We start from the raw sequence: 71,835 nt of genomic DNA, 5'->3' as shown, positions 1-71,835 counted from the left end.
TTGTGTTTTTTAAAGTATGCGCTCTGCTCTGCATTGGGGTTGTGGGAATCAATCCTTGGGAAGTGAAAATGGCAGAGTTGATGAACCCAGAGTCTCAGGCAAAGAATGGTTATAAGGTCAAAGGCATGTGTGCAGCATTCCCTCCTTGCACACCGCCTTCCAGGTGCAGGAGCCTCATCAGGCCCAGCAGTGTTCTCCTTTCTTTTTCCAGACATTACAATCTGCTTCTACACCATCACTGACCCCTCTCCTTAATCCCCAATTTTCTTCCTTCTTGCTTGTCTCAAAACCCCTGTCAACTTCCTAACTCAACATCCACCCAGACCCTTGAAAACACTTGCATCCAAAGTAACTGTGTGTTCCAAACATCTGATCAGCAAAAATAGCAGCATGCCACCACACTTCGCTCCACAGATTGGAGAGATAACAACATGAAGGAAGCCGGCGACAAAGCAGCCCACCCTCCCAAGCACCTGGGTCAAATATACTCATAGCTTCTTGCCTTGGCTAGAGGAACAGGCATGCTTGAGACAGTACAAACTATTTTGGAAGGGAGTCTTTATTTCCTCATAAGAAGAATCCAGCCTGCTTTTAAATGTCTGTATGCCTTTGACTATCCGGAAGTCAGACTGGAAAGTAACACCAGCCGCCTTTACTTACTCAGCCCTTAATGTATGAAAATATTGGATCTGATAAGGTGGTGCCACTACATGACCTAACAGTGCCTGCTTAAGCCTTATGGTGGTGCTGGGGCCTTACTTTCAGCCAGGACCATGCTTTCATGAAGAGACAGGCTAACCTGCCTGGTCCGTGTGCAGTCACGGTAGAAGGAAAGGCGTCTGAACTTGGCTTTGAGCCTAGCCATACTGTTGACTGTGGGAAGCTTGAGAAGATTCTCTGCCCATCACTTCTGGGACTTCGTGGGTAGCACACTAGGAAGGGTCATCTTGGTTTTAGGGGCTGGGCATGCTGATCAGTTGGTAGAACACTTGCCTCAAATGCACAGGGTCCTGGATCCTGGCTCTACCAGTGTATAAACTGGATATGGCAGTGTGAGTGAAAATGGCCCCTGTAGGTTCATATATTTAAATATTTGGTTCCCAGTTGGCAAACTGTTTGGGAAGAACTAGGAAGTATGGCCTAGTTGGAGGAGGTGTCACTGCAGGTGGATGATAAGGTTTCAAAAGCCCACACCAGACCCAATGTCTCCCCACTCTCCCTACTTGTGGATCAAGTGCAAGCTCTCAGCTACTGTCCCAGTGCCATGTCATGCCTGCCCACTGCCACCATGCGAGCCCCCATCCCATGATAATCATGGACTTACCATCTAAAACTGTAAACTAGCTCACAGTGAAATACTTTCTTTTGTAAGTTGCTTTGCTCATGGTGTCTTTCACAGCAACAGAACAGTGACTGAGAGCCTGGGTGTGGTGGTGTACCCTGTAATTCTATCACTTGAGAGGGGGAATCAATAAGATCCAACGTTTAAGGTTGTCCTTAGCCCCTTAGCCCCTTAGCCACACAGCCAGGTCAAGGATGCATCAGACCTAGAGAGAAGAAGACAAGAGAAAGAAAAGGAAAGAAAGGGATGGAAGGGGAGGGGGTGGGAGGGGGTGGGAGGGGTGGGAGAAGGAATGAGGACTGGAGAAAAAGGAAGGAGGGGGGAATCAAACTATGAAAAGTTAACCCAAAAGAGCCTTATGCTGTCCAGACAACGGCCAACATGTGAACAGTGTCTGTCCTATAGTTCGAAACAGACTGTGTAGAAGGATTTTAATTCAGAGCATGGCTACTCTGGCATGAGATCACATCCAAAGACCTTCTAGGTCTGTGTGATCTGCCTGGAATACAAACACACCTTTAATCCCAGAGACAGAGGCAAGCAGATCTGAGTTCAAGGCCAGCCTGGTATAGATCAAGTTTCAGGTAAAGAAAAGCTTAGTGGCAGAGAGATGGCTCAGCGGTTAAGAGCACTGGCTGCTCTTCCAGAGGTCCTGAATTCAATTCCCAGCAACCACATGGTGACTCACAACCATCTATAATATGATCTGATGCCCTCTTCCAGCGTGCAGGCAAATATGTAGATACAGTATATATATATATATATATATATATATATATATATATATATATATATAGATAGATAGATAGATAGATATAGATATAGATATATAGATATATAGATATATAGATAGATATAGATATATAGATAGATAGATATAGATAGATATATAGATATATAGATAGATAGATAGATCTTTTTTTAAAAGAAAGAAAAGAAAAACTTAGATCCAGTACTAAATGATACATGCCTTTAATCACAAACAATAAAGGTAAAGTTAGTTTGTAGAAGGAAGCACTCATGTTTGAAAGTGATGTCTATTGAGTGGCAGAAAAAGTGACAAATCAGAAAAAGATATGACAGAACAGGATACACCCAACTCTCATGGGAACAGAGAGGAAAGAGAAGCTACTTAAGGAGCAATGGAGAGAGAGAGAGAGAGAGAGAGAGAGAGAGAGAGAGAGAGAGAGAGAGATTGAGATTTACCAGAAAAATAGTAGAGAGAGAGGTTGGAGAGAGAGAACTCAGGGGAAGCCTGAATGAGCCAGAGAATGAGAAGGAGCCAGAAGATTAGAGCAGATTGCTGGAGTTAGTTTGAGGCCAAGCACAGCAATTTAGAGGCTGAGAGAGAAGCCAGCTGCGAAAGGAGTTTGAGCCAGAACAGCTGAGTTGAACCAACTAGCCCAGAGTTCAGTAAGAAAAGAAAAGGTGAGCTTGTTAAGCAGTTAAGTCACAGAGGATGGAAACATTCTAGCCTGAGGTTCCAGAAGCTTCCAGGACTAGGACGAGGTTAGCGGTCAGAGGCAGTAATCCTACTTCAACAACTGAAGCAGGCGAATAAAAGTTCTTTTTGCCAGACTGGCTGTTGTCCATCCAAGCTATTTGGCCTCTCGTCTAACGAAGTTGCAGAGTCAAACCTGTATGAATGCAAACAGCTTGAGGATTGTCTACTGTTTGGGGCTCTATTCTCCAGAGCACACTTTCATTACTGTAAGGAGCCATAGCACCTGCCAATGTTAAAAGAAAATACCTTGCAAAACAGAACAATGAGCAAATGAGTTCATTGTGATCAAGTTACCAAGACCTAGTTCTTACCGCCCACAATGGCGGCAGCTGAGAGCTCGCAAGCTGTTCAGCACATCAGCCTTCTGAAGCCAAAGAGCCTCCAGGATGGACCCCGTAGAGGAACTGGGACAGCGAGAACATCTATAAATAGCATTATCCACCACAGGCCTGCTAAGGGTCTAAACTTGGCATGAATAAGCACAAACTAAAATGTAATTTCAAAGTCCAAAGACATGTGTTGTGTGCACACGCGCAGGCTGCTGAACACACTCCGTGTGTACACGCGCAAGCCGATGTGTCATTTTGCTTCCTTGAGCATAAAGCGAGTGTTGAACAATTTCCTTAAGAGGAAATATGCATCTTCTATGTTCCTGTGGAATGAGTTGACCCCTAAATGTGCTCGTGAAAGAGAAGGTACAGGGATTGGGGACACAGAGGAAAGCAACAAGTGTCCCTAAGTGAGAGCTGGGGGGGACAGGACACAGTGGGGAGTGACAGTGACCTTGAGTGGCTGAGCATGGAGATACACCACAGACAGCCTTAGTTGGCCCAGACGCCGCGGCTGTTTCTTTTCGGTTTGGGCAGATTCTCTTTTCCTTATATAGAGAAAAGGGGGGCTGTGGTGCCTACTGGGCATCTCCTTCAAAGGCTCAGCTTTGAGCACCTGCTCCCCCCCCCGCCCCCGCCCTCGCCCTCTGGAGAAAGAAAGCTGTTCATCATCACAGCTGCTGACCCGACCTGCATGTGATAAAGGTGCCTGAGGGCTAAGTGAGGAGGAGAGGGGTCGTTCCTTGACACAGCAGCTAGAACTTTGGTGGGAACAACTCTCAGAGTCAACCTCAGCTCGGTGACAAAGCTTTGTGCCTCCTCACTTCTCACCACGGACAAGACAGATAAGACGAGTTAAGCTCTGAGTTTTGCAAGCACACTCTCTTTTCCACAAGACTAATTGCAGGTGCTCCCTCGATCCCTGGATCAAGCACAAGTGCTGGAGAAAAGAAAGCCATGCAACCCTCGCATTAAAGGTGGACCACACCGGAAGGGATCTTAATACTTGAGACCAACAGTTGGTCATCCTCGGAAAAATCTCTCCAGGCCTGAATTACCATAAGGAAAGTATGACTGCATAAGAATTGCTCTGACAACATGCACTGAGCCCAGTTTGAAAGCTTAAGTGTAAATAAACACATTTTCTGTGTACAGTGGCAGAAAGCAAAGCCACAGCAGGAGAGGAGGCTCCGTTTTGTTCCACACTCATGTTTGTTAAGCAAATCCAAGAGCGGCTGTGACACACAATTAGGTAACTGCACCCACATGCACCCTTCCCTGTCATTTATCCTCTGCCTGTTGTCCAGAAACAAAACAACCACACAGAGGCACAGGGCCATTTTATAAATACCATCTTTCTGTGAAAATGTTTTTCCCTTTTTTCATTGGCATTTTTTGTGTGAACAGAATATAGAAAATGGGCCTTTGAGAGTCTATGAAATACCTCTGCTTTATGCTCAAATAGGACATAAAATGCAACAGAGAGCCATGAATATAATTTTTATATCCAAATTGAATTCCAACCCTTGACAGCTGTTGTGCTATTGACTAGTTGACTGGACTAGTTATCCCAAGCAAACTGCACGGGGCGAGTGGTAGGCCGCAGCTTGTGTGGACCACTCACACAAGTTTTGCTCTCTTCTGAGCCCACAGACAGCTTCCTGGGAGCCAGGAGGGCAGCTCTGAGTGGGATCCTGTCGGTCCCAAAGCATCTGGGCAAGGTGAGCAGAACTTCACACCCTGTGGCTTGATCTAGAGGCTGAAACAACTGAAAGTGGCCACTCACAGCATCCCTCTTGGACATGAGTGAGTAAGATTTGAGTGAGTGAGTGAGTGAGTGAGTGAGTGGGTGAGTGGGTGAGTGAGTGAGTGAGTGAGAGAATGAACGAACAGTTTGGAAAATGGCAAAATACCAGTCAAGCATAAGTTTGAACACAGACTGAGCGTGGGTCTAACAACACCTGTGTGCTGCTGTGCCTGGATCCTCCGGCATCCACACTATTCTTTGACAAGCATATTTTATTGCTGCTTGTGCTCCGAACAAGGGTTGTCATCACAAAGGCCCAACCAACATCACAAATGACTTGTGAGTATATCCTAACCTGAGATGCAGGGACTATTTAGAAATTCAGAGTTTGGGGAACCTACAAGCAGACCCAATACCTTCACTTTAATAATACTAAATTATTGTGAGGGCTTGGCAACACTGTACACTGGAAAGGGGCTTTTTGTTGTTGGTTGTTTGTTTTAAACATGCTACCAAAGTCCTCAACACAGTAAGCCACTGCTTCTGTTAAACCCTGCCCTGCCCCTGAACTTAGCTTCTTCCCGTGTGCCTCTGCAAATGCCCACCCCGACTTGCCCCATGAGTCCCCCTCTCGTTGCCAGACAACCACAGTGACAACATGCAGCTGGTGGAGGCTTTATTTCATTGGTGGTATTTTCATTACCTTCTCGCTACTTCTGAGAGGGGGCCTGTACCAAACAAGTGCCTAGTGAACACGTATGAGACCCATCTGTGTCCTTCAGGCCACTTTCTACGCAAGAGGCAGGTGACCATGTTGGCTGTGCAGCTTCTCAGCCTGGCACCACAGAGCGGTAGTATCAAGCACAGAGCAGCTGTGCCCAGCCCCCGCTGAGTTTCTGTCACTTAGACTCTTCTTTGGCAAGAACAGACTTGCTCATCTCGAGGAAGATTGCCAAGTCCTCTCAGAACACTGTTCTCAGACACAGAAACTCGAAGAGACCTGCAAACGCCTATTGTGAGTTTCAACAACACTAAAAAGCGCTTGCCACTCAAGCGACATGAATACACTCAAGCCGTGAAAGAGCTCTAGACCTCAAGGACCTTGTTGGAACGGAGAGCGGGTGAGTGTTTCATGAGGTCAGCAAATGAGGCATATTCTCCCACACCTACACAAAGCCTCCCAGGATCTGATGACCAGAGAACCCATGTGCTACTTTGTAGGAATGATTCAGTGCTGAGGAGGCAGAATCCAGGACCAGCTGGGAAACCTCTTACATGATTAACCTCTGATAAGGTGCGCCTTGACAAAGGAGAGCCTGGTAAGATAAAGCTAAGTAGTATTGTGAAATCTCTACTTTTTCCCCAATTGTAAAGAAACTTAAAACGAGAGGGGGGGAGGGAGAGAGGAAGGGAGGGAGGGAGGAGGAGGAGGAGGAGGAGGAGAGAGAGAGAGAGAGAGAGAGAGAGAGGGAGGGAGGGAGGGAGGGAGGGAGGGAGGGAGGGAGAGCACAGTGCTAGCTCCCTTTGCTCATTAGCAAAACAAAAGGAGTAGCTTTCACAGCTGTTTTCTTGGGAACCCCAGCGAATAATCACACCAAGGCATCCCCCCCACACTCACGGGATACACTGTTGCCATTTACATTTTCCAGGGGACAATTCACATGCCCATTTTAAAAAGTAATAATAACTCCAAACTTGACAGGTTGCTTTGCCTTTAAAGTAAAATATGCCAAGAGTTCATCAAGACCCGCAGAGAGAAGAAGGCAGAGTCCCTTCACGGAGGGGCTTTCTACCCCAGCGCTGCTGCTGGTCCCAGATCTCCGTCCTCTATTTCAGGTCTTATGAGCGTCTCGGGTTCCTGGGGCTTGTTATTGCCACTGCTCTGTTCTCTTTCCTGCCACTCACTGCCAAGAGATTGGGAACAAAAGCCTGCCGCTCTATCTCAATTTGTTACACTAAAAATGCAAAATTAAAGAAAAAGGAGGAAAGTTTAATATTGCCAGAGAATGTGATTGATAACATTGTGTCATGTTACGATTTTTAATATTATAAACTGAGTTTTATGGGGCTGCCTCCTAACAGTGACATATTTAACATTTTAAGACTAGATATAATAATTTTATGGGGTAAAATGGATATTACTAGATGATTATACTGTACTACTTTGTCAAACTCTTGTGTATTAAATACAAAAGAACTACAATAAAAATAAGCGAGAATTCTGTCCTCCACTAAGTGAAAGAATCCAACCCATTGCTGACCTGCGGGCAGTGCTTTCCTGCCCCATCTCAGGGGTCTGAAAGGACAGCTTCCTGTGGGACATGGTAACATGGGCGTGGCCTTTCATCCTTGCCAGTACTCAAAGTCCTGTGCTGCTGCTGGGTCTCATGAAGTTCAGATACAGCCGTGAATAGGGAGCACACAGTGTGGAGGGGCTTCATTCCACTGCATGCCTGAAAGGCAAGAGGTGCCCCTTCTTCCCCTCCCCCCATAAGTCTTTTTTGAGTAGTAAAGTGCTTTGCAGAAAGGTAAAGGAAATTAATGAAGATGCCAGTGTCAAAGATGTACATCCAAATCCAGGGGACACCCATGGAGATCGCCACGTTCTTGTGATTCTTGTGTCCAGCCAAGCCCAAGGAACTGCACCGGGCACACACACAGTCTGTAACAGAAACAGAGACCACTTATTTTTAAAACGAGCTTCTGAAACTGGGTGCGGCTAGAGAGTTAAAGCATGATGGGGTCAAAGTGCCAAACCACAAGTCATGAGACCCTTCCTAAGTCATTATCACTGCACCCGCCTTCGCTCCCATGCACTAAGCATGCTCTCTTAATGCACAGTCCATTGCCTGTAGCTCACATAGAGGATTTTCTGCCTTTTTTGTTAACTAGCTTTTTTCATACTTGCGTGTGTGTGTGTGTGTGTGTGTGTGTGTGTGTGTATGTGTGTATGTGTGTGTGTCCACACCAGGAATCAAAACCAAAACTGAGCCAATGTGGTCCACCTTGGTTGTCCATACTGCGGCGAGCCTCTGAGTCTGGGAGACTGGCAAGAAGCTTCGGGCTCTCCACACCAGCCACCTGTAAATAATTCTCCTAAGTCCACTGTTTGCGAAGGCAAAGTGCTGTGATCACCTGTGGATTCACAGACACCTATTTCTGAATAGCGTGAAGGCAAAGACCCAAAATTCAGCTTTGCTTTCAAACAGTGAAAGCAAGCTTAAGCTGGCCATCTGTGCCCTCCCCCCACCCTCACCCCCCTACCCCCCACCCCGCCTTTGCTATTCTCTAACAAAACATACTGTTTCTACACCATATTCCTATAGATGCCTGTATAGCTTTAGGTATTATTAAAAATGCAGGCACAGGGAAGGGGTTAGCTGGAGGTTTGTGTTCTGTGTGTATAGACGTAGATTATCTGATTACTCTCTGTTACATTTTATAATTGAGACGTCTGTGGCCACAATAGCAGGCCAAGTTTAGAGGATAAAGATCCCAGGCGGCTGGCGTGTTGTGTACACCCTTAATCCCAGCACTGTGGAGAAAGCCAGAGGTGTATTTCTGTGGGTTTGAGGCCAGCCTGGTCTACGAGGCCAGCCTGGTCTACAGAGTAAGGGACTGAGGCATTGAGGGTGAGGTGGGGTGGGAGGGAGGGGGGCTCAGGTGATGGAGAGACAGCCAGAGTCATCGGCTCTACAGTTCCTGGGTGTGTCCAATGGGTCTCTAGTCAGGAACATCCATATAGATGGTCCATCCCATAAGCCAGTAACAATAGCAGGCCCTGAGGTTTGTAGGTATTTGACTCTGTTCTGATACACACACACACACACACACACACACACACACACACACACACACGCAATGCAGTCCAAAGTCAAAGTCAAGTTTGTACGGCAAAATCCATATGAGAACATGCATATTTTAAGTCCATGGTTTAAATATGATTTATTATTTCAATAACTCCAGTTCTCTGGTACAAGATTGTTTTGGAAATAAGGCTTCATCAACATACCACGGATGGAGTCATGGCCACCTTGTGGGCAGGGCCAGGACATCTCACAGGCCCAAGAGTAGACTGGAAGATTGGCCATGGTCAGTGAGACCTCCTTCCAGATGGGCATTTTTCTCGGGGCCAGAGGTGCACACTATGGGCAAAGTACTAAGCTCCAGCAGGTGGGCCCCAGGAGCCTGCAGCAGAGGCAATTTGCCAGTCTTGCGCCCAGAAGGCAAAGTCAGTAGAGTTGAGTATGAAAAGGCTGTGTCAAGGTACCATAGGAAGGTCAGGAATCCCAGCTCTGGGGAGCCAGCTGCAGGAGGAAGCTGAGTTCCAGGCCATCCCGAACTCCAGAGTAAAACTGTACCCCCCAAAAGGAAGGAGGAGATGCGAGGGAAGGAATGAGATCAGGAGAGAGAAAAACAAAGAGAAGAGAGGTGACGGAAAAAGAGAAATCAAAGGTGGGAGGGAATATGTGTGCAAGTCTCAAAATATCTAGCAAAAGCAACTTCCAGAAAGAGGGAGGGGTTCATGGCAGCAGAGGCTTGAAACAACTTGCCACACTGCACCCACAGTCAAGAAGAAGAAAGCAATGCACACTGGTACTCGGCTTGTGTTTTTCAGTCCTTGGTCCAGTCTCATCAACCAGTCCCACCTACTGTCCCACCTTGGTTCAACCGTGGGTGTGCTAGAGGTCTGCCTCTTGCGTGATTCCCTGTCCAGTTGACAATCAACACTAACCAGCCCCCCTTAAGGACCCCCATTAAGGCCAAAGTCTGGGAAAACGTAAAAGTCAGCCTACTCAGTCCTCCCTTAAAGACCCCCATTAAGGCCAAAGCATGTACATTTCTAGGGGGTCCAGCTTGAACCAAGGACAGACAGATATCAGATCACTGTATGTGTGTGGCAGGGACAGGAAAAACCTTGAAGAGTCCAGCTTAACTCAAGGTCTCAGTCTGTGCTCAGAGTCCAGCTGGACTCAAGGACAACCAGCTGTGTTTAAAATTTCCACTACCCCTCCCCAACTAAAAAAGTTCCTAAATGCCCCCTGTGACTGCTTCAACCAATCTTTTCTGTAGGTTAACTTGCCCCTCCACCCACTATCCAACCACCAAACGCCAAGACTTGTAACTCCTTGCTTGCAGCTTTTCTGCCCAAATGCCAACCAACCACATACTGCAAAACTCACTTCTTTGTTTAAAACCTATAAAAGGCCCATGCCTCTGTTTCTCGGGGTCTGCAGCTTAAAAGATCTGGAAAGACCCCATCGCAATGGCTCAATAAATTCCTATGCATTTGCATCAACACCGGACTCCGTCTCTTAGTGGGGACTCTGGGAATGGACTAGGGATCTTTCTAGAGGTCTCAGTCTTACAGAACAACAGCAGTAACCTCTATAAGCCTCCGAAGCCCAGGTGATAAGCCGGTCCTCTGTACAAGGTCATCAGTAGTTGTAAAGGCAATGTACTCACAAAGAGAGCAACAATGCCTTGTAGACCAAAGTAACACCATTAAAATGCCAGGAAAAGTAAAGCAAAGAACTCCAGGAAGAGGTTTCACAGTTCAATGCACTCTTGTTAGCATTATTATTTATAACACGTGTATAGTGAGTGAGACATTTTTCAGACAATACTGTGGTCTCTATTTTTACTTAACAATCTGGAAGACATAAAACAAGCCTCCAAGGGGTCTGACAAAGATGCTTCAGTTTCGTTTTAAAGAAAATAAACCCATGTTAGTTTTGTTCCTGTAACCATGTTATTTATGTTGGCAGAGTATACTATCACACACAGCCCCCTAAACCTGAAGAAAAAAAAAAAAACATTCAGAAGAAAGAGAAGGGACCCTGACATTGGTAACACTGTATCCGATAACCTTAAAGAGCTCAACCTCAGTTAGAATGGCAGTTTTAATCAAAGTTAGGGAGCCATCAGAAATGTGAAGAGACACAGGAAGCAATGCATAGTCTGAAAAAAATCATTAAAAATATCATGTGGTGGTTTTAATAAGAATGCCCCCCCAAAGGTTCATGTATCTGAATGCTGAGGGAGTGGCTCTATTTGAGAGGATAAGTGGGTGTGGCCTTGTTGGAGGAACTGCGTCACTGTGGGTGGGCCCAAGCCAGGGCCAAGGTCTCCCTCTTTCTAGTGCCTGTGAACCCACATATAACACGCTCAGCCCCTCCTCCTGCACTACGTCTGTCCTCAGGCTGCCACGCTTCCCACCATGACGATAATGCACTACACTTCTGAACTGTAAGCCAACCCCAACTAAATGCTTTCTTTTATAAGCATTGCCATGGTCACGGTGTCTCTCCACAGCAACAGAACATCGACCAAGACATGCCAGTAGCTGTAGACTGGCGATATGAACCCAAATTCAGGTGCACAAGAGCTACAAGTTCAAAAGTATGTCTAGTCATTAGCGCTCTCAACAAACAGCAGGAGAGAGGCGGTTTCTAACTGTGCTCAGTGTCCAAATTCAAGGAGAGGCAGGCTCCATCCAGCACTGTGATCATATTACCCCATTTCCTGTCCAGTCCGGTGCCACAAACACGTCTATCCCTAGGTGACAGTGTTCACAGGGAGTACTTTGTTCCGACTGTCAAAAACTCTGAAGCAGCCACTTCCAAGTCACACCAAGCTAATTGCAGGGGCTTTTTCGTATTATGACATGCCTGCGACACAGTGAGATGGTAGCATATGAACCTGTCAAAACAAATAAACCCTTTAAATATATATATAATGCAATCTACTGCACAAAGAACTAAACAAATTATGGGGTAGAAGCAAATGTCTAGTACATCGGCTGCATTAATACCTGCAGGAAAAAAAAAAAAAACAGGAAAACATCTAGAACTAGCTGGAAAATACTGAGCACCAGGAGAAAGCCATGTTCTGATAGAAGGAACAACAGTGTGGTCAGAGATCCAGGTGAAAACGACTGGACACCTGTGCTGCGCCTGGCTGTCCATCTCTCAGGAGAGATGCCAAAGCCATGAGCACAGAGCAGGGATAGAGGGGTCATTGCTAGGCTGTTTGTGTGGACCCACTCATGGTCACTGGCATGCAGAGTCTTGGGTAGCATCCAACTGCTTCTCCATCAGTCCTAACCAGAGATGAGGGCCTTGGTACCAACCTAGTACAGCAGCTGATTCACAGCTGAGGTGGCTGACTGGCATGAAAGAGAGTTCTGGTGAGGAGATGGACAGCTGTCCTTAAAAGGACATGGGTGGAAGTACTCAGAGAGACTCTGAGAATGGCATAGGGTCGTTCTTAACAATGAAAAGCATACCAGCTTCCTAGATGTCACATGACAAGCAGTGACGAAAGCTCTGAAAAAGGCGGTGCTGTGTGACAATACGTATCCTTGGAAGATGTAACACACACCCCAGATAGGGAGCTCATGACAGACCCAAGTATGGCCACCGCAGAGTTCTTTTGGGATTACTTACAGGAATATGGGTGAGGGGTTACTTACCAGAGCAGAAGTGGCTCAAAGACAGATACATCAGCAAAACCAACAGCTCACAACTTGAGAGCTGAGACCTTGGAGCACACTGCACAGCCTGCAGGAAGCTCAGCAGACTGGAGTGTCCTTTACAGATGCTTCTTCTGGGCAGCTGCTCTGGTCTCAGGGTCTTCTTTGCAGTTTGTCTTGTTTATATAGTCTTGTGCTGGCCAGTCTCATGTCAAGTTGACACAAGCTAGAGTCACCTGAAAGGTGGGAACCTCAAATGAAAAGATGCCTCCACAAGATCCGACTTAGCACATTTTCTTAGTTACATTCATTAACTGAAAACTCAGTTCAGATTGACTTAGTTAGTTTTTAGTTAATTTGCCCAGCCTGTTGTGTATGGTACTATCCCAGGGATGGAGGTCCTGGGTTCTATAAGAAAGCAGGCTTGCCATGGGGAGCAAGCCAGTAAGCAGCACCACTCCATGACCTCTGCATCAGTTCCTGCCTCCAGGTTCCTGCCCTGTCTGAGTTTCTGTCCTGACTTTGAAGATAACAAGTAATCTGGAAGTGTGATCCAAATAAACCCTTTCCTCCCAACTTTTTGCTTTTTGGTCATGGTGTTTTGTTGCAGCAATAGAAACCCTGACTAAGACAAAGACAGAGGGGGCTTGTAAATCTTAATCGGTTTTAGGAATTTCCTGAAACTGTTTTGAGTCCTTTACCTTCTGTCTTAAAGGGCCTCCCTGGAAGATGGAATGTTTCAATCTTGGAGCAAACTGTTACACAACAGGCAGTCCCCCATATTATACCCCACCAGAAGAGCCAGAAGAAACAAGACTTGCAATTAGGGAGATGGACAAAGGGTGCTCCTTAGAACACTGAGACAACAGGAAGCAATCTACAGACCTACGGAGGCAGAATTGACTAAGCAAGTAGTGCGACTACAAAGTTAACTACTTTGAAGCCATTAACTGTAACGTTTATCAACACGGACAATATTCACTGTTGGGAGCACAGCACAGAGAAAACCAGGAATGCTGAGCACACATCCTCTCAAAGCAATGGACATAAAGCCTCTTCTTCCATCTAGAAAACTGAGAACTGACGGTGATTAGCCGCCCAGTGATCTCTATTATCTGTTGGGCTGGCCATATGCACCTCCTATAGCCAGGACCAGAGGTGGCTAGTAATCTAAATGACCCTTACAGCCAGGGGCTCCCCAAGCATCCACCACCAGGATAGGACATGCCTAACAGTCTGAATGACGCTTACATTATCTGTACAGCCAGGGCCTCCCCAAGCTCCCACAACCGGGACAGGAGATGCCTAACAGTCTGAATGACCCTTACATTATCTGTACAGCCAAGGGTTCCAACAACCAGTACTACAGGTGACTAATGGCCCCAATGACCTCCGCATTCTCTGTACAACCCAGAGCTGGCTAGATCCTCCCTTAAGCCCTAAGCAAGCTCAGAGCCTGTCTCTAGAGCGCATCTTCTTGGAAGAAATGACATGTGCCCTGAGATGAGTCTCTGTGTAATTATGCTTTCTTGTGCACCAGGGATTGTATTACACCAAGATGCTTTTTTCCAAATAATACTGTGTTTATATATGCTTGCAATAAACCCCTGCATTCAGACTCCCTGAGGTTTATCCAGGTTGACAGTCAATCTGAACTGAGTTTTCATTTTCGCAGTTTGCTCCCCTGCCTGCTGGGACCACCTGTAGGGTCCCTCTCCATTCACAAAGTCAAACAAAGAAGAAATAGCATCACTGGGGGCGAGAATGGCCTGTTAGACCCTTTGATGTGCTCCACTAGAGCATAGAACATGTGTAAGAAACTATTTGGAATCATGCTTACCAAGTATTAATAGTAGGTATCTCTTCCTCACATGCCCTCAGACTGTTAATTGTTTCTTTTTGCTTACCTGCCTTTTCTAAGGAAAAAATTAATATGTAACCATTACTTCGGTAATTTAAAAATACATTAATCCAGCACTGCCTTCTGGCCTCCATGACACCAGGCATGTACATGGTGTGTGTGTGTGTGTGTGTGTGTGTGTGTGTGTGTGTGTGTGTGTGTGTGTGTATGTATGTATATATGTATATATAGGTATATATAATATATAAAATAATAAAATAAAAACAATTAAAATAACTCAACATATTTAATAGCAAACGGAAATCATTTGGGGGTGAGGGAGATGGCTCATTGACTAAATTGCTTGAAGACCTGAGTTCAGACCCCACCACCCATGAGAAAAGCCGAGCACAGTGGTGTGCCTACACTGAGGGCTAGGGGGATGGATACAGGAGAGCGCTGGGGCTTGCTGTCAATCTGTTTAGATGAGTCGGTGAGCTCCAGTAAGACACTCTGTCTCAATAAATAAGACAGGCATCAGGGAAGACGCTGGACATGGACATTGGCTCCTGGTCTTCATGTGCACACATGTGCTTATACAAACACATGCAAAGGGAATTCACTTAGGTCCTTTAAAATTGGTGAAATATAGGAAAGACCTCATCCCTCTACAAACTGAAGAGGAGGAGGACAGGAGCAACAGGAACGGGGACAGAGTGGATGGTGTTGAGGGCCCATGACATGAGCAGGGCAAGTAGAGGCACTGCCAGGGTTTCTTTCTTCAGTCTCTCAACAATTGCATTCACTTCTGAGAAAGAGAGCCCGGTCCTGGCCACAACCTCCTTCAAAAGAAAAACGTTAACCCCTCTGAGCAGCTCAGCCCCTGGGTGGCAGCGGAGAAGCTCAACATTCATAGCTCATCATTAGCTAAAGGCAGGACACATAATATGATGCCCATTGATTTCCCCTCCCACCAATTCATTTAAAGGAATGGTGCTGCTAAATCCGAAACGAGGCGAGCTTGCCTGGATGGTGGTCATCCATTAGCCAGGCCGGACCCAGTGCCACAATACATACTTAAAGCAAGAGCAGGGGTGAGACAGGACCTGTAATTAGACTGTCTCTGTGGTAAAGACTGGGCAACAGAAACAGGCATTATTCATGGGGTGACACCAAGCAATGTCCCCAGTACTTAGGAGCAGTGTCTCCTCCATCAGAAGGCTTGGATATGGGCATCAGACAGAAACCCAGCCCTATTCTCCACCTAGCCCCGGTGCTCCAATAGACCCCATCACTGGGGCCGCTCAGCGCTGGTACTTCCCCAAGGGCACTCTCTCCATGAGGACTTCCTTCATTAACCTCCTTTCTACAGGGACACCAGGCTGGGTGTAAAACAGTTTATATCTCCGCCTACTGGAAACGCCCACTCTATCTAATATCGTGTGCCTGGCCAATCCTGGAAAAGAACCTGTTACAGACAGGGTAAGCTAGAATGAACTCCCCAAGGGAGAGCTCACCATATTGCCTCCTCACAGAGAACCCTGGGCCTTCACAACACAAGTGGAGCCTCCTCGTACCGTGTTCACAATTTAGAACCTTAGTGGGTATCAGCAAGACCCCCACAACACCCCTGAAAAGCCAGAGTGGCTGTTCACTGAACCTAATGCTGGGGACCTCCCTATAATATGCGTGGGTCTCAGGTTTTGGTTTGTTTGGTTTTTTTTTTAACCAAGCAATTTCTGACAAGTGAAGGATATATCTGGTTTCAGTAGGAGGAAGTAAGACAAGCCTCAATGACTGCTGTCAGGTCAGACATACCCACTTGTAACCCACAAGCCACATGGGTCCCAGGATATCTGTAAATATGGCCTGCAGTGGAACTTTTGGTTTCTTTAAAAACTCAGTTACGCTATGCAAACAGGCTTTTTGTTTTAATCCCAAGCATTGGATATGGAGCTGCCTTTAGTTTATCCACAGCTGATAATTGCCTCATGCGGGGCTTGGTCTATGCCAGCTGAAGTTAGTGGAATTCTGAGGAATCTGGGAGAGTATAAACATCAGAGCACAGAGAGAGGAAGGGGCCTGAACCATACACATCACCCACAGCATTAGCGGCCCTTGCTATACATGGTTCTTCATGGAAATCCCTTCTCACACGGAAGAGGCAGGCAAACAAACTAATCCTAAATAATGCATGTAAATATTAGCCTGCCCGTTTCCTATGTACAGCTCGGAGACAGTGTCAGCTCTTGTTGCCTGTGTGTTGTGTGGCTTATCAGACCGTAGGGCACCAGGAGTGTTCTGACTTCATGTGGTAAGACTAGCAACACAGGCTGACTCTAGAGGGAGATTGAAAAGGAAGTCAGCTGGGTGAGGGTCAGGATCTCTCAGCCATGATGCAAGGCCCATCTTATCCAAGCCTCCAAATCTCAGACCAAGAAAGCAAGGAATAGCACTAACGGCCCATTGTGGTCTGCTCAAATACAGCCAGTGAAACATAGTGCCTCCATGCCATTAGGAGAGAGAAACCTCCAGAATTCCTGCTACTTTTAAGAAGGTATGACAGATCCTTGAGTCAATACTAACACTCGGGAGGAATCAGAGATCAAAGCTTTGTCTTCCACATAGGTCTTTCTTTCCTCCTGTACTTCAGAGCCTTGAGGCTGCATCCATGGGATAGAAGAGGGACACTGAAGTCAGAGAAGATTCCATCTGAATGAGCCGTTAGCAAGGGAGGGGACACAATGCCTTCGTGACAAGGTTTAGATTTGCAGGTCATATACTTGACAGGGAGAGGGCATACACAGGTCAGCCGTTCTGCAGCAGCGGTTCTCAACCCGTTGGCCCTGACCCCAACATGGATCATGTAGTGAGAATCTTGAAATTTTGGCTTCTTTAAAAAGCACAGAAATATTATGGGAATATATTTTCATTTTAATCCCAGGTGTAGGGATAAGAGGCTGCTACGTAGCAGCTGACTATAACTTGTCTTGTGCTCTAGCAGGGGCATGGTTTTGCTAGCTGCGGATAGTTTCTGAGACTGTGTGATGTTTGGAATTCTGGTGACTTTTTAGAGAATATATAAAGGCTAGGGCCCCGAGAGGCAGGGTTGCTATTGTTGGTTTGTTGGTGGTTAGTTGCTGCCAGTTGTATTTTCTCAGGTAATCATGAGCAAAGAAACAAGAAGAAATTAGATATTCTGATGGCAAAGATCAAACGTGCCCCCAAAGAACTCAAATCCCTTAATCAACAGGAAGTAGTCTAAAGTTATCTTCACTCTCTTTCCCTCCATCTTTTTTCTCTCCTATCTAGTGCTATAGGGCTAATAAGGAGGGGTGGGGGAGAGAGGAAGGAACCCACAAAGTAGCAAATGCCAACAACGGGATCCCTTTTCATGTATCTTGCATACCAGACTTATTTACACTAGATTTAATCAAGTAGCGAAGCTATGGTTATGAAGTAACAACAAAAATAATTTTATGTTTTGGGGGTTACACAACATGGGGAACTGTATTAAAGGGTCACAGGATCAGGAAGGCTGAGAACCACTGATCTACAGAGTGCACTGAGCCTTCCGACCAAGGGTTGAGCATTCTGTTGTATTTTCTTGAAGACTCGAGCAGGTTCAGACCATGAGCCAGCATCAGACCCATAGGGCCGGGAGAGGAAGATAAGTAAAGCAGCTGGCTTCTAACCCAGTTATTGAAGGTGCGCTGTTCACATGTGCTATCCACATTGGGGGGGGGCAAGTTATGTCAGTGAGAGCACAAGACGGGTAATCAAAAATCTTCAAGGGACCCACAAGTTCCACATCTCTGCTCCCTAGAGCTTGTTTCTCTCACCTCCTTAATAACAGTCTCCTGTCAAGGTTGCCAAAGACCTTGTCAAAGACCAGAGTTATCACGTGCAATGGTTGTTTATTTGTTTTATTATGTGTTTTTCCCCCGCCTTTACTAGGGGAGATTACTTGTGGAGAGTGGAGGAAGCTCTGAGTGAGTGTGGAAGGAACAGATGAAGTCCTAAATGAGTGCCACTGACAGGAGCACAGCCAGGCCAGAGACCCAGATGCCTCAGACACGCAGGCATTGGCAAAGCTACCCCCAGGCCAGGCCCAGGGAGCTAACAAAGCCTTGCTCTGGTCAGAGTGTGAATGTTTCCAAGGAATGCAGAGGCTGTTAACCACAGCTTTCTCCTCTGGGATGAGTGCAGCTGAGGTAGACACCTCCAAGCAAGACACTCTAAACCTGCGTCCTTCTTCGGCTATACCCAGTAAACTTACCTCCCCAGTTCAGATGTGTAAATAAATATGCTAAAATTCTAGGTTGCTGTTATTGTTGGTGCATCTCCGTTAGAGAGCAAACAGATTATCTGTACATGTGTCTGTGTGTCTGTCCATCAGGTTTCCAGGACCAGGCTGTTTGGGACACAGCAATGACATCCTCATCACACAAGTTCAACAACAGCAGCATTTACCACGTGGTGAGTTCTGCCTCTGTTCCTTCCCTTCACTGCTTGGCCTAGAGTATTTCAAATGACCCCAGACATAACATTTCAATGATTAATGTGTTCTCTTTTTTTGATATAGAGTTTCTTGTATCCCAGGATAAATTCAAACTCAATATGAAGCCAACAATGATATTAAGCTTCTTCTTCTTCTTCTTCTTCTTCTTCTTCTTCTTCTTTGTCTTCTTCTTCCCCTTTTCCTTCTCCTCCTCTTCCTCCTTCCTCCTCCTCCTCCTCCTTCTTCTTCTTTTGATTTTTCAAGCCAGGGTTTCTATATGTAACCTGGCTATCCTGGAACTTACTATTGTAGACTAGTCTGGCCTCAAACTCAGAGATTAGCCTGCCTCTGCCTCTCAAGGGCTGGGATTAAAGGCGTGTGTCACCACTCCTGGCCAACCTTGAGTTTCTTTTCCTCCTGCCTCTACCTCCCAAGAGTTGGGATTATAGACATGGACCACCAGGATTGCTTTACATGGTGCTGGAGATTGAATCCAAGGTTTAGCGCATGCCAGACAAGTGCGTAGCAACCACAGTACATCTACAGCCCCTAGAATTCACCTATTAGGTAAGGGACCTGCAGGCCACATGTGTGTAATATTCCACAACCTGAGTAGGAACCAAGAAATAAAGGAAGAGTCATAGCCAGTATAAATAAGTAAATAAATACACAAACTCACTGTTGTTTACCAGTATAGCCACAGCTCTCATATTAGAATTAACCAAATTAATGTATCTGGTGTACATATCCAGCTGAAATTTCCTGTACCTGCACCACACTGGTCTCCAGGACCTTCCAAGCAACAGTCTGTTTGTGTGCTCTTGTCCTGCCTTGACACCTTGAGTTTCCAGAGTCAAAAAGTCATCTTTGCTTCTTTAGCGCCCTTCCATTGAGTGCTTCCTTGAGACAGGCACTGAGATGGCTGTTCAGCCTTCCATAGCATGAGAAACTCTCCGGGGAAGACCAATGACTGTTCATGGAAGATAGGACACAGGGGCTGAAGGAAATGAGGCTGTCGTCAGAGTGACTGCAGGATGATCACCAGCTGGCAGGAAGAGCAGCTGCATTGGGAAGAAACAAGCCTCTCTAGGTACTTCTGGTTTCATGGCAGACATCATTAGCAGCTTCCACAGAGGGTGGGAGCCAAGATCCAACTGTGCAAGCTGAGACCCAGATGCTCAAGCCGGCAGCTCCTGAATCCCCTCAAGCCTGCAGAAGGACCGGCCTATCAATAGGCAGCCTCCTCCCGGGCCAGATGCAGGTGTGCTCCTCTGCATGGTCAGGTCAGCTTCTTCCGTAGTTTCTCAGAGAGCAACTCCCCCAGAGCGCCTCTGCTAACCTGAAGCTTTTCAACGATGAGGACAGGATGGCCAAGGCAGCTGGAACAGCTCTTCAGCAGGGCACAGGAAGTCTGGAAGAAGTGGTGCAAACTTGACAACAGGCAGCATGGCCAATGCCAACCCAAGCTGTGTGTGTGTGTGTGTGTGTGTGTGTGTGTGTGTGTGTGTGCGCGCGCGCGCGCGTGCGTGTCACAGGGACTCGTTTGGCAGCCTGTGTCTCATCTTACTTTGGACCATGCACACACGTCTCTCCTAATCGTGCACTTGGCAGCCTGTAACCCTTACCTGTGTGCACTCTGCGGGCACACCTCTCTCTAAACAATGTACTTGGGAACCGGGAACTCACACCTACACAAATCTGCCCACACACCCCTCTTTGAACAATGGAGTAAATTTCTCCTTAATAACCACCAAACTTGGACAGACTATACCCAAACTCGTTCCCAATACTTCCAGGTCTGGAAAGCAGGAAGCAATCCAGTCTAAACTGGTTTTGGTGCATGAACAGTGAAGCAAAACCATATCCCCAAGCTTTGAGGACTCCGACACCGTTTCAGGACACCTCGTCAGGATTCCACGTCAGGACACAGCATCAGGACACCACGACAGGACAGTGCAACAGGACACTGCGACAGGACTTGTCTTTAAAACCCCGCCTGTCCTACCTAGATTTTTGCCATGAAGACAAAATACTGGAGATGAACGCCTTAAGGGAGGAAAGGATCCACCTGTGCTCACGGTTTCAGGTCTCTGTCTATGGCCGGCTGGTCCTTTGCCCCTCAGCCTGTGGCAAAGCAGGAACATCATGACGACAGATGGGCATAATGGAACAAAGGCATTTACCTTATAGGAACCAAGAAACAAAAGGGAGGGACCTAAGGAAACCAAGCCCCACTTCCCATAGCTCACTCAGTTGTGAATTCATCAGGAGGTTCACTGCATCTGCACCCAACACCATAATGATGTCATGTGTCAGCATCAGGACCAGGCCTGACCTAACCCTGGCTCTGAGTTCTTCCTGTCTGATACTGACTTGTCCTGACCTTGTCTCACTGTTCTCTATCTGCACTCTCTCTACTCTCCACACTCCCGTTTCCTTTCTAAGGCAATGTTCTGTAGTGGTTTTCCTCCTAAGTAAAAACTCTCCATCCCACCGCCCCCCTCCAAGCCCCACTCTTTCACAGGACTCCCGAGTTCTACCTAACATTTGGCTGTGAGTCTCAGCATCAGATTCAATCAGATGCTGGATGGAGCCTCTCAGAGGACAGCTATGCTAGGCTCCTGTCTGTGAGCATAGCAGAGTATCTTTAATGGTGTCAGGAGTTGGCTCTCTCGCATGGGGTGGGTCTCAGGTTGGGCCAGGCATTGCTTGGGCATTCCCTCAGTCTCTGCTCTATCTTTATCTCTGCACATCTTGTAGGTAGAGTGAATTTGGGGTCAAAGGTTTTGTAGGTGGGTTGGTGTTCCCTTCCCACCACTGGCTAGAAGGTGTCTCCTCAGCCTCCGTGTGCCCCACTGCTGGGAGGCTCAGCTAGAGACAGCCCCATATCATCCTTGGAATCTAGCCTGTTGCAGGTCTCCAGCTTGTCTTGTCTGGCCTCAGTGGATGAGGATGAGCTCAGTCCTAATTGGACTTGATGTGCTGGGGTAGATAGGTTGTGGGGGGCACTCCCCTTTTCTGAGGAGAATGGGACAGGGATAGAAGGAAGCGGGTGGGAGGGTAGGACCAGGAGGAGAGGAGGGAGCTACAATAAGGATGTAAATTGAATATATAAATCAAAATTTAATTTTTTTTTAAAAGGAAACCTTCTATGTTGGAATGAAGCTCCCTGAGACATGTGATGTCAAGGGGGAACAAGAACACAGGATGTTATAAGGGGACGAGAAACACTCCATGCTAAAGCTGAAGTTTAGGAAGTAAACAACTTCCAGGAGTCACCGGAAATGACCAGATTCACTAGTCGGGATCTCCAGCTCTAGTGAGCTCTCACCAGTGGTGGGATAAGTTTTTGGTGACACAGCACAGCTGTTTCTGAGTCATTTCTGCTCCTGTCAGTTACCTCAGTGAAACCCATCAAGTCACCAAGCTGGACTGTTGTGGTATTCATACTTGGTTGTGTCATCAACTCTCTATCTGGTGTGAGTAGATATTCGTGTCCAGCTCCTCATAAGTACTGTCACCCAACAGCCACGTTTCTGCCATCTGCACGTCAATTTGCCCCCCCCCCTTCCTCAGGCTGCACCTTCAGCATTATTCAGGTGAGAGGTCTCTGAGACCTTGCCACTGTGACTAAGTCAGGGCTCCCCCCCCCCTTCATTTATTTATTTATTTATTTATTTTACATAACAGTAGGAGAGTTCCTTGTGGCATTTTCATATACCTCTTTGGCTTTGGTTTGGCATGCCTATCTCCCGTCTCCCTGTCCCCAAGTTCCATTTTGGAAATGTAAATGTAAATATGTTGTTCATACTTTGCTGAGCATCTTCGGAACAGGCACGTAAGTGTTCGGAGAACTGGCTCCTGCTCACATCCAGCTCCTGGCCCTGATTTTGCCAGCGCACAGCTCGTCGGACCCTTGCCACCACCCAGATGCATCTAGCTTCTGTTTGTTTTGGTCATTTACTAATTTTCCAAAGCTTTCGAAGGAGAAAATGCACTTAGACTCACAGTGCTTTTTATTTATTCAGTGGCCATTTCCAGAACAATGATGTGTGAGCCTCAGGCTGGAGACAGAAAGTCGGGGGTCATTAGCCTCATTCTTGAGGATCTTCTGTCTCTCCTGAGAGCTCTAATTGCCCCTCAGTGAGTCTTTCAGCAGACAGTGTGTGACTCCACCAACGTACACTTTTTTAAACTACAGCTATGTTTGTCTGTGGCTTTTACTTGCTCAGTTTCCCCAAGTTCTCAAAGGCCACTGGTGATACCACTCTTTTGTTTGTTTTTGTTTTGTTGGTTTTTCAAGACAAGGTTTCTCTGTGTAGTCCTATAGTCCTGGACTCGCTTTGTAAACCAGGCTGGCCTTGAACTCACAGAGATCTGCCTGCCTCTGCCTCCCTGAGTGCTGAAAATGATATCATTCTTTTTTTTTTAAGATTTATCTATTATTATGTATACAGTGTTGTCTGCTTGTACACCTGCAGGCCAGAAGAGGGCATCAGGCTACATTATAGATGGTTGTGAGCCACCATGTGGTTACCGGGAATTGAACTCAGGCCCTTTGGGAGAGCAGGCGGTGCTCTTAACCACTGTGCCATCTCTCCAGCCCAATGATACCATTCTTATCTATAGCTTGCTTGCCTTTAGACTGTGTCGAGTTGTCAAGAGGTCAGGTGACAGCCCGAGGACTTCTGAAGCATTGCACATCTTGAAGATGTGTCCTCAGTTTCTTGCCTTCCTGCCATTCTCTCCCCACCCCCTTACCTCTGCCACCCGCCACCTGAGAGCCAATCTTGGAGTCAGGTATAGGAATAACAGTGTGGTCCTTCCCTCAGGAAGTGTCTTCCAACAACCCAACTCAAAGTGATCTAGTCTAGTGTGCAGCTAAAACAATGAAGAGTCTCACTGATTCCAGATAGAACATTAGAGCATTTATTTGCCTGGCAATTATAAGAAAATACTTCAGTGACACTGTAGGCTTATCACAGTTCCCGAAAGGGATGCACTCATTTTTCTCCCCCACAATCTTGCATTATAACAGAAGCTTCCTCATTTTCCAAAGTAGTGATATTATGAGAGAAACAGACTGGAAATCCCCAATGACAACTTTCTTCCAAGAAACCGTTTAAAATTATGTAACTGATTTACAGTGGCTGCTAGATCCTGTCTATTAATAGTGTGAATTTAAATTCTAATTCTCCAAGCGAACATTCCAGAAAAGGACTCCTTATTTTGGTTCATTGCTAACTCAGCTGGTCTCTGGCGGAGGGGTGATGTCTTTGGGATCCCCTGGGGTGCCAGGGCAGCAAAGTGGCGACACTTGCTGATGCCAGGCTCCACAGGGTACAGCACAATCTCCTCATGAATCCCATCCACCACTCAGGGAGCCTCTGCCTTCCCACACCATCCTGCCTGGCCACCGTGAAAGCATTTGGCCTTGGCTCGCCATGCACTTGCATGGGCCTGCCTCAGCATCAGCTGGTGCACAGCAGTGCTGTGATCTACCTGCCACCAGCTGCCTTTCTTCCTCTCCTTCCCACGTGACTGCCATCACCCACTGTACTTGAACTGTTTTTTATGTTATTTTTTCCTTGGAGAGGTTACACATGTTCCTGGCTTTAGCCATAAGACTAATCAATCACACAGCGATCTTTATTTCCAATCATCAAAATCCCCTGGTCAGTATTCCCACTTGGGGTGATGTCATTGATGCATAGTGATAACAGCAAGGATGGATTTGATGGCAAAGGGTGTGAGGACAATAGTAGCAGTGATGTTATGGTAATGAGGGTGACGATGTCTTAGGTAGGGCCACTATTGCTGTGACGAAACACCATGACCAAAGGCAACTTTGGGAGGAAAGGGTTTATTTGGCTTCCATACCCTGAGTCACAATCCACTGAGGGAAGGAAGCCAAAGAAGAAACTCAAGACAGAAACCTGGAGGCAGCACCTGTAGCAGAAACCATGGAGGGTGCTGCTTACTGGCCTGCTCAGCCTGCTTTTTTATAGCACCCAGGACACTAGCCCAAACATGACACCACCCATAATGGGCTGTGTCGTCCCACATCAATCACTGACTAAGAAAATGCCCCGTAGAATTGTCTCCCGTAGGATTGTCTACAGCCCAGTCTGAGAGAGGTGACTTCTCAGTTGAGGGTCCCTCCTCACAGATGACTGTAGCTTATGTCAAGTTGACATAAAAATAAAAAACAACAAGTAGCCAGTACAATGCTGCTGCTGATGGTGGTAGGGACAGTCAGGATAGTGGTGGCTCTGATCATTGTGAGAGTAGATGATGACGATGATGATGATGATGAAGGTAGTGGTGGTGACATTATGCTAATAAGTATGATAATGAGGAGGAGGAGGATGGTTACTGTGGTAAGGACGCTGGTGCGGTGATGATTACAGTAAGTTGTCAAAGGGCTGAAAATAACTATTGAGAAATGAGCCCTTAATGGGGCAATAACACAGCACATCACACACACACACACACAAACACACGCACACACAAACCACATACCACACACACGCACACACACCCCTACACACACACTACACACCACACATATACCACACACCACACACACTACAGACCACACACACATGTACACACACACCACACACACATTACACACACACACCACGTACCACACACACACAAGCACACACTACACACACACACCACTACACACACACCTCACACCACACACACACCCCCACGCGCGCACACACACATACACACACACACACACACACACACACACACACACACACACACACCACTCCAGGAACATCACAGAGGACAGGAGAGTAAGAGTGTAAGTGCTGACTGTAGGAAGGGGTGAAGTGCCGTGGGATGCTTTCTCTCAGCCATGTACACTGCCACTGCTCTCCTGACCCCTCAGTGGCTGTGACTAGCCACACAGGGACCTGCACAAGATTGAGCTCATCAATGTTCTGTCACAGGAAGGGTAGGGGACCATCGTGGGCACAGAAGCGATGGTGTGTCTCAGGTTTGTTGCCTGTCACCTCTTCAGCTCTAATCTTCCTTCCTCTTTCTCTTTTCCATCATGTCTAAGTCTCTCCTGCAGAAAGGCCCAGGTCAAGGTGAGAGAGGCATCTTATGTGCCCATCACCCAGCTACCGTCTCCAGCCCCTGCTCACCTTCACCTGGTACAGACACAGATGTGGGACAGGCACTCACCCCTTAACCAACCAAGAATAAGAGGTCTCAGACCATGACAGACACACTTCCCCCCTGTCCTCCCCCGCCTCACCCCTACCCCAGTCAATAAAAGACTCCATGCCTCAGCAGCAGCCCTGCCTCTAGGGCTAGAGGACACGTCCTTTCATTTCCCAAGCAAAAATCCACTCTGCCAACAGAACGCAAGTGGAGTTTTTCTGCCGGTTTGCTTGTTTGTTTTCTGTATGTCCCAATAGTCTGTTTCACTGTCAGGAATGGAACTTACGGCCTGCCACATACTAGGCACGCCTCTACCACAAAACCACACCCCAGCCCTAAGTGAACAGCCTCTGACTCATGTAACCGGATACTTCTCCCACGGCTCTGTGGGAGATGGCTGATGGAGGCCGCACATGAGCACTGCCCTCTGATGTGCCTCCTTCTGCCTGGGCTGTCTGCTGCTGGTCCTCCTGAGTGAGGGAGCATGTTAGCACACAGGCCTGTGATCATCCGGCACCCTCCTGTTCCTGGAGCCTGCAGCTTCTCTGCTCTCCACCCTGGTCTCCTTCTGAGATGTCTGCGGCTGTTGTTTTTTTGGGAAGATTCTCCCAGCAGCAGAAGCGCCCAATGGCTGTCTGGTCTCCCTGTTCAGCCTCCTGTGCTTATCAGATCACACAGGTGGTCCAAGGAGATTGCAAGGAAGCGATACCTGCCACCTTCATTGCAGGCTTCAGTGTCACCGTCTACCTGGCACTGCACAGCCCTGCAGTGTCATCTTGATCCAGGCAGCCCTTCAGCACGGGCATGTTACAGGTGCTCAGTGTGTTTGGCAAAGAACAACAGAGTGGATAGTTAGATGTTGGCGATCCTGCTCATGTGCGGCCTCCATCCGCCATCTAGTGGTGGAAGAAGGAAACGTCAGTACACATTCTCAAAGGAGCTTGGCATCCAGATCTGGAGGGCCACCCACTGTTGCCCTGCAGATACCCAGCTTTGTCTCCTAGAACAGGTGTTCCTCGGTGCAGCCAAATCATACGTGTTGTGGAGATAAACATCATCAGAGAGGGAGAAAAACCTCTCAGCATGAGAGCAGCGTCTCATCTCAGGATGAGAGATAGCACCCACCTGGTCAGACAGGGGTTAATCCAGGCAGAGCCTCTGTGGGGTCAGTGGTCAGTTATGTGTGGAAGCTTCCACTGAGAGACATAGAAATTTCATATTTCATGTGTCCTGGGCTGACTTGGGGGAGAATTGGGGACATGTTAAAAGAAACTGAAAGCAGTACTGAATATAAAATTGGGGAGCAATGATAAAGAAAATAGAAATGAAAAGATGCCCAGCACTTGAAACCCCAAAGACGGGTGGGCTATTCGGTGTGTAATGGTAAGCAAATAGGATAAAGCTGACACCTGAATGTGTCCTGAAGACCACTTGGGGGCCACTTATTTCTCAAAAGTTCACATACCACCTAGGTTTGGGCTCTGGTTTTGAGTTAACTTAGAACACACGCCCACCCCGCAGCGAGCAGCTGTGCTAGTAACAAACGGCTTCCCTTGAGTTGTCATTCTGATGAGGGTCACCTTACAGTGAAGGGCGGAGGTTCTATTTCGGTCAGTACCTGGACTAAGACACTCCTAGGAAGCTAAGAAGACTGCAGGAGTTCCGGGGGGATAGCTTGATGAGGTGTCCGAGGCCCAAGGCCTTGCTGGTATAAGGCAACCCAGGCCCAGAAGAAAGCACCGAACCATGAGACCACCCAGGGCGTCAGGAACAGCGGTCCCAAATGAACGTGTGCTCTGTGGACCTCAGGCACCTGCTTGACTTCTGACCATGCAGATGGTTATCTGGAAAAGCAGCCGAGAGCAGCGGCCATGCACCTCATGCTTGGTGTGCCCCCACTCCTGACGTCATGTCTTTGCCCGTGTGGTGATGCGCTGTAGAGCGAGGCCAGATTAAAGAGGATTCCTACCCCTACAACTCTACGCCACCTCCCAGGTGCATACAAGCAGCCCCTTAATGGTCCTGAGAATTAGCAGCTGTGGAGCCCGTTCTATAGAAAATCTGTGTCCTACCACTCCGGAGTTGGAGGCAGGGGGATCATGGTTTCAGGGCCATCCTGGCCTGCATAGCTAGAAAATAACCAAAAAGGGGGAAAACTGCCCCAGCTACCTACAAAAAGCCAGGCCACCAAAAAGTGGAACTGCACATGCCAGGTCATTCAGGTAGCTTTTATACACGGCTCTGCCATAGGGCTCCCTAGTCAGCTCTTCCTTAACTAGGCGTTAAATAGGCGAACAATTCTGTTTCAACCAGAGTCATCTTGAGCCTAGTCTTACTGATGCCTTCACCTCTGTGGGTGGGAAATAAATTCTAGTTACACTTGACCAAACAAAAACAGTCAGCAGAGTGCATGAAGGCCTGGCTTTGGTCCCCAGAACAACAGGACATAAACCGGGCACAGTGGCACATGCCTGTGATCCCAGCACTTGAGTCTCGGGGGCAGAAAGGCAAAATCGTCCTTGGCTTCAGGGGACCTGAGATCATCCTCCTGTGCTACGCTGGACCCTGCTCAAAAACCAAAACCAAAAACCAATGGATGTAGAAGAACAGCCAAATTTCTTGAGTGTCACATAAAAATAAAATAAATACTTCCTGGTGCATAAATGCATGTGTATAAAAGATGGGGGAAGAGGCAGGTGGTCTAAAGATGTATGTGGTGACACTGAGACTTGAAAAGACATATCAGCTCGACAAAATGTCTCACATTTTGTGCATCATGTTAAAAGTTTTCAAAATGGCCCTCATAACATCACTCAGAGCAGGATCCAGTGACTGAATAAGTGGAAACTGAGGCACACATGGTTTGTCCTGTGTGTTGGTCTAAGAAACATGCCCTGGGGGCTTATCAGAGGCCTTGGCCCATGGAAATGGCAGTGTGGCTGCCCTGGCTGAGGCAGAGCTGAGCCTGTCTCAGTGGTGGGAAAAGCTCGTTGAGAGCTGGGCTCTCAGTGGTAGGAGAAGCATCCTGTACACCCACTATGGATAGAACTGACGAGCGGAGAGTGAGTGCCACTACCACTGGCTTCCCGGTTGTCACTTTGGCCAGAGTATCGTATGGAGAGAGGCAAAGATGATGAACAAAGCAGGGGCCTAGGGCAGACCTGTGACGTGTTAATTATGTGGACCAGCTGGGTGTTTTGTGAACTGTGTGATGCAGTGTGTCAGGTCACATGACAGTTTCTGATTCCTGAAGAGAGAATAAACTGAATGACTTTAATCAAAGATGACGAGTCCTCTCAAATGGACTCTAGTAGGAAATCCCTCTGGTGGCCATACAGATCAGTCAGGAAGGCCAGAGAGCTATCCCCAGGGGCTACTTAAGAGAAAAACACAACCTGGAAGCTGGAGTAAAGGCAGGGGACACCAAGATCTTAGCACCACTTGTCAATTGCTCAAAGACGCACACGAAGCATGCACACTTGAGCGCTGGGAATGAGACTCAGTTGCCTGGCACACATAAAGTCCTAGGTTAGCATAAGCCAGGCATGGTGACGTGACAAATGTCTGCAGTCCCAGCGCTTGGGATATGGAGGCAGAAGTAAAAGAAGTTCAGGGTCATCCTTGATAGAGTTTGAGGCCAGCCTGGGCTACATTAAGACACTGTCCGTTTCACTAAAAGAAAAAGGAGGCAGTCGAAAAGTCACAACATCTAGGGACATTTGAAATCCATGACAAGCAATGCAGTGCAGGACAGAGGCCATTCTTACCAAAATGCAACTGTTGAGCCTGAGTGCTCAGGAGTGTTTGAGTGTATATACAGTTTCCCATGGAAAGGGCTAGAACCACATATAGGTTAATTGGGGGGAAGTAATCATTACATTTACTAACTACCTGGTCCCTGACCACCTCAGTGAGAGACACTGGTGAAATGGCGGTGGGAGCGATCCCAGACATCTCAGGAAGCTACGAGTGACGTGTGGAGAACGGAGGGAGTGTGTGGAGGAAGGTGCTGGCTTCTGCAGGCAGTATAATAGCCATGAAGCTTACCTCTTTTTGGTCCTAAGGGATATAAAGCCATCCTGTGGGGGACAGGCTTAGAGGGCCAAAGCAGCAGGTCTCCTCAATGGACTGACATCACTCCCACCATTCCTACTTCAGTGGGTGATTTCCGGATTCATGAGGGATGTTCCTGTGCGCTGCACAGTGGCCTCCTCATCGCAGGTGTGGCGCCCCCTGGCACACAGGCTAGGGATGTGCAAACCACAACAAATCTGAGCCACACCCTGAACCTGATTTCTGACAGGACTAGCTGGCGCTTATGGTCCTCTACTTCAGCTTTCCATCCTAAGATGGAGTTAGTGATGTTCACTCTGGAGAGCAGAGACTCACACAGAGGAGCAGCCTTGAAACTGCAGCGCATGCTGGTCTGCACTTGTGCCATCTCTCTTCTGGGACAGGTCAAGAAGATCCAGATGAAGACAGCTACTGTGCTTCAGACCCAGGATCCACCATGGACCACAGGTCTCCCCTCAACCTGGTCCTCTCTTGACCCCCAGTGCCTATCCCGAGACAGTCTGTCATGTTTCTCAAATCTGCTCTCAAGTCCTTGACGTTTAACAACAGACTCTGAAACACGCAGCCACCTTTGCCCTGAGCCAACGGCAGCTGATGGACACCTTTTCTTCCCGAAGCTTCACTTGGACATCAGAGTAACTGACAAGGATTCTTGCTACCTTTCCTCTGTGGAATCTGACAAAGTATGTTCGGGATGCGCTCTATTCCCCCAAGTCAACTTCCCGGGCGTCTCTCAGAAGCACTACTGTCGTTTTCCGCTTTAGTCTGCAACCTTACCAGCAGAGCTGTTTGAATTCCCTGACTGCTCCAGGGATGTGAGACTACCTAGTTCTAGACATCTGTGTGCATGAGCTCTAACCCCCTGCCTCCAAGTGTCCTCTGTCCCTTCCACACAGACCACCACCCACCCGGGCTGAACGCATCTGCCTCTAGGGGTTTTGATTCCTGCTCCGCTGTGAGGCCAAAAAACAGGCTTTTTCTTTCTCCTTTGTCCACATAGAACCCCACTGTTGGCTCACAGCAGCCAGTGTGCTTGCCAAACTCACAACACGGACCTATTTCTGTACATGTCCCACAATTTTAGTGGAACCAGAACCCTCGAGAGTGTGAGACAGCGTGCCTCCCTAGCTCTCTGAGCAAGGTTAGACAGCATTTCTCATAAACGAACCAGACACAACTCAAGGACCAGCCGCCTCCACTAACAAGCTACCCCACTGTCCTGTAGCTGACTTACTGGGCCTAGGATGACACCCCAACCTCAAAGCCGAGCTCCGGGGCTCCAGGCCTTTCACAACTGCTACCCAGCTGTGTCTGCTTTGCAAACAGAGCCGTCTCCTCTGACTCCCCTCTTTTCCTGTGACTCTCAAAGAGTTCAGAAAAAGTGAAAGGGGTGGTACAAGAGTTAAGTGAAAGGAGCCCATCTTTAGGCCCTAGATACTGCCCTACTGCCAAGTGATCCAGGTCTGCCTGCCCTTGAGAAGTCACCAGTTGACTCTGATGTCCTTCTCTTGCTAAATCCTTAACGTGGAATCCTACACATCGTCCTCAACTGGAAAGAGCCATTGTTGTCTGAGCATTTGCACACACCCAGGGCTGTATGTATGTATGTATCCCCCTTCTGTGATGACCTCAAGTGGTGGGGGCTTTGGGAGAACAGTCCTTCAGAGCAGGACCCTCCGAGGTGGGATCAGTGCCCTTATGAAGGAGGTGGCAGGAGTGTCTCCCTCTACCCAGGGATGATGCAGCAAAGCCTATCACTGAGATAGAGCTGGTACCAACTAAATACCATGTCCTTGGTGCCTTGCTCCTGGGTTTCCCACTACCCAGACTGAGAATCTGCTACTCCAAATTGACCCAAAGTAAGGCATTTTGTTATAAGCTCCCAGAAAGATCTCTCATCACATTTATTTTTTCTCTTCTGATATGGTAAATACACTGGGGTGTGTGAGTGCATGCTGCTAGGATCCTATAGGACACCCTGGAAGTCATCCTAGGCCTGTGTCAGTTCAGAGTATGGTACTGAATGAGTCTGGCCCACAAGCAAAAGCCAGAATTCATATTTTAATTTGCTAGTCCCTCTAGTAGTATTGACCTAAAAACAAAACAAAAACAAAAAGCCACCAATTAGGAATTTGACTACAGCATATCAAAGGAGGTGATGGCACTGTTTCATCACTTGAGTGTCAGCTGTGTATGGGTGTGTGACAAGGCCACACTCAGCTTTTGCATTACATCATGGACACGGTGATCACTGGCTGGTCTTCTCCCCCAATTCCCAACAGCCAGGGCAGTTGTCTCGCTCCAGGCAGATCAGCCGCATGCATGTCCTTGCTGTCGCACAGAAGGACAGAGAACGCAAGGCTACTACTGCGTTTCTATGCAGAACAAGGGAAAATGTGTATCTGGGATGTGAACACAGGAACATCAAGTCTGTGAGCTCACCACCTGCTAGTGACATGGGGATCTAGGCTAAGCTTGGCTCCGTCACATTGCAGCCTCAGCCACTCATTAAGGACTTGGCATTCCCATCTTCTCACTGGGCATCTCACGCCTGGATGAACCAGCCATACAATGGCAGGAAGAGCCAGAAAAGCCACACATCTCGCCTGAACCAGGGATGGCTGCATTTCCTCTGTTCAATCCTGGGGCCACTTAGGAAATCCCTCAAAAAGGACCATTTACCTTGAAGGGCGGCAGGAATGGGTGCAAGTGAGGTTGCCCATGACTCTATGGTTAGGGGAGCTGAGGTCAGTGGTGGCCAGACTTCATGTGCATGCCCACAAAAGCCATGTCCAAGTACTTGTTCATCCCTTTTAAGGGCGGGCCTATATATGGGGCTACTATGTATGCCTATATAGGTGCATTCTTTACCTTTAAAACATAGTTTGTTAGACATCTGATGGCCAGACTCCCGAATCAAAAGGCCAGAGGCCCTAAAAGTCTGAGACAGAGAGTCCAGGCAGGGCGGGCAGCACCCTGACCCCCTCCCCGACACACTGCTGTAAATGCCACCGCACCAAGGATCTGTCTAATCTTCCTATAAGGATTAAAACAGACTTGTCCAGCCAATAGACAAGAATGAATGCTGCAAAAACTGAGACAGGCTTTTCATTAAAAACAGAAAGAAAAAAGAAAAAAGGCGTATCCCGGAAAACACAAAAGATTGCGGTGGGGCTGTCTATTTTGGCATCTTTTTAGATGAATCATCCCGTGGCTTGTTGTAAAACTGTACAAATAAAATATAGTAGCATTTGGGCTTATGTTCAGCCAATAAAAAGAAATAACCATAGGTCAAGACAGGCTGTCAAAAGATGTACGCCACCTTCTAAAGGAGGGGCAAATGTCTTACAACTCCAAGATGTCTTTATTTATTTCAAATTCCAATAGAGTGAGTATGTTTTATCTAAATACTTTTTAGCACACAGCTGTAACATTGAATTGCTTTTTCTCAGAAATAGTTAAATACATCAATCTAGTTACAAATTCTAATATAAAGAGTACAAAATAGAGCATTATAAATTGTATTTTTAAAAAGAAACACAAACTCTATGGTCTTCTGCATCTTACCACCTCAAAGAATAACTGGTGAAGAAACACTTGGCTTGGTGGTCACCTCACACAGGCACACAGGTCTCAGGGCTCTGCCGTTTGCACAGTAACCAGCGTCAAGAACAGCTCGGGAAAGCCTTGTGCGCGGGAGCCGTTGTCTGTGTTTACTTTTCTTTTTGTCTTTCTCTCAGAGAATAGAAGTTGCTACATTTATAACCATTAGACAACGCATCACGTTCTGCAGGTGCTGGAGGGAGGGGTCCTGTCTCCTGGAGAGCTGCACCCCGTTAAAGACACCCTCGTCTGCCCAGTGTGTTGTCAACTCTCCTGGTTCCAAGGAGGTAGAGAGAGAAGCCAGAGGGCACCTGAAAGGAGTGTGGCTCTAGTCCCAGTGCCTCCCAGAGAAGCCTGGATATGTGCTCAGCAGCCAATCCAAGAAGGCAGCCCCTACAGCCCATGTACGCCACCACTCTTATTTTCCCGGAGTGGCCTTGTGCTGCCTTGGAACACCAGTGTCGTTCTGGGCTTAAAAAATAAATAAGTAAATATTGGGGAAACTTCTTAAAATATCTAATACTTTTCAGATCCAAAAAAGGCAAAGTCCACTTGACTTGGAAACTGTATGGGAGAGGCTGAACCGCCCCCACCTGAGACTGGAGAGACAGCGGAAGTGTGGGCAGGTACAGTGGGCAACTCCCTAGAGGAGACAGTTAGCACCCACTGCTTACTCATTACTTATAAATTTAAGTCTTCATTCTCTAAAATGTCTTGAGAAGCTCCTTATGTGTTACTTGTGTTTGACGTGAGGAAGAAGTGTAAGAAAAGAGGGGTGAAAGGGAGAGAAGCAGGAAAGGGAGGTGGGCTGGGCTGAGCTGGGTGCCAGGGAGCAGGCGAGAGGACGGGCAGGGGGGACACACAGAGCAGCTGCGCTTAGACAACCAAACCCTTTATTGTCTAGTTACATTAGACGCAACACTGTAAAAGTCCCACTAGGAAACAAGGAGACAGCAGATTCGCAGAGGTAGTAGGAAGTCTGTAACAGTCAGAAGTGTGGACATCATCAGTGGGTGGCGAGGGGGAGAGCAAACCAAAACAGATTGGCTAAATAAATAAGAAAACACAAACCGTACTAAACACTGTGGTTGAGCTGACATACACAAATTAACAAACCAGTCCAACAGTGATGGCCAGTGGGGACAAGGAGGCCATCCGCCCAGGCCAGCACATAGCTGTCCCTGAAGGAGTGTGCACTGGGGGTGGGGGGGGGGTGTCTCGTGGCATTGTGGCCACACGAAAACTGTATCTCTGTGCTTCGAGAGGCAGGTCACCCCGGGATTGGCTGACGACACTCAGCTGCAGGGACCTGGGACCCCTCTTCTCCCCGTCAGGCCAGCTGGGAGGGAGACTCGCTTCACTAGAAGGCAGCCCATCCCCGACCCCCAACCCCAGCTCTCAGTGACAAGTGCAGCTTCAGACACAGTAAAAACACAGACGACACCTTTGTGTCCCTTTGTGTAGAGAATTTTTTTAATAACTAAAACAGAAATAGACAGGGCCAAATCACAGGCCCCTGCACATTCCTAACTGTCACCCTTACTTGCAGCCAAGAAAACAAAAAGCCAGAGAATGCAGAAACGATGGGGGGACTGTCAGAATGCTCGACCGTGAATCTACAGAAAGGTCCTCTGCTGCCTCAGGTGGGGGGAGAGGAATGTGTCTCCGCGACCTGCCTCAGAAGGAGCGATGCTCGCAAGCACTCTACACGGCAAGCCGTTCCCATCCACACCTGGTGCAGGAGTATTAGGAAAAAAATAAGTAAAAAAAAATATAATTATGTATATATACATATATATATGTATATATGTATCTGCTAGCAGGTTAGCATTGCATTGTCTGCAAGTGTCGCAGTCACCTGAACGGTCAAGTAATTAAAACAGTAACAAGTAGAACCCAGAATCAAACATTAGCTAACAATAACAATAATAATAATAATAATATAATAATAATAATAATAATAATAATCCAACAGATCATTAGAACAGAAACCACACGCCAAGGTTCATGTATACATGTGTTTAAACAAGTCTTTGTATCAGAAGCCCCTTTCCTACAAAAACCGCACTGACCCATCACTGTGGTAAGTAAACTGTCGCTCTCACCAGTATTAAAGGTTAGGATAATTTCTGTACATGTAAAATTATTGCTTTTTTTTTGAAAAATATATTTAGCATGCTCGTCTTAATCCATTTTCTGCCTTTACAAAATTTCACAATTAAAAAAAAACTAGTAAAGCTTTTGCAAAAAATTTCACAGAACGTTTCTTATTCAAGGCAGCAGTAACTTTTGATAATGCATAAAATCATATGTGCAAACATCTGGAACTTGCAGAAGTATCGCCATCACACACAGTGTCACAGCAATGGGAAAAGGAAAACGCTGCTACCTGCGGAATACAGTTCCGACTGTGCACGCTGCGTGGGCTCAGAACCCCTGCTAGGGCCTTCACCCCACCGCAGAAACGTGAACTCGCGTGACAAAGGAAGAGGTATATAAAGCCGTCCTCGCCCTCAGGCCTGGCGCCCCCAACGATCTGTGAACAGAGTCACTCGTCCAGTGGCAGTCACCAGGCCCAGGGGGAAAGGCATCTATTTGCTGGGGTTCTGCAGGGGAAAGGCTGGGGTAGGGAGGAGAGAGAAGGCTCCAGAGCACTAGCACCCTAATGACCTAGGGCCCCCGGCCTGCTCAAGGACCCTTCTGCCATCACTAAAACAGGCCCAGACTGGGAGGATTCAGTGGCTTATCTGTTAAGACGTGTGGTCTTGTGTGAGCAGTTTGCAGAATGTAGCCCTGTTACAAAAAAGGTCCTGAGAAAAAACAAAGACGCCCGCTCTTCTTAGTGTTCGACTAATGTCTCTTTTCCAGAAGCAGATGTATATGTGTGTGTGTGTGTGTTCCCATCTCTGCCGTGTTTCCTGTGCCAGACACAGCCCAAGGGCGACAGGAGCGGTTCAGAGGGGGGTCGTGGCCAGACCTCCAAACCATGAGGATCTCATCACCCTGCCTCGCCAAGCCTTATCTCTGCGGCACCCTAACGTCACCCTCTGTCTTACCTGCTATGTTAAATACCCACTGAGGCAGGGAGAGGCAGCGGTGCGGACCCCTCCGCTCCCCACATCCTCCAGCAGCATCTGTCCTAAGCGCTGGAACTCCCTGTACAGTGCTTGGGGTTCACCCCATCCGGAACACACCAGTATCTTCTTTCCAGTGTCTCGCGCCTGTCTTGAGTAATACCAATGCCTTGAGCTCCCACCGTGCCTGCCAATACCACTGCTAATCATGAGGAGACACAGGCCATGGGTGATGAGCACACACACGTGTGTGAAAGAGCTACACGGAATTCTAGGCATAGTATCTTCGCTGTCCCTAAATGTTCCCAAGAGAGGCATCTCCCTCAGCCTGCTCTAGCGCAGAGGTTCCCAGTCTGAGCTATGTGGTCAGGAGACTCTGGCTCTTCTCCCCGAAGGCGGCCATGGTCACTGCTGGGAGCCTTCCAGTCACCTGTGAGGCCACAGTCCACACCTTCACGGGGCTGAGCGCGGGAGGCGTGTCTCTAGGTCCCCTTTCGGAGGGGTCCCGCCGGCACAGTCCCTGGGGTAGTGTGGTCTCTCCCCTGCAAAAGAAAGAAAAAACAGGCAAGCTCAGTTGCCTTCCAATCCCAAAAGCATTTACACTACTAATTTTCTTAGCCAAGACCCAGGAACACAAGGTGCTTCTCTGAGCCACACGGCAGAGGCGATAAAACTCTCTGGTTTTAGGGCAGCTCCTTTTACCCAGCATGGAGTACTTTGCTTTCACCTCGCTGCCTTCCACTGAGGCAGCTCTGGAAGACCACCCTCGGTGCTCACAAGGCATCACTGGCGTCAGACAGCACCCAGCAATGCTGGGTTTGACTCTGAGAGGAGCTAAAACTCATCAAAGTGGGATGGATGCAGGTTTGAAAAGCACATATCTAAGGTTCAGAGCAGCTCCCCAGGTGAACAAAAGTCCCCCAGGGTGAGCGTGGAGGTCGCAAACAAAAGCCCACGGTGCTCACATTGCTCCTCACATCGCTCCTCACATCGCTCCGGGTGAACCTGAGAGTGCGTCACAGTGGAGAGGCGGAAGCCCCGTGCTTCAGGTCAGGTGAACAGAGACTTAAAGCATGGGTGTTTGAACAAGGCCATATTCCAGCTGAGGACAAAATGCCATCTTTCCTGAGACCATTAACCTAGCTAAACTCCTGAGGAAGTGAAACCAACCAACCACCTGAAATCAATATGCGCCCACAAACCACACAACCGTGGGAAACTCGAGCCTCCAGCTGCATCCATTGGAGCCCCAGGGACACACAGGAAGGGAAGCTGCTTGGCATCATGAATGCAATGCTCCTCTTTAGTTAAATTTTCAGGAAAGTATTAAAGGCTGGTCTCACACACAATACCTACTGGTCAACACAGTGTAAATCAGAACGATACTCAGAGAATGTCTGAGAGGTGAGGCAGGTGCAGAGCTGCAGACAGCGGCTGATCTCAAGCACAGTGAGCAGCAGGCATCACGGGAACAAACTCAGGTAGATGCCAAACATCCTGCCGTAGACCAGGAGAGGGGACTGACATCTCTGCACAGAACCGGTGCACGGCAGAGATCTCAGTGGAGGCCCAAGGAAGCACGGCTCCCTGGGTACCCGTTCTAGGCATGCTCACAAAAGAACACAGGGCGTTGAGCTCCCACAAGAAATAAGAACTGCAGTTCTGGCTGTTTGGCCTGGACTGACATTCATAAGCGCATGCTAATAAGCAAATACACTGGCTGAGGGTCCGGGACAAGGGAATCCGTGCAAAGCTAAGGAGCCAAGTACATGGAGTTGTGTGCATGTGGCGTCTACACAGACTGTTGTGCTACAGATCCCAGGCCACACCTACCTGTGTCTTATATCTTTGTACAGAACACACAGACTATCCGTGAGGCAGGGCAGAGAGGACAGGATGGCCCTGCGCCAATAAAGTGCTGAAACCTCACCACTCAGAAGGTATTTATCCCAGGTCTGCGAAGCCTGAAAATCTGGAACAAGGTACTTGCTATGATGTAGCCATAGATCGTTGCAGAAACTGGCATTTTCCCTTTGCTCTGGAGGAGGTGGGTCACGTGCCTCGTTTCTGAAGAGTCACTTTAGATCACTGACTCACCTGGACCACCGATGGTGGGACCACTACCACAGCATCCCTTGCAGGGATTCGACGGAATGCTCTAGACAAGGAGGAGGGAGCTACAGTAGTAATCTGAGATGTACAGGCTGCTTCCTCCTCTGAGGCAGCACAGCCGCGGCCTGGGAGCTGCCTTTGGGGACACTGGTTTTCCTTGTGACAGCTGTATATTATGAGATGAAGTGGAGCCTCAACCATACCACTGCTGAGGTGTTTCCGTGTGCTCGGGCTGGACACTAACAACCAGGTGAGATAAATGTCTCCTCCCTTCTTTATAGGACAGGGGCCAAACTATCCAGGCTGTGTGTCCTCAACATGCGCACAAACCAAGAAGCTTCAAGGTGCACACAAGAAAAGCCAGAGGAAGGCTTGTGGGTGCTGACCCCCAGCTGCACAGCAGACCTCGGGGACCTTGGTCTTTGCCCAGGCGGCATTCAGTCAGCAGTGCCGTTTCGATGAAGCCAGTAACTCATTCACATTGGTGGAATACCATACTTAGGGAAAACAGACGATTTCCTGAGGACACTTGCTCGGTTTTACAAATAAACTTGCATCAGCTATCAGATCTTGATGCCGAAAATCCACAAGCACTGGTGAAAATGGGCCGAAGATGCAGGTTCTCAGACCCACCCAACCCACCTTCTGTCCTGTTCAACTGCACATCAAGAAAAGGATGCAGAGTGGGCTGGCTTTTTTTTTTTAACATTTTTTTGTTAATTTGATTAATGGAATTATTTCTCCATCTTAACTACTTTAAACTAACATTTAGAATAACGAAGAATAAACCATTAATCATAGTCTCTAAATTCTGTAAATAAAAATACTGTATTTCACATAACAGCAAAATTCTAAGCTGGAGAGTGAGACCACTGAGGGGGATTGGTTTCAAAAGTTATTATAACTTCTTATTTTGAAATATTTTACTTTATTTGTGCATTCGCAGAGTGTGTACACGTGGGCATGCACACTATGGCTATGTGTGGAAGCCAAAAGACAGTGAACAAGAGTAGGACAGCTCCCTCAGGCTTGGCGGCTCAGTCCTCAGGCTTGGCAGGCAGAACTTTACCCCTGAGCCATCTCACAGCTACTGTTCGAACCTATAACTGCTGGACAATGAGACAATGATTAAGCAGTTTCTCTGACATAGCAGACAGACTTCACCATGCGCCAGTAACAACCACACTTCAGCAAACCATTTCAAAAGGAGCTGTTTTCTAACGACACATGCTAAGCATGGGTGTGACGCAGCACCGGTGAGTGAAGGAAAGCCACACCCCTGGGACCTTGGTTGGGAAGACTGCCCATCCTTGTTTGTGGAGGAGCATCTTCCACAAAGAAGGGACAGCGCCCTGTGATGCCCTGTGATGCCCTGCCTGCCACCCATCAGGAGGTTCCACTCAGCAGCCTTGAAATGCCTCCTGTGGAAACGGCTCCTCATCTCAGTGGCCGAGACCCTATGGTGTCCTAAGTTTGTGTTTTTATCTTGTTTTTCACAATAATTGAGAAACAGCATGCAGTTCAGACGACAGGCCATGTGGACACAGCTGCCTTCTGCAAACTCATGTCATAAACTAATCCATAAGCTCCACAGCCCAGCCGAAAGCCTCTGACTTCCTGTTACGAGAGTATGGGCATTGCAAAGGAGAGGTGGGTGACCTGGGACAGGCTACACAGGGCACGTACAGGAAAAAGCCATTCTCAGGCACACCAGGAAATTAGCTCCCTGAGAGATGAGAGTATTAAACCAGTCACCTCGGGGATCTGCCAGGCCCCATGCTGGCTCAGACATGTCACCAGAAAACTCAGCATCCCGTGATTTTCTATATCTGATACGGGAAACTGAAATGCTGGTGTGTAAAATCAGTGTGCATTAGTAACTTCTCCAGCAGCAATGTCAAAATACCAGACCAGGCAACGTAGAGAAGGAAGGGACTCTCAGCTCATAGTTCAGGCGTACCATCTGTGCTGACAGGAGAGCCATGGTATCAGAGCTGCAGCAGCTGTTACGTGGAGTCTTCAGTCAGGAAGCAAACAGGGGAGAGAAGTGCCCGGATGGGACACGGCCACCCGCAGCTAGTGCTGTCTTCCCCCCCACAGCCAGCCTCATCTGCAACACCCCCCCCAACAGGCAGCCCAAAGCTTGGTCTGCTGGATGATTCTAGGGCCTCTGATAGGTGCGCAGTGGCTGTCCATACAAAACCTCAGGGCACCAACTGGCAACAAGAGCTACTGGGAAACCCATGTTGGTGAGACACAGTTCTGGATCCTGCCCCCTATAACAAATAAGTAGCAACTAGTCTCTCAAGCAAAGCAAAATTGGGACACGTAAACCCATCCGCACCTCCTGAAAAGGCTGTGTGAAGAGAAGACCAGAAGCCCCCAGGCTTTTCCCCAGCACAACCACCGGCAGTGCCCCATGGGAAAGTCCACACAGAGTGACAAGCAGTATGCACTACTTGAGAGTTCTGAGTGTGTGGCAACGCGACTCCCTCACGGTGTGTGTCTCCCATGCTAGGGGTGGGGTGCCACCACTGCCCAAGAGAGGAAATACACACCAACAAGGGGAGTCCTCTCCTGCACACTCTGCACCCTGATAATTAACGTAGTCACATTGAGAGCAGAATGGACAAGTTGGACGCTGATAGCTATTAAACATAGAGATTGTGCCTTTTTCCCTCCAAGTCACTTGAAGCCGGTACTGCTAAGAAGATGCCTGATGACATAGACTGGCTCTGGGAGAGGATTCACCCTGCTACCCCACCCAGGCTAAGGGCAGGGAAGAACCCCAGGCCCTCAAAGCCTTCTCTTCCCGCCTATTAATATTAACAGCTGACTCGAGGAAAGCACTTTGATAGGCACTAATAATGATGTCAACTAGTTCTGCATTAACACGTACAAGAACCAAGAGGAAGAAGAACATGTCTAACGGCCCAGCCTAAAATTGACGTGTCCTCTGACACATTCTTTAAGATCCTTACAGTTCCAAATTATGGTAACAGAGATGGAATACCAATAAAGACCCAGAGCATTCTATAATACATCAACAAAAGCTACTTTTCCAGGTAAAGGAGGACAAAGGGGCCACCGGGAGCATAACCTTAAAAATGGAATTAAGCCAACTAGCTACTATGCAAGAAGGATGAGGCAGGAAGGGGTTAAACTCCAAGGCCTGAGCTACTCTGTCCTTCTAGACAAAAGAGAGTTGGCCTCCTGAGGCCTTATGGCAAAGCAAACGCATGCCTTGGAGCTGGATCCACTCTGGCAAGCTGTCAGTACCAGGTGGCCACGAGCTGGCAGTAGAGGGACAGCAGCCATAAGCAGAGCAAACAGCACTTCGTTCAGAGGCAGAAATCACATGAACGTCTCCTCTGACAGAGGTACTACACCCACTGCACATAAAGGTGACTCGGGACAATCTAGCCTGCAATCTTAGTGGCCGCTGCCTTCAGGTTCCCCGTTTCCACGTAAGGAAAGCATGGGAGCAGGGTGGAGAATCAGTCACAGCAAGCTGGGTCCTGCTCTACCTCACACATAGCAACAGTGGGCCTCTGGTGACCTTGGAGGTCACCTGTGAGCAGGAGAGCCAAGGAGTCACTGGATGTGTGATACCCAAATGCAATCCTCTAGTCACAACACCTTCCCTGTCACTTGGTCCCATGCTTACCTCACTTGACTCTTCTGTAGCCAGTGGCCTGTAAGTCTATAAAGAGGCCAGCACTGAGCAGATGTAGAAGCAGGCCCTGTGCTGGGGACCTTTCTATTTGGTATTCGGGAGAGACTATATTCGTTTCAAAACCTGTCTCGCTATCGCAAAGGAACTGCTTTGTATGTGTAAGCCACGGGTTTTACTGAAATACTCTAAAACAATCATTGAAAGTTCCATGATATCTCACTGTAGGCCATAATCCTGTCACTACAGGACACGGGACATTTTGGGGCCAGGCACACAGACACGAATCCAACTAGCCAGACGGGGCTTGGGCAAAGGGGAGAGTGTCTACAGCTGTGGGCTGTCCTGGAGTAGCAGATAACCAGAGCGATGTGAAGAGACTAAGATGAAGGTGGGGGTAGAGTGGGGCAGAAGGCCACCAACACCACAGGCCGTCAGCATCGACTAACAGGAACGCAACCTTGAGCACCTGTGCTGTCCCTCAGAGCGTCACTATGAACAAAGCACGGCACAGGGCTTGCCACATCCATGCACACCCAATGACACCTGTGCGGTAGCCCCCCTTTCACACAAGAGGTGTGAGAGGCGGTACACAGGTGTGCCAGTGCCCTGAAACATAAGGTTTGACAGGCATCTTTATGGAGGAATCCAAAAGCTGTGCTCTTCAAGGAGGCAAGATGGGACTTAGACTCAGACACCCAGGAAAATAACTAAGAACGTCTAAAGGTTTTCATCACTGCTAGTCACTGCCGGCTCCCTCTTCCTAGCAGCAGCCGTCACAGCAGTCTGCAGCAGCTAACAGCTATGCGGCCTCCTGTTCCCTGGTCACCGCAGACAGTCCTGCCTGATGGGTTCCAATGACATGGAACACTTCCACCGCCCACATCACACACAAGCGCAATGAAGAGCCCCGTGTCCCAGCTCTCTGCAGACACCACACTGACACCCAGACACACAGCAGCGCAGGACATACTTGTTTGGGGGCATCCGTGGAGGCTGTGTGAACTTCAGAACCTCGTGGACCGTCACACTCAAACACCGCTGTGGGAAAAAAGGGTCGTTAGCAAAGGGCTGGTGAGATCGCCGAGTGCAAATCAGAGAGGCCCTTAGGACGGAGGCCTTCTGCAGAAACACAGCAGTGACGAGCATTTACAGTGAAGACCCTCGATAACGGATGCCTGGGGCCACCGCCATCCCTAATTCAGACTCTACACTGTGGAGAGCAGCACTGACCACCAGCGTGTGCGTAAAGGGACCTGTTTCCTGCTCTGATGAGCACTTGGTCGGTGTCCTGGGCAGACTCACACTCCGGACAGTGCAGCCAGTGTACCCAGCTCCCTGCCTGCTCCATCATCACACACAGGTAGCCCATGCAGACCCAAGGGCAGATTTACACCGAGGGCTGGAAGTGCTTCAGGAAACCACTGGCCAAACAAGGGGGTCTGGTACATAGCCACAGACTGGCTCTACCCATCAAAAAGGAAGTCACCAAGCTTTGGGTTAGAAGAACTTCCTGGCTGTCATTGGTGGTGGCGGTGGCACGGTAACTCATTAGCATAATAACTTCTGAAGGTCTACTCCCATTAAAGGGAGCATATGCAAACAGGCTTTCTTAAACTAAACTACATGGCACATGGATACAAAGAATAAAATTTTAAAAAACGCTGAACTCTTAAATATGCTCACTGCGACCATAAGTGTTAGTCAACCTCACACACCTAGAGTCACCTGGTAGAGAGAACCTCACTGAGGAAATGCCCAGGTAAGACAGGCCTGTGGACAAGTCTGTCCAGCAGTGTCTGGGCCCAAGTCCACTGTGGGCAGCACCAACCCCCACAATTGATACTGGGCTGTGTAAGCAACCTAAGCAAGCATAAGCCTGAGAGAAAGTGAGCCAGAAAGCCAGCCAGCGAGGCACACTCCTCCATGGTGCCTGCCCTGGCCTCCTGCCCTGACTGCCCTTAGTGATGGGCCACGGCCTAGAAGTAGATGCCAAAAAACCCTTTCCTCTCCAAGTCTCTTTTGGTCATGGCATTTGTCACAACACGTGAAAACACCCTCCACCCCATCACACACACACACACACACACACACACACACACACACACACACACACACACACACAATTGGCACTGGCCAGTCACACGGCACAGGGCTGTGATACCTGTGTGTGCCCGAAGGTGGGCCCTGAGTTGACTGGGCTGGTGGAAACTCTTGCCGCACTCCACACAGACAAAGTCTCCCTGGCGGGCCTGTGTCCGCGGTGTCCCTGTTAGTGATGCGGTGTAACACGGAGATGGAGAGGGAAGCGGGAAGGGGCGGGAGAGAGGAAGATAACATTAGTCTATCTGACGTATCAACGTGAGAAGCCACCTCTGGGCCCTGGTGACAACTGCCAGCCTTGTCCTGGCTCAGCAGACAGGCCAGGCAGACACAAGAGTGCAAGGAGTTGCACAAATGCTCCAGAGGGTGGCGCTGCTGGACTGTGTGGTGGGCAGGTGGTTCCAAGCAGCTGGATGCACCACGCAGAAGTCACCTGGCTCCATGAAGCAATATAATAAACAAATGAGAGTGACACCAGTGGGACTTCACCCAGAGCCACTGTGCTCACAACCACAATCGCAGGGGACAGAAACAGGGAGACGGACATCAGCAGCCACCCCAGCTCTGGCCTCTTACCTATCAGCCTCTAGCACAGGAGACACATGGAGCCTTGACCTCCAGTAAGCAGCAGGCTGTAGCCCCCAAGTCAGGCCACGCCTGACAGGCAGGCAGGGCCAAGAGGCACCTTTCTACTGGGTGCTGGTCTTCCCCCAGAGCAAGGAGTATCATGTGACTTTGCAGGAAATGGCTACAGAAGGCTTTTGGCCACCCTTGCTTTCTTTTTGCTTCTCCTGTAGCACCTGCTGCAAAGGAGCTTCTCTACTGTGCTGCCTGCAGTAACGTGCCTGAACAGGCGCGAGAAAGAAGTCACTCCTGTAGCCACACTTCCTCCGCCTGTCTGCTTGACATTCCTACCATTTGACAGGCAAACAGAAAGGATGACAAGATCCCGACAGCACACCGCCAGGACTGCCGCCTAGGTCCCCAAACTCAATGGGTAGAAACTGCATAAAAGCCACATCACGCTCCTTATTGGGCAGATGAGGACGAGTCTGCACTACGAGGCCCTGAGGTCTAGGGCCGTCCCTTCCCCTCACACTTATACACACAGAGAATACCAGGAGTTAACGTGAAGCCGCTGTGTGATGCTGACAGGTTAGTGCCCATGGTGGGAGGTGAGGAAAGATCACAGGTCCTGACTAGCAGCACGTGGTCCCATGGCCTCTTTCTAACACCTGTTTTGGACAGTGTTTTTCTAGATGCGACCCTACAAGCACAGGGAAGGAAAGCAAAACTACGTCCAGACTGTACGAAACAATGGGAAAGCAATCCACGAGGTAACCAGGCCAGCTACAGAAGGGAACATGTGCGGCCCACACCTCCCACCAGGCAGGCACTTCTGAGCACGGACGGTCCTGGCGCCAGCATACCTCGGCTGCCCAGTTGGCTCCCCTGGATTCTGCAGGCTTAGTGCCGCACCTTTCACTTCAGCCAAGTGGCTGACAGGAGCCCTGTGGGGAGCCATGCTGCTCTCTAGGAGTGGTTCAATCTGGAAAGTGGCCTTGTCCTCTTCAGTTTCTATGGAGCTGGATGCCTAAGAACCTTTTGCTCAGTCCTTCTCGAACTTTCACCAGCATACTTCTTCATCCAATCATACAGAGACGCCAAGTGATTACAACCAACAGTGCTAAGAGCTGCCCTACTACAGCCCCCACCTCTAAGTCACCAGAGCTGCCCTATCACAGTCCCCACCTCTAAGTCACCAGAGCGGCCCTACCACAGCCCCCACCTCTAAGTCACCAGAGCTGCCCTATCACAGTCCCCACCTCTAAGTCACCAGCAATCTTCCTCTGCTGTTGTCTGCTTTCCATCCAAGCACTGGTACGCATTCACTGAACTAACGCACACAGCCCCACGCACTCCACCAGCACTTTTATTTTACTTTTTAAGAAAGGACACCTGCTCATTACAGCCATGACACCACGCCCAGGCTGCTGGAAAATTCTGAGTTACTCAAAAATGTCTCCTAGTTGAATGGAAGATGGCCTTGGGAGCAAAGAGCTCCAACGTGCTTTCCTTGAACCTCCAGGTGTGGGAGACAGCAGTCTGTGCAGTAAGGAAACGGCTCTGGCCACGCGCAGAGACACACACGCAGCCAGCTGTCTCTCATCATTACCTCATGATGTGCGATGTGAAAGGAGAAAGAATGGCTAGAAGGTTACAATGACATCTGTGGCTCTCATATCCTTAGTATATACAATTTTTTTCATGTTCCAATAAGGAAGCACATGCTTATTATTTTATCTACAATTATCTCATTTCCCTGTCTGAAGTCTGTCTTTCCATGTAATACAGGAAGGTCAGCCTGGGGCACTGTGACTTTTTATTACTACCATATTAATGAACAGCTATGTGACACCCTGTGTTTTCACACTCTGAAGTCACTCTGTAGGCAGACACTGAACACTCAACACTGTGGGCTTATTCTGAGAGGTTGAGTCCAGGCTCCTAAGGCAACAGTAGTTGCTCTTCTTTGCTCTGCAGGAGACTTGGGGGCTCCACAACTCACCCTACAGAAGCATCATCCAAACCAGCCAAAATCAACAGCTACTGCCCAGACACACAGGACAGCGCAGGCCAGAAGGGGCAGGGGTGGGGGGCTCTCAGCGCAGGCCAGAAGGGGCAAGGGTGGGGGCTCTCAGCGCAGGGCAGAAGGAGCAGGGGTGGGGACTCTCAGCACAGGGCAGAAGGGGCAGGGGTGGGGGGCTCTCAGCGCAGGGCAGAAGGAGCAGGGGTGGGGACTCTCAGCACAGGGCAGAAGGGGCAGGGGTGGGGGCTCTCAGCACAGGGCAGAAGGGGCAGGGGTAGGGGGCTCTCAGCGCAGGGCAGAAGGAGCAGGGGTGGGGACTCTCAGCGCAGGCTGTTTTCTCACTGTGGCGAGCCCGTCTCCTCCAGCTCAAAGTTCTAGGAAAGCACATTGGAGCTGTTTGCTCCCAAGGCCGTCTTCCATTCAAACAGGAGATGTTTTTGAGTAACTCAGAATTTTCCAGCAGCCTGGGTGTGGTATCACTGGCTGCCTAGCTCACCAAGATACACATTGGCAGGTCAAGAGTCATACATATCACAGAGACTACCAGTGGGGGGAGGACTAGTTTAAATACTGGGTCTGGGTCAGTCAGTAAAACATGGTGTCAACATCTAGGTCAGCTGCAAAAGGTCAGGACAGCAGAGAGAAGAGCTGCCGGTACCTAAGGAGCCATAGCAGGTGGTTTTCCGATCATGGGTTCCAAGAAGACAGTCATCAGGGGAATGGGGGACAGTGTCCCACCCACAGGCAGCCACACTGGCACCTCACATGACAGGGGCAGTCTTCAGACAGCAATCACAGGACTACAGGGCCCGGGACCACTCACACAGGTAAAACTGAGACAGAAAAGGGGGATACCTCACCACTCACAGACACACCCCAAATCAAGTAAGAACCTATGAGCTCAGCAGAAATCCACAGCCACAGGGCAAAGGACTGCCAACTGGGGTCCCCACAGGTGGCACAGCCCAGCAGCACACCTCTCTAAGTCCTTCCAATGTCCTGGATCTGAGGTACTAGATTCAAAAACAGCTGCCTCAAGGAGCAGCAGCTTCGAGAAGCTGTGGGCTTGTGGCCAGCAAGCCTACTACTCAGGAGGAGAGTTGGGACCACCAGGAATAAACTGAGAGTGGGGCGGATTGAGGTTTGTTTGGTTTTGGTTTTTTGTTTTTGACACAGGGCCCCCACCTGTACACCGAGGCTGTCCTGAATTTACAATCTTCCTGTCTCTCTTGTTAAGACTTTTTTAATAGGCTCCAAACTTCCCTGGTGTTACACTTGTTAAGTGAAAGAGGCCTTTGGTTTACGTTCAAGAGCAGAGCCACTGTACAGGATCACTGTATCTGAGACATAGCCAACTGGCTGGGAAGTCGGCTGAAGAGCTCATGAATGCTACTGGGTGCGGAAACGCCAAACATCCCCGTAAAACCGCTCCAGAACTAAAAATCTCACTCACACTCAGATCATGGACAAATGTACTAAAATCGGCACCACCACCCCCGCCACCCCCACCCCCAGACTGTGTGAAAGATTCACATGAAATAGAAATGAATTTTGTCTTTACACTTGGGCCCCATTCTCACGATGCTATGTACAGGTAACTACTCCAAAATCTCAAAAAAGATCCAAAATGCTCCTGGGAACCTTGACCAAAGCTGCTCTTAGCTGTCAGTGACACAGGACACAGGAGGAGGAATGAAAACGCCATTAAGTATTGTTTGAGCAGTCAGAGGGCAGCTCAGCCCTCCAGTCTTTACACATGCATCCACTTCCTGCTGGAAGACCCTGCCTGTCTGCAGGGTACTGCTCACGTGGCTTTTATATTACCTATACACAAACGTAGACTTAATAAGCACGTCAAATGGACATTTCTCCTTTGGGAAACAAGCACAGTGAATGGGTACCAATGTTTTGCTTAAAGTGACAACATGAGGTGTGGCCAGGCCTGCCTGCTCCGGCCAAGTTGCAGTACAGAGTGAACAAGTAGGCTTCAAATTTAGTGTCTACAAGAAGAGGCAGCAGCTCCCTGGTGTCTGCCTTGAAGACTCAGGCAGGAAGGTCTGCATACCCATGACCTCAGAGCAGCCAGGGAGGAGGGTGCCCACAGCCCTTCTTACCTCTGTGCTCAGGCCCGGGGCTGCTGACACCCCAGCCCGGGTAGAGTGTGGCGAAGTCCTTTGGAATGTACGTCTTAAAGATACTGAGGATGTCCACGCGCTTCTCCTGCCCCTCAACTGCTGGCTCCGACTTGATGGAGTGTAAGGTGGGGGATGCGCCAGGTGGAGCCTGAGAGGCCACATCCCCTCTGGACCCCGCTGCACAGGTGGCTAGTGTTCTCAGCTCCTGGGCTGCCTTCACGGGGGCTTCTCGGGGAGGTAGAGGAGAGCCTCCTTCACCTTTCACAGGAGGCTGACCCTGAGGCTGAGGGCTGAATTTGGCTTTGAGAGAGTCTGGGGCACTGTGCTTATTCGGAGGGGCAAAGCCAGCACCCACCGCAGGGACCCCGAGTTTCTCCGAGGGCTTGCTATTGGCTGAGGGCTGGGCACCAACACGGGTTATGACCGAGGGTGTGGGGGTGGCACTTCTGCTGAGACCCCCGCCGCCTGGGGAAGGTGCCAACTTGGAGCTGGCCTCCTGTTTGGGTTTGGCCAGGGGTCCCTGCACCGTAGCACTGGAAGGCTCCTGGCCATGGCCAGCTCTGGTCTGTCGATATCCATCGGGGCCAGAGGCCCACAGAGCACAGGGGGCCCCGGAATGGCTCTCCTTATTCTTAGGCATGCTAGCGGCTTTTGTGGTCACCCCAAGGGGAGAAGGGTTGCTCTTTGACCCTGGTACCCCGCCTGGCACCTGGGTGCGGGTAAAGCGAGCAAGGAGCAGGGGCTGGCACTCTTTGCCCCCAAGAGCAGGCGGGGGGCCTGTGCGCCCACTGCGAGCAAGGAAAACCAAGCTGCTGCGGATGCTCCTATGGCCGTTAGGCTGAGTCCAAGGAGGCGCCACAGAGCTACAGCTGACCCTGTGCCAGATGCGCTTGTGCATCCACAGGACCTCAGGGTAGTAGGTCTTGTGGTTACAGTAAGGACACGGGTGAATGACCAGGGCCGCCTGCGGGGAGCACGCTTCCTTGCTGCTGGGGTCGTCTCGGCTCGACCTCATGCTCAAGTCCAGAGGGACCAGGTCAGGGGCGGATGCCCGCTTTCCTGCCCCGCCGTGCTCCTTGTGCAAAGCAGACAGCTTTTCTTGTGAGTGCCCAGCCTGGCCGTCCAAGGTGAGCTGCAGGCTGGTCATTTCCATGCTTGGAGGAAAATCGACCCGGTCAACAGTGCTGGGCACCTCCTGCTTGGGGTGAAATGCTGGCATCTTTAAGTCAAGAAAAAATCTATGCTGCTCGGAACCCTTGGCCGTCTCTCTGAAGCTGCTTTCGAGCATGGACACGGTCGGTGTGGCAATCCCCACCTTGGGCTCACTGAGGTCTTTCTCTGGCAGGTTATTTCCAAGTTTGTGACTCTGGTCTCCGTTGGAGAGCACGGTGGGTGCCACCTCTCCTGGAGAGCAGCAGCGGCGTAGCTGGGCGCCTGCAGGATACAAAATGTAAAAGGGGACATTAACCACTTCTCATCAGAGCAGAGCGAGACACAGAGAACAGCTAGACAAGCATGCCAGGGCACACCTGCCTCACATCAGGCCCAGGGCTTGGCATTACAAGAAGGATGTGCCGGGACCCGGTTTACTCTCAACGCATCTGTCAGGAATGCACCACGCGGACAGAGGTAGCACTGCACTAGGCAGGCGTCAGTTTTCAGTCCAAACGAGGGGCGAAGAAATCATACTATCTTGCTACACATAACTACACCACTACTGACTAAAGAGAAGGTCACTGGTTATAATTAGAAATGGGGGGCTGGTGAGAGGGCTCGCTGGGTAAAGCTGCTTGCTGCCAAGCCTGAAGACAGAAGTTTGACCCCCAGATCCTACACGGTAAATAAAAAGAACCCCAGGTCCCGCATGGCTTAGGAAGAGGACACTGACTCCCACAAGTCATCTTCTGATGTCTACATGCATACTGTACCATGCATGCAGTCCCATACACACACACACACACACACACACACATACACAAATAAGCAACTGTAATAAAATACAATGTTAAAAGAAGTCAGGAAAAGACTTAAGCTGCAACCACATGGTACCTCACAGTTCTAGAGCTCCCTGCATGCCTCATGCAATGTGTGGTCGCCATGGAGCATTTGTGGTGAAAAACCAGCATGGAGGCCATCACAACCCTGACCACACAGAGCCACAAACAGACAGTTCCCAGAACGCAGTGCCCACCTCAGAAGCTGCAGGCTACAGAGTGACTTCAGGGTAGCCTCATGAAGGCCAATCTTCAACTCTAAATCTTGACATTAGAGTCCCTTCAAAGGCCTGTGTACATGCACACTCTAATTAGCTCTACAGTGTCACAAATGGTCGCCAGACAGCTGAGTGAAGCCTGGGTGTAGCCCTAAGTTTGAGCTTCTACACTGCAGGGGGAGGGGGGAGGGATCTGCAGGTTCCATACCCAGCACCCCTCACCCGGAAAGGCCCCCATGCTGGCTGTGCCACCACCACGGCCCTTCAGTCACCACCACAGGTGGGTAGGACATGGTCCAGCAAAGTTTCCTTTAAGTCTGTGCTGATGTTTTGGGCTTATTCACACCTGGTTCTGAACCTGGGACAGGACACACTTTGTCAAAGTCTGTGCTAAATGTATACTGATGTCCCGGGTGTGTTCACACCTGGGTGTGAATCTGCAGGAGGTGCCCTGCAGATGTTCAAGACCTCGCTAGAGAACACAAGGCTCCTTACTGCCCACGAAGCACAGTGGCCCTTGGCTCGTACCCTGACCCTTAGGGCACACTGCCACATCAGGTGTCCTGTGAGAGGTCTGGGAGCTTCCCAAGATTCCGGAGAGTCGAGTAACAGGTGGACTGCAGGTGCTGACTTATGGTTCGATATGACTTGGAATTTTATCAGGGGGAGGGGGAAAAAAACAATTTCAAAGGATTCTTTGCCAGGGCAAGAGGGCACCTATCATGGAAGGCAGTGGCCCCAAAAGAGAAGGGGCAGAGAGAATGCTTCTTTCTGAGGAGGCGGGGACTAGCAGGCACTCAGGCAGGGCTTTAAAGTACAGTCTCCCAGCAACAGTGACAGAACATGGGGGTAAGCAGAGCTGGGCTGTGGTACAATGGGTGGGGCCCCCACAATGTCAGGCCGTCAGCTCCAAAACGCTGGCTGATGGCTACGGAGAGTCAGGGCACTGCTCTGAGCCTGAGCTGCAGAGGCTCAGAAACCACACTGCAGACACAATGGTCAGACTGGGCAACACGGAGAAGGACCAGGAAGAGGCTGGACCAGGGCTTCCCAGAGGTAAAGACTCACGCCATTGGACACCACAGCTCTCCCTAGGGACCCGGAAGCACTGCTCCTCAGCAGGGGCTTCAGAAACAGATGCCTGGAAAGACCCTGGAACTGAGCAGTGGTCCCTGCGGGCCACACACCACAACCACATGAGTAAAACCAGAAGGACAGAGCTCTGAATTATATCAATTCTTTCCCTTCCAATGGAAAACAAGAACCTGACTTTGTAATATTTTCCAATCTGGGGCATCCTCTGTGAATGGCATTTTCTTTGTGCAATTTCAGTGGTCTGGCTCTACCCACAAGTCCTGAGTGACCAATCTCCTTCCACCCACAGGATAACTCTGCACCTGCGAGAGTGTGTGCTGTCTGTCACACCCCAGGTTCTCAGCTGGGACACAGGAGCAGAGGTCAGCAGCTGCAGCGTGCCCACAGCTCCACTCTGGAGCTCAGGAATTGTGAGACAGGAAGGGTTTGAAAACCAGGATTCCCAAGCAGGAGGAGCCTAGCCACCCTGCTCACCGCAGTGCCACTAGACTGGGGACACATCTACGCCTCGAGTATTCTCCATGACAACAGAATACACAGAGGCCCCTAAGTAGATTCCTCAGTATTTGTGCACTGAGTCCTTGACACTTATATATGGACTTGGCTTGCCAAATACTCTAAACAGGCTTGAATCACTAGAGTACCAGGGGCAAACAGACATCAGCACAGATCAAAACACAGTCAGCAACTCATTGGCTTTGCCAAGAAAGCAACCAAGTCACCCCTTTGCATCTCGGCGGTCCTTTCTGAGACAGTGTCTAAGTACTATATCTTGGGTGCGGCAGTGTATTAGAGACATGCATGTGTATATACAGTGTGGCTCCTTTTGTGAGAGGGTTTGAGGCTGAAAACGCAGGAGATAGAAGAAAGTCTGGACAAGCAGGTGCTCCCGACCTGAGGTGAAGGACAATGTGGTTGACTCTGTAAGGCCAGCTGAGATATGTTTATGGAACCTTGCACAGGGAAGGAGGGGACCACAGTACCTTTACGCACAGGACTCCAACCATCTCATTTACCCATGACCGCAGCCTTCACTGTCAGCCATCTCAGCACAGAGATGGCGGAAGGCTGCACATTTGTTAAAAGTGATCTATAACAGAGTACAGAGGCAGCCATGCAGGAAAGTAAGACCCGCTGCCAGGTCAGCTCCTTATACCTTCTCTGGAGTTTGATATTTTAATAGACAGGATTTTCTCTGTATGGCTCTAGATGTACTGCTGTGACTAGCTCTGTAGACCAGCCGGTTGAAAGCAGAGGTGGTGGAGGTGGTGGAGGAGATGGTGGTGGTGGTGGTGGTGGAGGTGGAGGTGGAGGTGGAGGTGGAGGTGGTGGTGGTGGAGGTGGAGGTGGAGGTGGTGGTGGAGGTGGAGGTGGAGGTGGAGGTGGTGGAGGTGGTGGTGGAGGTGGTGGTGGTGGTGGAGGTGGAGGTGGAGGTGGTGGTGGAGGTGGTGGAGGTGGAGGTGGAGGTGGAGGTGGTGGTGGTGGAGGTGGTGGTGGAGGTGGTGGAGGTGGTGGTGGTGGTGGAGGTGGTGTGGTGGAGGTGGTGGAGGGTGGAGTGGTGGTGGAGGTGGTGGAGGTGGTGGGGGTGGTGGTAGGTGGAGTGTGGTGGAGGTGGCGGTGGTGGTGGAGGTGGTGGTGGTGTGGAGGTGGGGGAGGTGGTGGTGTGGTGGTGGAGGTGGAGGTGGTGGTGGAGGTGGTGTGGTGGTGGTGGTGGGGAGTGGTGGTGGTGGAGGTGGTGGTGGAGGTGGTGGTGGTGGTGGAGGTGGTGGTGGAGGTGGTGGTGGAGGTGGTGGTGGAGGTGGTGGTGGTGGTGATGGTGGTGGAGGTGGTGGTGGTGGAGGTGGTGGTGGTGGAGGTGGTGGTGGTGGAGGTGGTGGTGGAGGTGGTGGTGGTGGAGGTGGTGGTGGAGGTGGTGGTGGTGGTGGTGGAGGTGGTGGTGGTGGTGGAGGTGGTGGTGGTGGTGATGGTGGTGGTGGTGGTGGTGGAGGTGGTGGTGGTGGTGGAGGTGGTGGTGGTGGTGATGGTGGTGGTGGTGGTGGAGGTGGTGGTGGTGGAGGTGGTGGTTGGTGGAGTGGTGGTGGTGGTGTGGTGGGTGGGGTGGAGGTGGTGGTGGTGGGGTGGTGGTGGAGGTGGTGGTGGTGGTGGAGGTGGTTGGTGGTTGATGATGGTGGTGGTGGAGGGGTGATGGTGGTGGTGATGGTGGGTAGTGGATGGTGGATGGTGGAGGTGGTGGTGGTTGTGGAGGGTGGTGGTGGAGGGTGGTGGTGGGGAGGTGTGGTGGTGGTGGAGGTGGTGGTGGAGGTGGTGGTGGTTGGTGGTAGGTGGTGGTGGAGGTGGTGCTGGAGGTGGTGGTGGAGGTGGTGGTGGTGGTGATGGTGGTGGCGGTGGTGGACGGTGGGTGGTGGTGGTGGGGTGGTGGTGGGTGTTGGTGGTAGGTGGTGGAGTGGTGGAGGTGGTGGTGGTGGTGGTGGTATGGTGGAGGTGGTGGTGGTGGTGGTGGAGGTGGTGGAAGGGTGTGGTTGGTGAGGTGGGGTGGTGTGGTGGTGGAGGTGGTGGTGAAGGTGGTGGTGGAGGTGGTGGTGGAGGTGGTGGTGGAGGTGGTAGGTGGAGGTGGGCTGGTGGAGGTGGAGGTGGTGGTGGTGTGGTGGTGGTGGAGGTGGTGGTGGTGGATGGAGGTGGTGGAGGGGTGGTGGAGGTGGTGGTGGTGGTGGAGGTGGTGGTGGAGGTGGTGGTGGTGGTGATGGTGGTGGAGGTGGTGGAGGTGGTGGAGGTGGTGGTGGTGGAGGTGGTGGTGGAGGTGGTGGTGGTGGTGGAGGTGGTGGAGGTGGTGGTGGAGGTGGTGGTGGAAGGGTGGTGGTGTGGTAGGTGATGGTGGTGGAGGTGGTGGTGGACGTGGTGGTGGAGGTGGAGGTGTGGCGGTGGTGGTGGGGGTGGTGGCGGTGGTGGTGGTGGTGGTGGTGGTGGTGGTGGGTGGTGGTGGGGAGGTGTGGTGGTGGTGGAGGTGGTGGAGGGGGAGGTGGTGGTGGAGGTGGAGGTGGTGGTGGTGGTGGAGGTGGTGGAGGGGGTGGTGGTGTTGAGGTGGTGGTGGTGGTGGTGGTGGTGGTGAGGTGTGGAAGGTGGGGGAGGTGGTGGTGGTGGTGGAGGTGGTGGTGGTGGTGGAGGTGGTGGAGGTGGTGGAGGTGGTGGTGGTGTGGTGGTGTGGAAGGTGGTGGTGGGTGAGGTGGTGGAGGTGGTGAGGTGGTGGTGGTGGTGGTGGTGGGAGGTGGTGGAGGGTGGTGGTGGTGGAGGTGGAGGTGATGGTGGTGATGGTGGGGGTGGAGGGAGGTGGGGATGGTGGTGGTGGTGGAGGTGGTGGTGATGGTGGGGTGGTGGTGGAGGTGATGGTGGTGGTGGATGGTGGTGGTGGTGGTGGTGGAGGTGATGGTGGTGGGTGGTGGAGGTGGTGGGTGAGTGGTGGTGGTGGGTGGTGGAGGTGGATGGTGGTGGTGGAGGTGGTGGTGGTGGGTGGTGGTGATGATGGTGGTGGAGGTGGTGGTAGGTGGTGGTGGTGGTGGTGGTGGTGGAGGTGGTGGTGGTGGTGGAGGTGATGTTGTGGTGGTGGTGGTGATGATGGTGGTGGAGGTGGTTGGTGGAGGTGAGGTGGTGGTGGTGGAGGTGGAGGTGGTGGTGGTGGTGGTGGTGGTGGAAGTGATGGTGGTGGTGGTGGTGGTGGAGGTGATGGTGGTGGTGGAGGTGGTGATGATGGTGGTGGAGGTGGTGATGGTGATGGTGGTGGTGGTGGTGGTGGTGGTGGAGGTGGTGGTGGTGGTGGTGGTGGAGGTGGAGGTGGTGATGGTGATGGTGGTGGTGGTGGTGGTGGTGGTGGTGGAGGTGGTGGTGGTGGTGGAGGTGGAGGTGGTGGTGGTGGTGGAGGTGGTGGTGGTGGTGGTGGTGGTGGTGGTGGAAGTGATGGTGGTGGTGGTGGTGGTGGAGGTGATGGTGGTGGTGGAGGTGGTGATGATGGTGGTGGAGGTGGTGATGGTGATGGTGGTGGTGGTGGTGGTGGTGGTGGAGGTGGTGGTGGTGGTGGTGGTGGAGGTGGAGGTGGTGATGGTGATGGTGGTGGTGGTGGTGGTGGTGGTGGTGGAGGTGGTGGTGGTGGTGGTGGTGGAGGTGGAGGTGGTGGTGGTGGTGGTGGTGGTGGTGGTGGTGGTGGTGGTGGTGGTGGTGGTGGTGGTGGTGGTGGTGGTGGTGGAGGTGGTGGTGGTGGTGGTGGTGGTGGTGGTGGTGGTGGAGGTGGTGGTGGTGGTGGTGGAGGTGGTGGTGGTGGTGGTGGAGGTGATGGTGGTGGTGGTGGTGGTGGTGGTGGTGGTGGAGGTGGTGGTGGTGGTGGTGGAGGTGGTTGTTTTGGGTGTGGTTTGCTTGGTTGGCTGGTTGGTTGTGGTTGTGGTTTTGTTGTTTGGTGGTCTTCTGTGTTTCACTCTCCAGAATCTCCCTGGGTTCCTACCTAGATACTGGCTACAGTCACCGATATCTGCAGCAGGTCACCCAGGAGTCTGGCCCTGCTACACCCCTGCCATTACAAGAGTTTATACTTCTGGGGCACAGATGAGAACAGACCTGCAGCCGTCCCTCTCCCATCAGAAGTCCTGTGCCGCCTCACAGGACAGCACTGTCTCTCACGCTGCCAAAACAGCTGGTCCCTCTCCAGGTTCCTGTGCTTCAAAAAGCTACATAAGATGGTGGCAGTTTTAGGATGCCACCCTTAAGAGGTGACTAGGGACTTTGGGCGGGGAGACTTTAGACTTTGGTGATGGTGACAGTTTGAATGAGACCGCCCCGGCCAGAGGCGGCTTTCCAAACCCATCAGAAAAACCAACACTGTTTTTTCTTCAAGGGAGGAAATAGCTGGTACCTATTCACCCGGAAGGCTGGAGGGGAGGGTGTGTAACAGCCAGGTGCTCTTACGTGCTAACCTACGGAGCCACCTCCACCTGAATCCCCTGACATCCCAAGCACTGTTCAGCCTTTATCCTGAGCTGAGCCTCAGTGAGCAGAACCCGTCCTTATGAAAGAGGTCGGCGGAAGGGATGCCAGAGGATGCAGCACCCTCCGTCAGTAAAGACTATGCTTACTGCAAATCCTCCTTGGGCCTCCGCCCTGAGCACTGTTCATCAGTCAATAAGACTCATTCCTAGTGTAAAGGTCACAGGTGCTTTGCTACTTTGCAAAGGAACATCTAGGTAGCTGTCCCTGAAGCTTCACCGTTGTCACACGAAGACATTTCACCTAAGTTTTACTGTGCTTAAATGTGTAAGAAAAATAAACTTCAAGGTCAGGCTCTGGAAGTTTTGATCCAGCACCTGCTAATGTGGTGCTAACCCACGTTTCCTTCTTCTCCTTGAAGATCCTTTCCCTGCGGCCTCCATGATGCTTGCAGGGTGCCCCAACAGCCCCGCCCCCAATAGGCTCATATGTTTAAGTACTCGGTCCCCAGTTGGTAGGAGCCATTTGGGAAGTATTAGAAGGTGTGGCTTGTTACAGGAGATCTGTCGTTGTTGGAGGAGTGTCACTGGGAACAGGCTGTGAGGTTTGAAAATGTTTCTCTATCCCTGTTTCCTACTTGTGGTTCAAGCTGTGAGCTCTCAGCTGTTCCTGCCGTCGTGCCTGGGGCCTGCTGCCACACTTCCCCACTGATGATGCAACTCTAAGTCCAAAATAACCGTTTCCTTCTATATACTTACATTGGTCACAGAGTTTTATGGCACAGTAGAAACGTGGCTGATACCTGGTTATGGCATCAGGAAGGCAGGACAGACAGGAGGGAGTGGCTGAGGGGCCACGGGACAGCAAGCACCCAATCAGGCCCTGATACACGTTCTCCAAGGCAACGGCAAGTGCACAGGAGCACACCCAGAACAGGCCCAGGGGTGTGGAAAACAGGTACTATGAGGGGACCCTGGAGCCTGAAGGGGCCCTGACCAGAGCCTTGGTGTAGTCAGCTCCAGCAATCAAGAACAGACTTAGGAAGATCAGTTCTGGAGGCCAGGCCTCCCAGAAACAGGCTAAGGTCACTTGTTTTTGTTTTGTTGTTGTTGTAGTTTGTAATTTATTTATTATTGTGTATACAGTGCTCTGCCTGCATGTACACCTACAGGCCAGAAGAGGGCACCAGATCACATTATGAATAGTCGTGAGCCACCATGTGGTTGCTGGGAATTGAACTCAGGACCTCTGGAAGAGCAGTCAGTGCTCTTAACCTCTGAGCCATCTCTCCAGCCCACACACAAAGGACATCCACCATGCAGACAGCATTCTGGACCACGGACCTACAGCTGGATATTTTTTCCTTAAAAAGAATAAATAAATAAAATACAGAGCTGGGGAGATAGCCAGGGAGTGAAGTGCTTGCTGACACTCATGTGGGCAAGAACTTCGATCTTCCCTTTGCATGTAAGAAAGGCAAGTATCTAGGACATGTCTGTAATCCCGGTGTAGGGACTGGGAGGCAGAAGGGTCCCTGGGGTTCACTGGCCACCAGCCTCACCTAAACTGTGAGCCACAGTGCCAAATGAGACACGCCCAAGGAATCATTCGGTCATACATGCAGACACACGAGCACACACACATATATACATAATAATAGTAACAATAATAACACTAACCCTCCTAGGTAATTCTAGTCTTCAGCCATGACTGGGGAACACTGAGCCAAGGTGGGAAAATAAACAGAAGGCAGAATCTCACTTCAGGGGAGCCGAGCTAGATGTGACCAGAGGGGACAGGAAAGTGGGGCGGGAGGTGGGGGGCTGTCAGCAATACACCAGCCCTCACAGGGTCAGAGAGACGGGGGGGGGGGGGGGGGAGATGTGCAGGCATGTACATGCCTGTGTACGTGTAATTATGTTTGGGGGTATGCACACTCACGCTGTAGGAAATCTCAGGTGTTGCTCCTCAACTGTCTTCCTTCTCTGTCAGGTTCTCACTGGCCTCACTGGTTCTCACTTACCAGCCAGGCGAGATGGGCTGCCAAGCAAGTGCCCAGAAACACCTGCCTGTCTCTACCTTTCGAGAGCTGAGATTTCAGGCGCACACTACCACACCCGGATTCTTATGAAAGTTCTGCCGATGACCCTCGGGCACTCTGGCTTGTGTTGCAGGCACTGTGCTGACTAAGCCATCCCCTCAACTCATGTCCCTGGCTTTACCAACAGGCACAGAGGCCCCCACATGGAGCCTGAAGAATGGCGGGTCACTCTCTCAGGGATGGTGACATGCTGGAAGGCAGCTGCAGCACAAGAGCTGTCTGACAGTGATCCTCACAGAGCAGGGCCAGCCTCCAGCCACACCATAGGCTAGTGTCCTTGCTCCTGTGTGCCCTGTGGCTCACGGAGAGAATGAGGAACAAGCAGCTTGGCTGGTCTCCTGCCACCTAAGGGAAGCTGGACTCACAGGTCCTCAAGCAAGCAGCACCTGACTGGATGATAAGGCAAAAATGTGCCTTGGGCTGGCTCAGTGGCTCCCAAGCATCTACCTCCACGGCCTAGCACTCTCAGCACCAGTGCATATGAGGCAACTGAGGCAAACAGTGATGGAAACTCTAATGCAAAGAGCCAGTGTGAGCCTAGGGCTAGGCTCGCAGCAGTAAGAGGACTGTCTCCTCTTTGCTCCCCCTCCCCCAAGCTAAGAGCAAGAGTTTCCCAGAACACACAGAATACAGACTGTTGTTCCCCAGAAGACTCAGGGGCTAAGAAAGGACGGGAAAGGGGACAGGTGCTGACAACATCACACAACCACCAGGACAGTACAACCCCAAGAGAACTGCACCTCACATCAGGGACACATGGCTATGGATCGGCTCGTGGGGGCATCTGAGCCCATCCTCTCGCAGTCGCATATGCAAGTGAGCACTTGCTTGCACAAGGCACGACAGCAGGTACAGCCAAGCTAGAGACTGTGCACTGTACCTGGATTTTAACAAAATAAATGGCCACCATGAGACCCAGAATTCCTGCTCTGACAGGGCAACTGCGTCTGCCAATAGAGCGTTTCCGATCTAGCAGTCATACCTCGGCCCCATTTAACTCCAGTTTCTCAGGCACTCTGCAGAACATGCTAGACCACTAGTATACCACGTTTAGCACACAGTAGCCATCCAATCAGCACACAAGACATGAGCTGGAGAACAGAGTTTGCTCAACCCTCGTGGCCCGGGGGATCCCAGGCTAGGAACACCAGAGCTCTTTAGTGTGAGCATTTCAGTATCTGTGAAATGAGGCAATCAGGTAAGGATGTGAACTGGGGAATGCATCCCGCCCCTAAGCGGTGTGTGTGTTTACCCGGCGCCTGTGGCAAGCAGTCATTCAGTATGAAGGTTGGATGTAAAGAAACAGCATAACACAAGGGCTCTGAGGAGGGCAAAGTGCTACTCCCACTGTAGCCAGCGGGTCACCTAGCCTTCCAGGGCCCAAGGCATGAACATGTGTCCAGCACTCTTCAGCCAGGTCCCTGGGACCCTCCTCTAGGCTCAGGGTCCCCTGACATCTGGGGTACGCACCCTGTCAGCAGTGCCCCTTCCATCCCCTGCCCTCAGTGAAACTCCTGACGAGGATCTGCCAGGGTAGCCACAGCTGACAGCACACTGGGTATCTGGATGGTAGGTCCCCACCCCAGCAGCTGCAGGCACAACACAGACTCAGTTCCCCTTCTGGGATGGACTGCTGACTGACAAGAAAGGGTCTACACTCTAACGGCATTTGGCATGAGGAGGCAGGGATGGGACAGGTGCTCCCAAGAGAAAACCGCCCATAAGGAGACTAAGCTTATGAATTGTGTCCTGGTTAAACAGTGCTATTCCCATTTATAAATGCAGGCTAAGTTGGTTCTGGACATGTGTCATTCCTTAAGTAGAGGGAGTCTGACAGAGAGAACTGTCCCAGTGACAGCTGGAAAGAAGGCAGGAGTGTCAGTAAGGGTGAGCAGAATGCCAAGTGAAAACCTGGCATGCGAGCCTGGCGTCACCACTGCCCACCATACTGTGCTGGAAGGAGTGAGCGCGGGATCGCCTTGCTTGCACAGAATGTTTTAGGGGAAAATGGAAGAGGAGGTGTTGCCATACCTTCTAACCAGGGCAGCATACCCAGAGCCCAGCACAAATGTGGCAGTGCACATTTGTTATCCAACACAAAATCCCAAGTCTGAATCCTGTCTTAAAAACTATAATGACCCTCCTCTTAAAAATAAAAAAGGGATCCAGAAGATGTATCAACAGAACCGAGGGGCCTAAAACACAGCACACGTCAACTGGCAGACAAAGGCTATTTCACAGCACAAGCCTTCTGTGTTCTGGAAATAAGAGGCAGACAGTGCTTCTCAACAGCTGCCCCATGGTGTCATGGCCAGAGCAGTGTGGGAACACAGCCACTAGGTGGCGCCTGTGCCCAATATATGATCTGCTCCCTATCCCTGTGCACCACGTGTGGTCAGCTATTTTAAAATACCACAGGAGAGGCAACTTCTGAGCAGATATTTATTAACAGAAAACATACCAAGCGCATGTGTTCTAGGTCGTCAAACATGATTACGTAGCTCTTGCAGTGCGCTGTGTGGACTTCCATCCAAAGGTCTTAAAACATCTCACTTTTTGTTTCAGTATTCATCAGTATTACCAAGCACTAAAACACGGGGGACTTTAGTAACATACTTGATCTGAAAAACCCAATTTAAGTGAAATAATATATTATATGCATGTGACTTAGATTACAGGCTGCACATTCAGCTTCAAAATTACTAATATTTTTCAATGCATCCAACCTGATGAGATAGCGACCTGCTTTAACTATCCTAATAATTTAGCAACCAACACAATTCCTTAGGAATTTAGAACACCGGTATGCCAGACCCAGTCAAAACTGGCACCTTCATCCAGGGATCTATCTTTTCTATGGCCTCTAGACTCAGTTCCAATACCACATAAGAAGCGACACCTTCCTCCATGCCACCCACCCTTACCTAAGGGTGCTACTCATCCCTAGGAAACCACTGGCCACTGGGGACAGAACAAGGAAGTCCATGAGAGAGTAAGAAAGGCTGCGGGCAATAGAGTCTGGCTAGGCAGTGGGGCTGCCGCAAGACTCCACAGCCCAGAGTTAACATCCTAGACAAACCGTTTTCCCCAGTGAGATCTAATCAGTTCCATTTGAGTGCACCGACTAGGATGAGGTCGCCCTCTCCTGGCCGATGGTCCTCAGTACTTCATTTTAGCAAAAATGAACAAGCTGTTAGGCATGGGGGGGGGGGGGGCACATGCAGAGACCCAAAGGCACAGGAGAGAAGAAGGAGGAGGAGAGGGTTCACAGCATCCGGGATATGCCCAGAGTCCTCCCACTCTGTTTAAACAGAACGTGCTGGGTCAGACCGACTTGTTCCTTGGCACTGTCTGTGTATTCGCACTAGCTGTAAAGGCCCTGAGTTGTTCGGGCATCACACTTCTGAGCACTTGCTACCTAAGCTCCCACCACCCCCAGGCTAAAACTCCTTTACGAAGAGCATCAGTATTAGCACATCCTTGAAGGTCTGGTAGAATTCTGCACTGAAATACGTGCAGTAAACTTCGAACCCCTACCCAGATCTAGCCAATGGACAGGGCATTCTCCACAGCTGAGTGGGGTCTGACTTTCACACGAACTCTGGTGCCCCATATTTGACCACGTCTCTTGGATGGGGAGGCCTGGCAGCACTCAGAGAGAGGAAGGATAGCAGGCTACCAAGAAGAGACTTGATACCCTACGAGCATATACAGGGGGAGGAAGTCTCCCTCAGTCACAGCCATAGGGGAAGGGAGTAAGGGGAAAATGGGAGGGAGGGAGCAGTGGGAGGATGCAAGAGATGGGATAACTATTGAGATGTACTATGAATAAATTAATAATATGTATTTTTAAAAACTCCTTTATGAAGCAAAATCAGTCAACGCTCCACCACGCAGCTTTGACTCAGGTGAGATCCTGAGACGTGAACTAGCCCTTGGCTAAGGTGAGCTGTAGGCAGCAGTGTGACCAGGACTTAGGAGGCAGGCAGGCTGAGGAGCTTGCTGGTAGCAATTTTCTCCATAGAGAGAAGCAGGACACTGTATCCACACAGGAGCAACGGTCAGCAGAGACAATTTGCGTCTCCCAAGTGCAGATTAAGATTCGGTGCTCACCAAAACACTAGATCTCCGGGGCCTGTGTCACTGTTTAGAGAAATGGCCATATATCATGCTTTAAACTTAGATTTTCCCAAGTCACAGGCCAAGACTGTTTCTGGACTCCAGCAGAGTCTCCCCGCAGTCACAGAGCCCTCCCCCTCCCCCCTGCAGCCTGCACCCCCAGCCACAGCCCACCACCACCCCACCCCAGCCACAGCCCACCCGCAAGCCACAGCCCTCCCCCCAGCCACAGCCCACCCCCCAGCCCGTACCCCCAGCCCACCCCCCAGCCACAACCCCACAACCCTCCCCCTAGCCACAGCCTACCCCCTAGCCTGCATCCCCAGCCCACCCCCCAGCCACAGCCCTCCCCCCAGCCACAGCCCACCCCCCAGCCACAGCCCTCCCCCCAGCCACAGCCCTCCCCCCAGCCATAGCCCAGGTAGTAACTGCAGGAATCTTCGTTGAGGTGCACTTCCCTTCCTGCCTTCTGCTGTTTCAATGAAGACAGCCAGTTCTTTGCTATGTGTCTTTATTCCAATTGGCAGCCCACTATTGGGTATCTAAACTTGACAAGTTTGCTTCGCAGAGGGTCTCAGAACTCTACAGGAAGTGGCAGTCCCTAAGGACGTCTCCGCACTTTTAATTCTGTTCTGTGTGCACACTGGTCTCTGCCATGGTTTCCCAGAGACCAATCAGGTGTCCCAAGCTATACCGGAAGTTTCCAGGGTGCAGTCCACTTCATCCTATTAGATGTCATCCCACCCGCCCCTGGCCCTTCCCAGAAGGCTAAGAAAGGCGGCCTGCTCCAGAAGCTGCCCACTCCACAGCAAGGCTGCTATGGAGGTGAAGAGACAATGGTTACTGCCCAATGCTGTGCTCCCATGGTGCTGGCCCAGTGACCCCAGAGGCCACGGAGCACAGGACCACATCACTGCTGGCCAACTACCTACCCTATCGTGACCTCAAGACAGACACAAAAAGTTAAGCAACCCCAGATCTACACAGCCTCCAGGAGACAGAGGGGCCATAAAAACGCCATTAAAATTAAAAACTAAGAGGCACACACCACAAACGACTCACTACATTCACCATGGGGGACTGACTCCAGTCCCCACCCCGGATACCAAAGTCCACGGATGCTGAAGTCCCTTAGGTCAAATAGCTAAGTATCCACATGTAGCTGCACAGTCCTTCTGTGCTGTAGCCTCTCTAGGAGGTGAGAGATGGCAGCCATGTCTTACTGTTCTTGGAAGGATGACATATATACTTAATACATTCAATCCACGGTGGTTTGAATCCACATGCATGCACATGCATATGTGTGATACATGTATGTCCGTCCATCCATCCATCATCCATTCACCATTGTCTGCTGGTCATTCACTGTCCACCCATCCACCCATCCATCCATCTACCCATCAATCTAAATAGAAGAAAACCAACAGAGAAAAGCTTTCAGGACACCAAGGTCAGAACGATTGTCGCTGTGGCGACCCACTTCCTCCGCTCAGATGTGATCATAGGAACTAGCTTTTCTATAGATCAGAAATACTAGGCTAGACGTCTCTGATGATTAATTTTCATTATTAGACACAATGACAGCAAGTTTCACTATTGAAATTCATTTAAATGTACTTTCAAAGTTAATAAAATTCTACATTTTAACCTTATCATCTAAGCAGTATCTGAGGACCTGAGTTTGGAACCCTCGCACCCACATAAGCTAGTGCTGTGGGGAAAAGAAAGCAAGTCCAGGTTAGCTCAAACAGCAAAGGAAGAGCCCAAGCAATGACAGACACCTGACACCACCGCTGGCCTCCACATGGAAGCACACGCGCGTGCACACACACACACACACACACACACATGCATGCATACATGCACACACCCACACTAACAAGTACATACACCACACACACCTATCAGGAGGGGGAAAAAAAAGATCCTGCAGGAAATGCCACCACTGTCACAGTTACTTTGCCAATTAAAATGTCAAAAACCTAGGAAGTTAAATTTGAAGCTGACAGTAAAAATCCCTTCAGTCCCCAGTGCCAGCGCAGCACAGCAGAGCCCTTGTAGACACAGTGTGTGCCCTCCTGACATGTACAGTAGTTTAACAGTAGCCATCTCCTGTCAACCTTGACATGGGGGTTCTTGGTGTCTGGAGAGCGACTCAGATGCCAGCACGAGACAGCCACACTACGCACTCAGGATCACATCAGCACGTGCTGGGCTTTCCTGGGGATGCACGGGAGCGTTACCAGCTCTGACCCGAGCTGCGACAGACAAAGCTCATGAGTGGGAAGACCCTGATTGATTCTGGTAGAATAGAAAGCTTCCACTGACAAGTTTATTATCAGAATTAAAGAAATCCCTGATGGGTAGTTCTCACATCCGAACTGAAGAAGTGATACTCCGTGACCAACAAGTGTCACTGAAGAGTAAGACCCGCACCTGAGGTCCCTGGGAAGCCAGTGTGACAGTGTGTGAAAGCAGAGGCCAGAACCTGCATCCAGAAATACTACAAGTTGCTTAAAATGTCACATGACTTATTCAGGTTCAGGGGGGAAAAAAAGAAAGCATTTGTGTACATTTAAAGTTGACTTAACTTGGCTGGGCATGAGGCCCTGCCTAGCATTCCGGAGCCGCCTAGTCCAGTCTTCATCACTACAATTAATTAATTAATTAGTTAATTAATGAGAATGGAGTCATACTTCTTTCATTAACTAACCCAATCACTCCAACTGCGCCAAAATAATTTTTTAAAGAAAGTACTTAAAGGGGCTAGAAAGATAGCTCAGCCGTTAAGAGAAACTAGCTGCCCTTCCAGTGGACCAAGGTCTGATTCCCAGCAACCACATGGTGGGCCATGTGCTATACAGACAAACATGCAGGCAAAAGACCTATGCACATAAAATAAAATTTAAAATTTTAAGTGCTAGAAGCAGAATGGATTACTTGAGGCAGTGACACCTTAGAAGCATGTGGCTTTAAAGTCACGTATGCAGACATGCATCTCCAACATGAGCACCCTTACTGTGCATGTGTGCCTGTGCATATACTTTCTGGATAAAGTCTGGCATACCCCCAAGTGCTACACAGGCTGAGCTGAAACACAGTCCATACTTATCTCTGGACAGCAAAGCTAACACTCATGTCAAATGCCAGGAGGCCCGGGCTCAGCAAAGGTCTGGGAACCCAGGCGTCCACTGAGGAGGCCAGAGGTCAGCCTCAGGTGTCTTCTAGACCCCCACCTGGGTTTCTGAGATGAGCTCTCTCACCGCACATTGCAGTTCGACATTTCCGCTATGTGCACCGGCCATGAGCCCTCTGGAACCTCACATCTCCCTGTGCTGCTGAGGGTGGGCCCATGGGGCTTCAAAGGGGCCCTGGGTGCTCTCAACCCTGCACCTGCCCAGAAAGAAGGATGCTGCTCGAGTTCAGGGTTTTGAGCGCACCCCTCCATCTGCGGCATGATCTGGGCAGAGCAATGACTCAGGACATCTCACCACTGCAGGCCAGAATGCCACTGACCACAGGGGCCAGGGGCACTTCTACTGCATGGGGATGCGCGCGCTTGTAACCAAAGGGTCACAACTGTGTCCGCTTCCCTTCCACTGGTGGCGCTGTTCTTGACCAGGCTGGTAGCTGAGCTGACTGGTAAGGGGCCCACAACACCCAAGGCCCAGTGTTAGGTCAGGAAATCCTAACTGTGATTTTTCTTGTGAGTCTCAAGAGAGGAAGGGAACAGTTTCCAGAAGATGGCAGCTCACCTCATCTGAATGTCTAAGCGAGGATGCCCAGGCACCTGGCCTTTATAGGACCCAAGCCGCGCTTGAGCCGCACCTGAGACTGACTCAAAGACTAGTAAAGTAAGTAAACAAATCAAATGCAACCATCAGGGCAAACACTTTACTCTTTCTCTTGCTGCCTTCTTCTTGGTGGAGCCCAGATATAAAGCAGCCTCTGTGCCCCCATGGCTCCCTCCCCAACACTAAAGGGGCAGGCGGTGTGGCTTTAATCTCAATTATAATTATGGCTGTTGTCAATAAGCAAACAAAGGAGAAAAAAAAATGGATGCAGAACTCCTCAGCCCTTCTCAGTTTGGCAAGCACAATACACAAGCCAAGTCTTCCTAAATAGGAGAACACGGGGCCAGGAGAACTGAAACAGCCAGAAAGGAAAAGGGCCTCACAATGCCAAGCAGCTTGCAGCCATTGGGGACCTCAGTCAAGTTCTCAAATGAAATGTGGCCGGTGGTGGCAGGGCACTGCTTTGAACCCAGAAGGCTGGGCTGCTGCGGCAGCCACCAAGGGTTCCAGTCCCTCAGCTCCACTTCAAAGAACAGGCTCTCCCTGTCCTGGAGAGTAACGAACAGGAGAGCATAGTCATGGCTCCGTGCTCCACCCAACTCTTTCAATGTTTTATGAAACCAAGCAACGTGGAGCTGGATCCGTCATAGTCACACGGGGCTCTTCAGAACGTTTACGCTGTGGAAGACGGCCCGGCCCGCCTGCCTCAGCCAGCCTACGGCCTAGCTGGTCTGCACCAAAGAATTTTGCAGGACAGAGTCCAGTTTCCTAACTGCCTCTTTACACAGGAAAGTGGGGACAAGCCAAGCATATCATATGAAGACATCCTCCACAAAAACCTGTCTGAATTCACACCTGACATGTCTTGGCCGGAATTCACACCTGAAGTGTCTTGGCCACTTAAAGCTGAGAAGCAATGAGGTTTGAAAGGACTTTTTCCCTCTCCCTTTTGTGACATCAGGCTTAACGTTAGAGGAAACCGTGTGCTGGAGTTTTGCTATCGCAGACCCATGAGACGCACACCCCATGTCAGAGCAGCTGTCGCTCCCTTTGCAGAACTGCTGCTGCCACTCAACCCCAGTTTCAGGACGCCTGAGCTAATGAGTGTAACCATCACCTCAACCGCTGATGGGAAATAGTATTTAAGTAGTCAAAGAACAAGGGTGCTCACCTAATAAACATGCAAACTCATAGTTTTACTGGTTACCAAGCTGGCAAGTTTTCTCGGTCCACAGGGAAGAAACAACTGGGAATTTTTTTCTTTTAAGGTGTAAAAGTAACTTTTATTCTCTTGGCTCAATTGTCTAGGAGGCTAACCGCCTCCTTCTGCTAACCTAAACCTAGTCCTGGAAGCTTCCAGCCTCTGTACAATATAACTTAGGCCTAGAATGTTTTCAGCCTCTGAGTCTTACTGCTTAATAAGCTCACCCTTACTTGTTCTGTCTGAGCTCTGGGCTGCTGGTTCAACTCAGCTGTTCTGGCTCAAACTCTTCTCCCAGCTGAATTATTCAATCTGACTTCTCTCTTGGTCCAGGATCGCTCTGCTTGGCCTCAAACTAACTCAGAAATTTGCTCTAGTCTTCTGGATCTTTCTCATTTTCTGGCTTGTTCCATCTTCACTTGAGTTCTCTCTCTGCAACCAGTAAAACTGGCCCCTCTCTCTGTAAAACTGCCTCTTAAGTAGCTTCCCTTTCCTCTCTCTTCTCGTGAGAGTTAGGCATATCCTGTTCTGTCAAATCATCTCCGATTGGTCACCTTTTCTGCCACTCAATTAGACATCACTTTCAAACATGGGTGCTTCCTTCTACAAACTAACTTTATCTTTGTTTGGGATTAAAGGCGTGTGTCTCCACGTGTAGACCTAAGCTTTTCTTTGTCTGATACTTGCTTTATAACAACTGGGAATTTTTGCAGTGAGGAATAAGCAGGTTTGGGAATGTAAAAATGCAAGTGTCTTTGGTTTTCTCTTTTTGCTGGATTCCCCTAACTGCACTCTGCACGAGCTTTCACTTTTAGGCACAGAACACACTGCCCCTGTGTGCCCTTGTCACACTGAAATGGGCTGGCCTGAGACCTCAAGTAAGAAGTAAAAATATATTTGCTAGACTAGCGCCAAATTCAGAAAAGGAATTAAAGTAGAACAAAAATCCTTTAGCAATAACTTCATTTTAAGTGTAATTATAATCTCTGTTTTCCCTTTAAACGTATATAACAGTGCTAACCCAAGAGATGAAGGAACAATAGCGTTGGCATCTGTGACAATTTTGGTACTTGCAGTGCCATTAACAGATGATGCCAGAACCATCCTGCTGTAAGTAAAAATAAAATGGCTTCCTCCCTGTGGTAGTGGAAGAAGTGGCAGTGAGCAAGGAGAGGGGCCTGCAGCAGCATCGGGGCTTTGTGTCCTTCTGCCCAGCTCAACCCATCGCCCAAACAACCAGCCGCCCGAAATGAGCTATAGCTGCACTTCCTGTATCTCATGGAATTCTGTCTGGTGTATATTAGGCTATGTACCCATGACATGGGCCATGAGCAATGCTATTTGCTGGCTTGGTCTTCACTGCATCCAGACCCACTAGCTCAGGGGCTGCACTACCCTTAATGGGCTGGGCTACACCACACCAATCAGACTAGCCTATAGGCAACCTCACTGAGGCATTTCTCTCAATCAAGAATCCTTCCCAAATGACTCTGGCTTGTGTCAAGTTGAAACAAATCTCACCAACATAATTGCCCCCTCATCAACTTAACACCCAAACATATCACTAATAAACCATAAACTTGCCTTTCTTAGTTGCCCCTAAGATCTCATATTAATAGCACTATCACAGTATAGAACAGAAATAGCTTAAAAGTCTTAATCTTCAAAAATTCAAGCACTTTAAAAGTTCAGACTCTTTAAAATACACCCGAAGTTGAAAGTTCAAAGTCTCTCTAAAGTACCCACAATCTTTCTAAAATATCCAAAATTTCTCAACTTGGAGTTCCTGTAATATCAGTTAAGGAGGTCTTGAATTTGAGAAAGAGTTAGGGAGGCACAGGAGGAATTGGAAAGAGAGAAAAGAAGGAATCAATGGTATAAAAAGTTCTCATATATAAAATCCCCCCTTAAAAAAATAAAAATATATAAATGTAGAAGGCACTGAGCACTAAACCTAAGACCTCTACACCAACATGCACACAGGTACAACCACACCCACACATGTGCACACACCACCACATACACACATATACGACACTACCCATACATATTATTTAAAGGGTATATATAAACAGTTTTAAGGCATGGAAATACAGAACAGGCCTGGACTGAGAAAAATACCAATAATCGTTTCCTACAACTGTTAAATTGGGTACGGTGTACAGTGGAGGACGCGATGCACTGACTTCTGAGCTCCTGCGGCCGGTTTTGCTTTGTTTCTGGTACTGCACTTTCCCCCACTGCCTCTCATGGCTGTCCTGCGGTACACCCAAGTTCCAGAAAAGTGATCTGTCTGTCAGGCTGTAGTCAGCAAAACACCCGGCAGAAAGAGAGCAGCCACCAGGGGGCGCTCAGGGGCAAAGCCCCACCTCACAGTCCATGAACACACATCCCTGTGAGAGCTCTTTCAACAAGGAGGGGCGGTGTTACTTCACAGAAAATGGCAGATACTTCCTGAAAATCCTAAATGCAAGATGATCAAAGAAATGTAGGCAGAGGAAGTAATTCTGCTCAGGAAGACTATCTTCCACAGCACCAGACGAGGAAGGCGACACCTCCTCATGGGCAGAAGGCCTCACGCCAGGCCTCATGTTTCCAAAACCAAAAGTTCATTCTTACCAGAAAAACCTAATACTGAGCAGGTGTGTTACCCAACGGGGCCCAATGGACACCTGGCTCATGTGATTAGTGTGTGGGCGTGGCACATAGCGGACATGTGATTAGTGTGTGTGTGGCACATAAGAGGACATGTCATTAGTGTGTGTGTGGCACATAAGAGGACATGTGATTAGTGTGTGTGTGGCACATAAGAGGACATGTGATTAGTGTGTGTGTGTGGCACATAAGAGGACATGTGATTAGTGTATGGGCGTGGCACATAAGAGGACATGTGATTAGTGTGTGTGTGTGGCACATAAGAGGTCATGTGATTAGTGTGTGTGTGTGGCACATAAGAGGACATGTGATTAGTGTATGGGCGTGGCACATAAGAGGACATGTGATTAGTGTGTGTGTGTGGCACATAAGAGGTCATGTGATTAGTGTGTGTGTGTGGCACATAA

At 49.8% G+C, this 71,835-nt stretch overlaps 1 protein-coding gene across 1 annotated transcript; it reads right to left on the bottom strand.

Annotated features, from left to right (window-relative positions):
• Window positions 1-37,072: 37,072 nt before the first annotated feature.
• LOC127204305 (zinc finger protein 516-like) lies at window positions 37,073-51,736 on the bottom strand. The gene is made up of 5 exons (XM_051163233.1): window positions 51,721-51,736; window positions 49,266-50,720; window positions 44,623-44,727; window positions 43,432-43,499; window positions 37,073-37,215 (listed from the first exon to the last, which is right to left on the bottom strand). Exons 1-5 carry the CDS (start codon window positions 51,734-51,736, stop codon window positions 37,156-37,158), a joined length of 1,704 nt encoding a protein of 567 aa, XP_051019190.1. The 3' UTR covers window positions 37,073-37,155.
• Window positions 51,737-71,835: the final 20,099 nt, after the last annotated feature.

The sequence above is a fragment of the Acomys russatus genome, chromosome 20, assembly GCF_903995435.1.
Source record: "Acomys russatus chromosome 20, mAcoRus1.1, whole genome shotgun sequence".
Classification (NCBI taxonomy): Eukaryota; Metazoa; Chordata; class Mammalia; order Rodentia; family Muridae; genus Acomys; species Acomys russatus.
This window is presented reverse-complemented; position numbering and strand designations above follow the sequence as displayed.

Bases quoted from the DNA above. Each gene is read 5' to 3' on its own strand.
- LOC127204305 (XM_051163233.1), bottom strand. The intron at 43,500-44,622 runs GTATCACAGCCC...TTTTTCCCACAG, and splicing joins CCACCTTCGGGCACACACAG to CGGTGTTTGAGTGTGACGGT. The intron at 37,216-43,431 runs GTATGTCCTGCG...TTTCTTTTGCAG, and splicing joins CCACGGATGCCCCCAAACAA to GGGAGAGACCACACTACCCC.